General features: G+C 34.8%; 1 protein-coding gene across 4 annotated transcripts; it reads left to right on the top strand.

Annotated features, from left to right (window-relative positions):
* Positions 1-24,544: 24,544 nt before the first annotated feature.
* Positions 24,545-48,853, top strand: LOC143242542 (frequenin-1-like). 4 transcript variants are annotated; one of them, XM_076485965.1, is made up of 8 exons: positions 24,546-24,732; positions 40,472-40,496; positions 42,012-42,060; positions 44,544-44,633; positions 45,368-45,446; positions 46,236-46,324; positions 47,258-47,329; positions 47,780-48,853. In XM_076485965.1, the coding sequence occupies exons 1-8, from the start codon at positions 24,717-24,719 to the stop codon at positions 47,870-47,872; spliced, it is 513 nt and encodes a 170-aa protein (XP_076342080.1). In that variant the 5' UTR covers positions 24,546-24,716; the 3' UTR covers positions 47,873-48,853. The 4 variants fall into 4 exon arrangements, with proteins under 4 accessions (XP_076342097.1, XP_076342080.1, XP_076342087.1 ...); XM_076485962.1 differs by having other exon boundaries at positions 24,549-24,780; XM_076485982.1 differs by lacking the exon at positions 44,544-44,633 and having other exon boundaries at positions 24,545-24,732.
* The last annotated feature ends 4,366 nt before the right edge of the window (positions 48,854-53,219 follow it).

Below are 53,219 nucleotides of genomic sequence, written 5' to 3' on the forward strand. Positions count from 1 at the left end.
TCGACTGCTTTTGTTAAAACCTCTCCACACGATAACTTCGTTGGGTAAATTGTTAATAACAGTTTTGGTGATAAAACTACGCTTTAAGAGGCTCAGCGATAGTTACGACTGAGGATTTTTAAAGCGTTTTATATTACTACGTTATATCAAAAGTGGCGTTGAAACCGATCTCTAAAGCTTTGGTGAGCACTGAGTGTTGGTACTCGTCTTCTGCTAATGGTGTCCCAAACTTAAAAAAAAAATCTATCATTCTGTTGTATTTTAATTGCAGTAATACAGTGCCCAAGCTCGTTTGGAAATTTGTTTGAAAAACGTACCAGGAAAACGATTTCATATAGACGCACACGGTTTGTTGCATGTGCAAGATTAACGTATTATGTTTTAACAACGTAAAATTACTGCAGTTCAAGATATGTGCCACGAATTGTGACACACAAAATGTTTAGTTTGTACCCAACCTCCTGTCAAGTGTCTTACAACATTTTAGAATAACCTCTGTGAAGACTTCTTGGATACCCTGACACAATGTAATCTTACTAGTGAGGGAATAACTTTGTGAAGGTTTCTTTGATACTTTGACATAATTCATTTTTACTCATAACCTTACTAGCATCAATCACGTTTGTTATGAAGCCCCATTAAAAATAAATGCATAAGCTTAATGTTTGGAAAACACGAGGGCTAGTTGATCGGGCGGGTCACACTAACTGATTGAAGAATTTTTCATCAAGGGCGTTGCGGATGGTCAGGATCCAATCTGGAGTGGTACCGTCCTTATTGAAAAACACGTCAGTAACATCTATCATTGTTGTAAAAAGAATAAAGGTATTTAAACATTATTCTAGCACGTGCAACAAACAGCGTGTCTCTACGTCAAACGGTTTTTTTTTTGTAAGAGTTTTAAAAAGTGTTTCATAAATTCGTGGACGCCATTTCGGTTAGGATAATGAACATGTAGCGACATCTAGTGATGGTACGTGCCGTTATTATGATAAAAATTGTATTATCAGTGATGTCGAGAAAACCCACTTGTGGAGAAATATATTTGTAAAAACAGCTCGTTTGGATTGAGAAAATTTTTTACGCAGAGGAGTGAACAACGTTTCGACCTTCTTCGGTCATCGTCAGGTTCACAAAGAAAGAGAGAGGTAACTGACCGGAAGCTGACCACATGTTTTAAAGGGTTATGTAACGGAGTGTCGGAATGTAGAGGGCGGGCTTAGATGTTTGAATATATATTTTTATATCATTATTTTATTATTATTATTTATTAGATTATTTTTTTAAATATAGATATAAAGGTGTTCCTTTGTATTGGTTTATTTTGGGCTTAAGTTGTTGAAACCATATACTGCTGCATACCATATATTCCCGACATCAGCAGACAAATAACCAACATTTGGCAAAAACTAGTAACAAAATATGACATTACAGTTAATACCAAATTTATTCAAAAACCAGGCACAAAACTGGTTTTGTGCTGACAAACACCACACCAACATTATTTATAAAATACAATGTGATAACTGCCACGACTTCTATATTGGAGAAACAAGTAGAAAAATGGAAACCAGATTCATAGAACATAAAAAGTCACCTTCACACGTTTTCGAACACTGCAAGTCAAATAAACACAACAAAACCAGAGAAAACACTCAGATACTAAATAAAGAAAACAAACATAAACAAACGCAAAATTAAAAAAGCCTTACTTATACAACAACTTAAGCCCAAAATAAACCAATACAAAGGAACACCTTTATATCTATATTAAAAATAATATAATAAATTATAATAATAAAATAATGATATAAAATTATATATTCAAACATCTAAGTCCGCCCTCTACATTCCGACACTCAGTTACACAACCCACTTAAAACATGTGGTCAGCTTCCGGTCAGTTACCTCTCTCTTTCTTTTTGAATCTGACGATGACCGAAGAAGGTCGAAACGTTGTTCACTCCTCTGCGTAAAAAAAAAACGAGCCGTTTTTACATATAAAAATTGTATTATGTAATTTTCAATCTTCGTATTATCCGAATCGGATACGCGTATTTGAATGTAGAGTAATTCGCAGTCATTTCATAATAAAAAGAGATGTTTTTTTTTAAAAAAAGGTCATTCAGAGAGTCAGCGTTAAATTTTATAACTTGAAGCGCTAAAATTCAGGGTTTATTACAATTGTATACAGAGTGCATATAGCCTATTGTGTAGCTCTGCACTGAAACAAACACACGTGTAAAAATAACATTTCAGGCCTAACTTTTGTCTCTCACAAGTCAATGTCTAATATTTTTTCTTTCAGCACTAGAGTTCACCACTTGTGCTGAATGATGATTAAAAATTATTTTAATTCATTTTTTCCAGTCCCAGTAAGAAAAATGGCGCCTTCTTGTCGGCCAGGTGGATGTGCCTGGAGAAACAAATGGGAGACGTATAAATGGACAGTAATGATAACATCATAGATTAAATAAGTAAAAGTAATGAGTGTAGTGGCAGAAGAAGGTTTGAAAAAGTATCAGAATTTAGATTATCCACTGGAAGAGACATCTGATAGATGTTGAAGAGGTGTTCAGAAGATGGATTGACTTTCAGGAATGGACTTACTGACAATGCATGCTAGCAAGTACGAAAGAATAACATTACTGTTAATGAAACGTTGTTGTATGTATATTTATGAAGGTGTAAAACAATAGGAAAAATGGTATAAAAGTCATGTGGGTCTTTGGTGGAATTGGGAAGAGGAATCTGGAAAACTAATCTGAGAGGATTACGCTCCATAATATGTAGAGAAAGTTGACGCTCATGTAGTATGACCAAAGATATGACTTGGATGATCAAATTATTCATAAGTATAGTGTAAAAAGAGTGAAGTCAGTCCCCAGCAGGTCCCAATAAAACGTCACATGAAATGTATTCTCTTGACGATTTTGGAGTATGGTGGTGTAAGAAATAATAATCCGTGATGACGAGAAAACCCACTCGCAGAGAAAAACATATATATGTGAAAACGACTGGTATGGGTTGAGAAAAATTTTTATGTAAAGGAGCGAACAACGGTGATGACCGATGTAGATCGAAACGTTGTTCATTTCTCTGAATAAAACATTTTCTCAACTCATACCAGCCGTTTTTACATATATGGTGTTGTTAGGTTGACTTTCCATAATCCACGAGATGAATGGGAGAAATGACAAAATGTATGTTGAAGAGTCGAGTATCATGACAATGCTTGGATCAAAGAACAAAGTTTTTGGAGAAGACGATCTGCAGCGTATTGAAGAAATCTAAAGGCAAGTTGTAAATAGGACTTTATTATCGACATACTGAAAGAGATGGACAAGGCAGTTAGGTCGCAAAACATCTGCATACATACAGTAAAGGCGATGCAACAAGATCTTATGAAACACATGCACATGTTAGAGTGTTGAGACGACGTGTTCTTCAGCGATAACAAAGCCAAACAAAAAAGTTATAATCGGACGTAAGTAATAAGTACCTTATGGAGTGCGGTGGACTCAGCAGATATCTGTAAACACACATACACGCCTTATGGAGTGATGTTTATTGATTAATCCACGATGCCAAACAGCATCGAACATTTTCTCAAATTCAAAAAGCAGAAGAAAAAATAAACAAGTGGCATCAAAATGGTCGGTGGTGGCACAAAAAACTGATAAGTAGAGTAGGTCCAAGGTGTAATTTAGAGGCCAAAATATCTGTTTGAGAAATGGACAGGAAGTTGTTTTGTGAAATTAAACAGTGAAGCAGAGAGAATAACAGACGCTAATATGTGCTAAAACACTGGTAAAATGTCATGCTAAAAAACACTGGTAAAACTAGCAGAGAGCAATTCTGCATCCAAAATAAAAGAATTTTGGAGAATTTTCTTGAATGAAGGTAAAAACTGGAGCGTACAATGACTGTGATATGTGAGAAGTATTTCACAGAAAGTAATGTTAACCAGTCCAGGTGCTGCATTTCGTTGTTTCGATGAATATCAGACAAAGTAATAGATGCTGAGAAATGTCATCATTCATATCACGTAGAAAATGTGGAGTGAGGTGTAAAAGGTGGGTGTTGGCAAGAAGGAAAATATACAATGTAAGTAATAATTAACTCTTAACTCAAATTTGCAACGAAACACTCATGGGAGTATTTAAATATATATTTTTTAAAAAATCAAATGTATATGTATTTTTTCATCTTAAGTTTAGAAAATAATAATGCCACCCTTAGGCAATTTTTATTCGGAGTATGGAGATGTTTGTTTCAAAATATCTGTTGGGCCTTATGTCACGCTTTTACCTTGAACAACAATAAAACCAGAAAACAAGAAACCAGAAATGACGTCAAATTGCTAAAATTGCGTTTCACGCCAGTCTCTTGTCAATTCGCCCGCGTCGCGCTAAACATGCTCGCCCTCTCAGCCGTGGGGCGTTATAATGTTACGGTCAATCCCACTTTTCGTTGGTAAAAGAGTAGCCCAAGAGTTGGCGGTGGGTGGTGATGACTAGCTGCCTTCCCTCTAGTCTTACACTGCTAAATTAGGGACGGCTAGCACAGATAACCCTCGAGTAGCTTTGTGCGAAATTCCAAAACAAGCAAAAAAACTCTTGTCAATTACTTGATAAACGTTTTGTTTGTTTCTTTTGTTTGTATTTACGTAATGCTCAATTTGGTCTAATATTAAGGTGCTTCAACTAGCTAATGCTATAGATAAAAAGAAACAAAGATAATAGTATACATTTTAACGTGTTTCTTTTTCCTGTGAAATGTCACATATTCCTACAACATATTTGAATTTAGTCATGAAAGCTCTAATTACTACACACTAAAGTTATGCTATAATACCATAATTTAGTGTTACAAAGGAAAATTTGGAAATATTAAATGTGGTAATGGTTTTTATTGTCTTGAAATGTTTACATATTCTACATTTATTCCTGTGTAATATCACGTACACATTTTTCACAAAACGTCATATGTACTTTTACATAAGTGAATCATTTTTATTGAATTTTGGTCACGTTCTTTTAAGCTTAAAATGTTGATAACCACTGGCTATAGATTTCTCTAGATCAATCGCGACGTGAGAGTCTCAACAACAGTTCCAGAATCCACGGAAAACACTCAAAATAGTAAAAAATGTTAGTTATGGTAAAAGAAATAATAATTTAATCTAAGAAAGAGTAAAAAAAATCCTTACCTGATAGAAAATAATGAAAAATATTTTCGAAATATACGTACTTAATTATAGAAAATCGGTTGTTAAAATCAAAACATTTAATAAGTTTAAATTTGTAGGCCTGTGTTACCTAAGTGTAAAAATTATTCTACTTCGACTAAATTTAATAGTTATCAGTGGCATTAAAACAAGGGACTTACCTGTCTGTCAGTGGTACCAGAACAAGAGGTTTACGTGTCTAACAGTGGTACCAGAACAAGAGGCTTACCTGTCTAACAGTGGTACCAGAACAAGAGGCTTACTTGTCTAACAGTGGTACCAGAACAAGAGACTTACCTGTCTAACAGTGATACCAGAACAAGGGACTTACCTGTATAACAGTGGTACCAGAACAAGAGGCTTACCTGTTTAACAGTGGTACCAGAACAAGGAACTTACCTGTCTAACAGTGGTACCAGAACAAGAGGCTTACCTGTTTAACAGTGGTACCAGAACAAGAGGCTTACGTGTCTAACAGTGGTACCAGAACAAAACGCTTACCTGTCTAACAGTGGTACCAGAACAAGAGGCTTACCTTCTAACAGTGGTACCAGAACAAGAGGCTTACCTTCTAACAGTGGTACCAGAACAAAGGGCTTACTTGTCTAACAGTGGTACCAGAACAAGGGACTTACTTGTCTAACAGTGGTACCAGAACAAGAGGCTTACCTGTTTAACAGTGGTACCAGAATAAGAGACTTACGTGTCTAACAATGGTACCAGAACAAAAGGCTTACCTATCTAACAGTGGTATCAGAACAAGGAACTTACCTGTCTAACAGTGGTACCAGAACAAGAGGCTTACCTGTTTAACAGTGGTACCAGAACAAGAGGCTTACCTGTCTAACAGTGGTACCAGAACAAGGGACTTACCTATCTAAGAGTGGTACCAGAACAAGAGGCTTACCTTCTAACAGTGGTACCAGAACAAGAGGCTTACCTTCTAACAGTGGTACCAGAACAAGAGGCTTACCTTCTAACAGTGATACCAGAACAAGAGGCTTACCTGTCTAACAGTGGTACCAGAACAAGAGGCTTACCTGTTTAACAGTGGTACCAGAACAAGAGGTTTACGTGTCTAACAGTGGTACCAGAACAAAAGGCTTACTTGTCTAACAGTGGTACCAGAACAAGAGGCTTACTTGTCTAACAGTGGTACCAGAACAAGGGACTTACCTGTCTAACAGTGGTACCAGAACAAGGGACTTACCTGTCTAACAGTGGTACCAGAACAAGAGGCTTACCTGTTTAACAGTGGTACCAGAACAAGAGGCTTACGTGTCTAACAGTGGTACCAGAACAAGAGGCTTACGTGTCTAACAGTGGTACCAGAACAAGAGGCTTACCTGTTTAACAGTGGTACCAGAACAAGAGGTTTACGTGTCTAACAGTGGTACCAGAACAAAAGGCTTACTTGTCTAACAGTGGTACCAGAACAAGGGACTTACCTGTCTAACAGTGGTACCAGAACAAGGGACTTACCTGTCTAACAGTGGTACCAGAACAAGAGGCTTACCTGTTTAACAGTGGTACCAGAACAAGAGGCTTACGTGTCTAACAGTGGTACCAGAACAAGAGGCTTACCTGTTTAACAGTGGTACCAGAACAAGAGGTTTACGTGTCTAACAGTGGTACCAGAACAAAAGGCTTACTTGTCTAACAGTGGTACCAGAACAAGAGGCTTACTTGTCTAACAGTGGTACCAGAACAAGGGACTTACCTGTCTAACAGTGGTACCAGAACAAGGGACTTACCTGTCTAACAGTGGTACCAGAACAAGAGGCTTACCTGTTTAACAGTGGTACCAGAACAAGAGGCTTACGTGTCTAACAGTGGTACCAAAACAAAAGGCTTACCCTGTGGTACCAGAATAAGAACGTGTCTAACAGTGGTACCAGAATAAGAGGCTTACGTGTCTAACAGTGGTCTTACCTGTTTAACAGTGGTACCAGAACAAGAGGCTTACGTGTCTAACAGTGGTACCAGAACAAAAGGCTTACCTGTTTAACAGTGGTACCAGAACAAGAGGTTTACGTGTCTAACAGTGGTACCAGAACAAAAGGCTTACTTGTCTAACAGTGGTACCAGAACAAGAGGCTTACTTGTCTAACAGTGGTATCAGAACAAGAGGCTTACCTGTTTAACAGTGGTACCAGAACAAGGGACTTACCTATCTAACAGTGGTACCAGAACAAGAAGCTTACCTGTTTAACAGTGGTACCAGAATAAGAGACTTACGTGTCTAACAATGGTACCAGAACAAAAGGCTTACCTATTTAACAGTGGTACCAGAACAATAGGCTTACCTTCTAACAGTGGTACCAGGACAAGAGGCTTACCTGTCTAACAATGGTACCAGAACAAGTGACTTACCTGTCTAACAGTGGTACCAGAACAAGGGACTTACCTATCTAAGAGTGGTACCAGAACAAGGGTCTGACGTCTGTGAAACTTGATCAGATTCTGTCCTTAAAACGCAGTGAACTAAAATTTAAGTCATCAACTGTTGACCCAGTCAGTAGCTTAACTAATTATAATTTCTGTTTTTTAATAATCACTACCTTAAGTCTTATCAAATTTACGTGTGTTTTTTTACTCATTTTCGTATTTTTTACTGATACACTTCTAACTTTAACTTGATACTGTTGGACATTTTTTTTCCAAAAGTTAATGTGTCTGAAACAAACTGTTGACTACAACGATACGTGAAAAATGTAACCAAAGAATTTATTAAGTTACTGTATTGCGTTAACATGTTCAAACAGTCATGTAAAAACCTTCGTTTTTCTAAAGAGTGTCCAGAAAGTCCATAGTAATGAAGAAGAAAATGTGGAGGTTGTGTGTTAAGAATGTGGAAATACAGGAATATTTTGTTTTTAGTGAAGTCCAGGTCTATATTGTTTGTCACTCGTTTTATTTTGTATTTCGCGCAAAGCTACACGAGGGTTCTCTGTACTAACCGTCCTTAAATTATCAATGATAGACGAGGGTGAAGGAAGCTAGTCAAAACCACTAACCGCCAACTCTTGGGCTATTCTTTTATCAGTGAATAATGGAATTGATCTTCACATCATAATGCTCTCAAGGCTGACAGGCAAAAATGTTCGATGAAGGGGATTTGAACTGTAAGTCTAAGACTGTGAGTCGAGTCCACTAACTACCTGACCTTTAGTGGATACGAAAGTCAATGCATATATTTCTATCTTAACTTTTGAACTGGCAATAAACCATTTAAGATGTATCTTCCGTCTACCGCAAGTCTCCGCCCGATTCGCGTTTCGTTCGAGAACTCATCAGTTGGGATTCAAGGAAAAAATTAAGAGAAACGTAAGGAAAAGGATCCACAGTTACCAGGACCTATTGGTTTTCCAACATTTAGCCGGCTCTCAGTGTCCAAACCGTAATTTGAAATTGATCGATTCGAGCATTTCTTATAGTAATAAATTACCTGTTTTAAACAATATTAAAAGCTGAGGAGAAGAAAATTTTTAGGCACCTCTGAGTTTTCCGAAGAAACTGTTCACATGCAGAAAGACTATAAAGAGATAGAAGTATATAGAACAACTGTTCTATATAAAAGTGTTTTGTTTGCTTTATGAATCATCTTGTTTAAGATCTTTCACTATCTGAGACTCATCACGTGATTCTTCCTTTTAAAATCGTCACATATAACATAGAATACGGGGGTTTGAAAGCTTTCAATACGTTTCTTTCAATGTCACTTTGAACGATATGTTTGGCTGTTTATAAATGTTGAACGCCAGATAATATGTTTGCACGCACGATTAAACTCATAAAGGCTTCTATGTACTTAGGGTAACGTTACAACAAAATCATAAACAAACACTTCACTAAATTTATCTTGTTTGCACAAATTATCCTGTCTTAAATTACAAGTAGCAGGTGTTAAGAAACAGACAGAAAAGATAGTCACTCACTTAAGACAGTTCCGGCTTATTGCACGTTTACTGAAACGACGTAACACAGAAACGTTTTGTTATGTTTTCAATAACAATTTATACAATTATTTGCTTCGAATATTTCTAGTTGAAGTTACTTATTTTGAACATACAGACGAGAACTAGTCAAAAACACCCACCGCCAACTCTTGAACTACTTTTATTTAATAAATTAACGGGATTTGACAGTTACTCTCATTAGTCACCCACGCCCCATTCCGAAAGTACGGAGTGCGTTTCATTATCAATAGTTATTTTTATATTTTGCAGTGAGCCCGGCATGGCCAAGCGTGTTAAGGCGTGCGATTCATAATCTAAGAATCGCAGGTTCGCATCCCCGTCGCGCCAAACATGCTCGTCCTTTCAGCCGTGGGAGCGTTATTATGTGACGGTCAAGCCCACTATTCATTGTTAAAAGAGTAGTCCAAGAGTTGGCGGCGGGTGGTGATGATTAGCTGCCTTCCCTCTAGTCTTACACTACTAAATTAGGGACGGCTAGCGCAGATTCTCGAGTAGCTTTGTGCGAAATTCAAAAACAAACATATTTTGCAGTAGTGCTCACGAACATAACACTTTAACTTCAGTATCCACCCTTACTAACCTGTATACGTATGTTGCATGTTATATATTCAGTTCATTTATGAACTTAATCCCAAAATTAGAGATACTTATGGACAGGTATAGACATGCGGTATTGTATCCTTTACGATAAATAAAAACTTCATAAATACAGAAACAAGGGAAATTAAGTAATATTTAACTTTTTGAAGCTCGTGTGAAATACAAATATGAAGTATTTAAGTATACATAAAGATGATCGCCATTTTAGCCGTGGTGGCATTATAATGTTAGAGTTAATCTCACTATTCGTTAGTAAAAGAGTAGTCCAAGAGTTAGCGGTGGATGGTGATGACTAGCTGTCTTCCCTCTGGTCTTATACTAGTAAATTAGGAAAGGCTAGAGCAGATAACCCTCGTGCAGCTTTGCGAGGAATTGAAAAACAAACACTCAAACAAATTAATTATATAATCTTCTGTTAGTCAACCAAAATAAAAAGGTTTGACTTTACTGCTTTAGATTTTGTTATTCTGCTTTATCTAAACTATTACCGTGTTCTTAACTAATAGGTAAAAACATACTTCGTAGCAGTTTAACTGAATACTCTAGAAATACTTTTATTCCTTATGAACACAGTTTGAGGAGTATTTATACCAAATGGTATAAATAAGATATTTTAGGGTTGTGGCAGAAAAAGGAATCAATTTCCGTCGTTTTAACATATATAACCGAAATATAGCTGGTCATGCCAGACTGTGGGTCAATGGTTCTCGTTCCTTTGTTGTAAGAAGAATAACTCTCTGTTATTTGGGAACATGGATGCTGTACAAGAATAACGTCAGCTCCCAAAATTCGATTAACCTACGCTATCCTCTCAGTGGCTCAGCGATAAATACGAGGGCTGACACCATTACAAACTGGGTTTCGATACTCGCGGTGGGAACAGCATAGATAACCAACGTGTAGTGTAGCTTTATGATTGACAATAGAGAAATAGAAACACAAAATCAATCTACGGGTTGACGAGTATGCTGTTAACTCGATGTCTTCCAGTCTACAGGTTGACGGAGATTTTGTTAACTGGATGTCTTACAGTCTACGGGTTTTCTACTGTTTCCACCGCAGTAGATCGAACCTTGGATTTTAACGTCATACGTCTTACCACTGTTCCACTAGGGGACGAAAATAGTATGCTCTTCAATTTAATAGCTTTCACAACAAAAGCAAGATTATTATAAAATAGTTATCGACTGTCTTTCAGGGTTGTCGTTGTTCTCGGAAAAGAACGACCTGGTCTGCTACGCGTTTTTTTTCTCCTTTTTCATCAACCAATCAATTACTTGAAAGTACAGGTACGAACATTCAAAACAGGAGTTTTCAATATATTCAGGAGATTAGTGGAAGAGTTACATAATTGATGAAAGGAAGCTGCAACAATAATCCCATTATAAATTGGAAGATTTGGAAACTCGACTAAAGAAGCTGGTAGAAGACATGTAAAGTACAGTTGATGAATTTTCTGAGTAGAATATGTCTTATCTCTTCGTTATGTTACTGTTAATGGAAGTATTTAAAATGTAGTACCCTTTCCTCTCCCAGTTTAACCAGGTTAATGCTATCTCCAAGAACCCTGTGCTAAACAAAAAACAATTTTCCATAAAACTACACGTAGTAAGGAGGGAAGTGCCTTCTTAACCGAACATTATCTGCACATAGCAACTAATAAACGTGTTTTACGATATTAATTAGATACTCAAACATTGTATAATACATTAAACTCCCCGTCACACCAAACATGGTCGCCCTTTCAGCCGTGGGTGCATTATACTGTGACGGTCAATCCCACTATTCGTTGGCAAAAGAGTAGCACAAAAGTTGGCAGTGGGTGGTGGTGACTAGCTACCGTCCTTCTAGTCTTACACTGTTAAATTAAGGACGGCTAGCGCAGATAGTTCTCGTGTAGCTTTGCGCAAAATTCAAAAAACAAACAAACAAAGCTAAAATTAGGATTTCGATTTTTCTTGGTGGACATAGCAGATAGCCCGATGTGGCTTTGTTATAAGGAAGCACACATGCATAGCAAGATGCGGAATCTTTTAATATCTAAATAAAGATTACTAATTAAAACCCTACCACTGATCTCTTGTTCACTAGCCCGTTCGTCCTAATTCTCAGAAGCAAACTCTATATTATAGCCTAGTCTACTGTCATTATTCAATAACTGAGACAAAAAAAAAAAAGATTTTTAAAACTATTATTTAAATAGACTTTCAAAAAAGCAAATGTTGAAGGGACAAGACAAAAATTATCTGTTTTGAATTGTGCAGCTGAGTTATTTGGAGACACTGATCAGATGCGGAAATTTTTTAAAGATAGATTTTGAGATATTTAAGGAGAACATATTGCTTACAGGAAGAAATGGGTACCTACAAGTAAAAACAGACTGACTCAGAAATAGTTTAAGAGATAAAATTGAAAAAAAAACCAAGAAATTTAAATTAACTTCTATGACAAAAGACAAATAACAAAATATCAAAAACGTTGGTGAAACAGGAAATTAGGATATCAAAAAGTATATACGAAAAAGATTAGCTGAAAAATCTAAAGTAAGGATTTCTTTAAACACGGAAATGGTAAACAAAATTTTATAATAAGGAACGATGAAGGATGATCACGAGATGGTCGGGTTATTAAATTTTGCTTTTTAGTCGGTTTCTACTAACGAACATTTAAGCAGTGTTCCACATCTTTAACAGTTCATAAATGGAAGAAGAGATCAAATAGAACGACCGTATTAATTAATTTTTAGCTGGTTAAGAAAAAAAGAGAGCAATTTAAAAATCGATAAGACTTCATGGGTTTTAAAGATTAAAGACTAGATATGTGAACCACTTACTACTATATTTTGTCAGTCTTTGATTAATGGGCTGGTACCAGAGGATTGAATGTTAACTGATGTAACTTCTGAAGGGAGGTAATAAAAACTGGCCTATTAATTACATACCCATTAGTCTTACATTAGTTGTGGGAAACACTTTGGAAAGTCAGTTAATAGATGCTTTTTAAAGTAATTAATTATAATTTAGAATCTTACTGGATAATCAGCATGGTTTCACTAAAGGAAAATCTTGCCTTATAAATTTTTTGACATTTTTGAAAAGGTTACCACTTGTGTAGATAAAGGGTAAAAGTGTAAATTTGATGTATCTCGATTTTCAGGAAGCAACTGACAAGGTACTACATGAAAGGCCTTAATAAATTTATCTTTGTAAGTGTGGGGAATAAGTTAGCAAATTGGATAGAAGGGTGGTTGGATGGAGAAAAGCATAGGACTGGTACAAATGGAGTTTAGTCAAACTGAATTAACATGACAAGTGAAGTGACTCAGGGTTCACTATTAGGACCTTTGCTCTTTTTTATTTAAATGAATGGTATAGATGAAGGAAAAGTCAAAACATTATTTAAATTTTGCAGATGGTATTAAGGTCTCGGGTTTTGCTAGCTGTGAAGAGGATGCTGCTGATTTGCAAAAGGATTTATATAATTTTGTAAGTTGGGCAAATATGTGGCAGATGGGTTATAGTTATTACAAAGGTGAGATAATGCATGTGGGTTATCATAATGTAAAGTATAAGTATAATTAGGATAGGAATAACCTTAACAATGGTATGGAGGTGTAATGGTCTCTCGAGCCATCCAAGCAGTGCGCAGTTGCTAATGGTAGGGCATATAGGATTTTAGGTGGTATCTACAAAAAATATTGTCTAAAAACGTTACAATTTCATTGTATAGGTCACTGGTTAGGCTAAATGTGGAGTATTGTGTTCAGTCTTGACCTTCTTCTCTTAGGAAGGACATTGAATTTTCGGAAAGGGTTCAGTTTATTTTGTTTGTTTTTTGAATTTCGTGCAAAGCTACTCGAGGACTATCCGCGCTAGCCGTCCCTAATTTAGCGGTGTAAGACTAGAGGGAAGGCAGCTAGTCATCACCACCCACCGCCAACTCTTGGGCTACTCGTTTACCAACGAATAGTGGGATTAACCGTCACATTATAACGCTCCCACAGCTGGAAGGGTGAGCATGTTTGGTACGATCGGGATTCGGACCTGAGATCCTCAGATTATGAGTCGAACGCTTTAACCCACCTGGCTCGGAAATGGTGCAGAGAATGATTACTAGAAGGGGGTCTCGGATGGAGAGGCTGAAACTTCTCAAATTGTCTTATATTGAGAAAAGAAGAGTTACTGGGGATCCAGTTTAGGTTTTTAAAATTGTAAAAGGAATTAATAGTGTTGATACATCATCGTTTTTCATATTTTTTTTTCTAACAGGGTTGATTGTTGACCTTTGGAATGGGTTGTCTTAACATATTGTAGAAGCAGTAAATGTAAGTGAGTTTAAGAATGAACTTGATAAGTATATGAATGGTTGGAGTTAAGGTTTTCTAAAGTAATTTTGCTTTAATTTAGAGGATGGAGCAGCCGAGATGGACCAATATATCCTATGTTTGCCCTAAATATGTTATGTCATATGTTATGTTCTTCTCGATAATATAGCCAAGTTATATATCATATATATTTATATGAGTTCGGTTTCAAGAAACAACCCTTAAGCTCGTTTGTCCAATGTTATGCACAAAACTGCAAAATGGGCTATGTGTGCTCTGCACCACGGATAACGAAAATCGATTTTTAACTTTATTCGCCTTTAGGCTTATCCCTGAGCCAACTAACTACCTTTAGGGGATCAGCCTACAAGTTAATGAGAATCAATAAAGGTGTGATAAAAGAAATGATATAACTTTCTTTGGAGGATCCAAAGTGGCTGCTCCTCTGGCGACAATAAGAAAGATATTTACAAATATCTATTTTATGTATTTGCAGTCTTGTTATGTCCATCTTATGTTTACATTCATTGGTAATCCATTTCTTTCAGTCGTATGCAAACGTGTGCTGAACAGGAGAGGGATTTGTTTGTAGCATAAGCACATCGCGCTATCTGTTGTGTCCACTGAGGTGAACCGAACCCCTGATTTTAGCATTGTAAGTCCAAAACCTTACCGCTGTTTCATCGCCAGTGAAGCCAATATAACATCCAAACACTCCATAAATGCTCGCTCGCGTATCACTTCGCGCCCTCTTGTTGTTTCTCCCCATTTTTGATCAACTCTAGATTTGCCTCTTGTAGAAACACAAGTGTAGAAGACAACGTTTAAAAGTCTTTCACCTTTCGTCTTAAGGTCGACTTAGACCCATCAACAACTAGTGTTTGTTTGTTTTATTATTTTTGTGCAAAGATACCAAAGACTCTCTGCACACATTAGACCTTATTTTGTATCTAGAGACTAAAGAGAATGCATATAGTAAATAGCACTCACTACCAACTCTTAGGTTATTCTTGTCTGACCTGTTTCATCATGAATACTTTGTTTGAACAATATATCAAAGAATAGTAAAAGCTTCTTCATTAATACCCCAAAATAACCTCATTCATACCCTCAAACAACCTCATTCTCACTCTAAAACAACCTCACTCATACCCCCAAATAACCTCATTCATACTCTAAAACAACTTCACTCATACCCCCAAATAACCTCATTCATGCCCTCAAACATTCTCATTCATACCTCCAAACAACCTCATTAATACCTTAAAACAATCTCATTCATGGCCTAATATAACCTCATTCATGCCCTCAAACATTCTCAAACAACTTTATTAATACCCCAAAATAATTTCATTCATGGCCCAAAATAACCTCATTCATACCCTAAAACAACTTTATTAATACCCCAATATAATTTCATTCATACCCCCAAACAACCTCATTCACACTCTAAAACAACCTCATTTATACCCCAAAATAACCTCATTCACACTCTGAAACAACCTCATTTATACCCCAAAACGACTTTCTCTTGCACATTGATTCTAATGCTTCACCAGCTTTCAGCGTTTAAACAATAACATAAAAATTATTTCAGTGTACAAATTGACAAAAAATATCAGAAATACTTTGATCTCTCATCGTCCAATCTAGTTGATGAGACCTAGTATTGTGGAAAGGCCTCTTGGTCAGTAACTTGTGAGAGATTGATCTGGAATGCTATTTTGAAACAATTTGGATTTGAAACCTGAAACGGGCCAATGAATAAGAATGCAGTTTAAGTGACTGTTACTAATTTGTTTGTTTGAAACCCTATTTCTTGCGTTGTGAGTCCGCAGATATACTGCTCAGCCACTGGGGGGCGACTTTTATTATAAATTCGTACACATATTTTACAATATTTCAATCCAGCATTTCATATAACTTATATTATTAATAACTTTCAGCATTACAACGAAATACTTTTCTTTAAAAACTTGTGTTTTGTTTTAAATTTGGAAATAAAAAGATAATACCAGTAACTGCTGTCGAGTTCTCGTTTCTGAAATTAACAAGATGACAACTTGCTTAGTTGTCTTGGTGAAAAGATACCGGTCAAGAATATAGTGACGCACAATGAGAAATTTGCTCTGCCTGTCTAAAGTTAAAAAGCCCGCCATGGTCAGGTGGTTAAGGCACTCGACTCCTAACATGAGGATCGCGGGTTCAAATCCCAGTCACACCAAACATGCTCGCCCTTTCAGCCATGGGGGTGTTATAATATGACGGTCAATTCCATTATTCGTTGGTAGAAGAGTAGTTACCTTCCCTCTAGTCTTACATTACTAAATTACGGGCGGCTAGCACAAATAGCCCTCGTGTAGCTTTGCGCGAAATTTAAAACAAGAGTATAGTGGCGCATAATGAGAAATTTACTCTGCTTGTTTGTTTGTTTTGGAATTTCGCGCAAAGCTACACGAGGGTTATCTGCGATAGCCATCCCTAATTTAGCAGTGTAAGACTAGAGGAAAAGCAGCTAGTCATCACCACCCACCGCCAACTCTTGGACCACTCTTTTAACAATGAATAGCGGGATTAACAGTAACATTATAACGCTCCCTCAGCTGAAAGGGCGAAAATGTTTGGTGCAACCTGGATTCGAACCCGCGACCCTCAGATTACGAGTCAAACGCCTTAACCCACCTGGCCATGCCAGGTCGTTCTACTCTGTGTGTTTAAAATTAAAAATAAACCAAACTTCGGATAATTGCTGTACAACTATACGAAGGAGTGTTTGTATTTCTTTAAAGTTTTTTTTAGATATCCAGTTCTTTAATTATTTACTTTAAAAGAGAACAAAATTAGTAGTATAAGAATAATTCTCAAACATCATATTTATAAATCTTGTTTCGAAGGAACCAGAAATTTCTTTCAAAAAATAGTGTTTCGATTAGAACTGTTTTCAAACATACAGCTGTCCATTTTCAGGTTTTAACTTTCCTTTATATATGGTAGAGTCACTGTTTTCACGAGTAAATGTGCAAATATGAGAATTACTTTGTCTTACGTGATAAAAGAACCTGCCTTCTCCGTGATATCTTCCATCAAGGATTCTTAAGACGTTGGGGTGTTCTTCAAAAGAATTCGCGAAGGTGAACACACACACGGATATTTTATGGATTTTCTGCAAGTCCTTGAGTGCAAAAGTAGACTGAAATGTCACGTTCAGCCCTGGATCAATGATAGAGGGGAGGAAAGTGTGTCCCACGTTTCTAAAGAAGAACAAAATAGCTATATGTTTGATTACCTTTTAACTTTGTCTCAAATTAAAAATTTAAGCGTTGCAAACCAAGGTATAGAAAGATTCAGATGTATTAGGTATATTGTGATGTTCCTATTTTTCTATTGGTTTATCTATTAATGTAAATAAATAGGTACGTAGGTTATCCTTCTTCCTTTTTGTTTGTTTACCAGCTTTAATTATTTATTTCTTTGTTTGTCTTGTGTTATTGTATCAGTTAAACCCATACCGCTGCTTGTATAATCGTGAGCCAACATTCAGGGGCCTCATAAACGAGGGGAATTTATTTAAACAGTTTGTTGGTTCGTCTCTTTTAGAATTTTTGTGCAAGGATACCAAAGACTCTAAGTTTGTATCGATAAACAAGAAGGAATGCATATATAATAAATAGCGCCTACCGCCAACCTTTGGGTTATTCCTGTCTGACCGAATAGATCGATTTGATCATCGATCGTTTAACGCACCAGCAGTCCCAGAGACACGAACCACAAATCCTCGAATTCCTATTGTGGACACACTAACCGTTAGGGCTCTGGGTCATGATCGAGGTCAATATGTCTACAGTCCAACACACTACCTATTAGGTTATGATGGAGACAATTAGTTCACGTTCGGCCTGTAAGTTATAGGTGTATCATTTTACCATTAAATATACAACTAGAAAGTTTGTTTTATTGTTAGATTTCCGACACAGATATAGCTTTTAATATATTATCAGTAACTGTCCTCATTGTTACTCTTGTCGCACAAAAAAAAAACTGTTGAAACAAATTTTTAATTTTGTTACTAGTTTTTGCCAAATGTTGGTCAATTTTTCTGCTGATGTAAATATATCCCACGAATTAAATAATCACGAAACTTTTAACTTTGATTAGATTAATCAAATTTATATTTATTTCTTTTTTTTTTTATACTGTTACTAGTTTGAAAGAATATTTCGATAATTATATATTAATAGCCAGGGCTATCATGACCGATATCCATTCTTTAAATTATTTCTATAAAGGTACTGGATAGAAACGGTCTGTTTGTTTGTTTGTTTGTTTTTGAATTTCGCACAAAGCTACTCGAGGGCTCTCTGTGCTAGCCGTCCCTAATTTAGCAGTGTAAGACTAGAGGGAAGGTAGCTAGTCATCACCACCCACCGCCAACTCATGGGCTACTCTTTTACTAAAGAATAGTGGGATTGACTGTAACGTTATAATGCCCCCACGGCTGAAAGGGCGAGCATGTTTGGCGCGAAGGGGATGCGAACCCACGACCCTCAGATTACGAGTCGCACGCCTTAACACGCTTGGCCATGCTGGGCCCTGAAACGGTCTGAAATGGAGTTCAACATCTTGAGGGTTCAAGCCATTAACGATTCTGGTCAAAGTGGATCATAGGAAGACGTTTTCTTAATCTCTGTGTTTCAGTTATATTCAGATTTAATCGTTCACATTTACCTAGACATTAAAATATTTTGTTTGTTTGTTTGAAAGTTTAGCACAAAGCAAAGCAATGAGATATCTGTGACCTGTCGACCACGGGTACCGAAACTCGGTTTCTAGCGTTGTTAATCTGCAGACGTACCAGTGACCATTGGGGAGAGCTCAAATGTCTAATATCGGCTTTGTGGCTCATGAAATATCTAGCGAGAATACAGCGTTACGTGCATGTATTTATGTCCTTAAGGTTACCACGTAATGAGGTTTATCTGATGTTTTGATATCACAACCAAATCTCTAACGTAATCCCAGCATGGCCAGGTGGTTAAGGCACTCGACTCGTAATCCGAGGGTCGCGGGTTCAAATCCCCGTCACAACAAACATGCTCGCCTTTTCAACCGTGGGGGTGATATAATGTTACGGTTAATCCCACTATTCGTTGGATAGTAGCCCAAAAGTTGGCGGTCGGTGATGATGACTAGTTGGTTTCCCTCTAGTCTTACACTGCTATATTAGGGATAGGTCGCGCAGATAACCTTCTTGTATGTTTGCGTGAAAAGCAAAAAACAAACAAACTTAAAAATAAAATGTAATGAATTTTATCTGGTGTTTTTATATCATAACCAGTCATAAAGAACTATCGAAACCAGTTTGAATTATATTTAATAGTACAATTAAAGTGATCCCCTCCAAAATAAGACCAAATTTAAACAAACAGGTTATCGCAAATGAAGACTCAGCTGAGTTCAGAGATAGCAAAATATCCGTGAAGCCGACGTCACATGAAATAGACGCTTAGTTTGATTTTTCTCTTATAATCGCGCAGAGCTCTGCAAGGGCTGTCTCTGATAGCAGTTCTTAATTTTGAAAACTGATAGACTAGGAAAAAAGGCAGTTAGTGAACAGTACCAAGTAATATCAGTTTTTGGGATACTCTAATGGGATATTACTGTCTCTTCTATAATAAACCTATAGCTCAAAATTGCGGAATATGTTTTTCCATTTTTTTTATGCAATGTAACAGTGCACTCTCGGATCTACAGTCCAGCATTCAGACAACAAGGCCACGCCTAGCACAAGTGATATTTAATTGTGAGTTTGCTTTGGACGATTAGATAATATGCTAAATACAAAATACGTTCCTTTGCAACCGAGTTCACACGTGGCATTAAATGCACTGACGTTTAAATGGCTGCGAAACGCGAACCATTATTCGACTACTTCACATTTAGACTCTATACATGAGAGCCCCCACAAAAATTCTTTATCACATTTTTTCGAAACTTTTCAGTCAAACTCCTAACAACAACATGTGACAAAAGACACACAAACAACTCTGCTTTATATATATACATATATATATATATATACATTTTGTTATTATTTCTTGCTTAAAAACACTTTTCCCAAATAGCTTATTTGAAACATTTCAGTCGTGTGTGTGTATATATATATGGGGGTGATATAAAGTGACGGAGAATCCTACTATTCGATGGTAAAAGAATAGCCCAAGAGTTGACGGTGGGTGATGATAACTAGTTGCCTTCCCTTTAGTCTTACACTGCTAGATTAGGTATGGCTAGCGCAGATAGCCCTTGTTTGGCTTTTTCGAAATTCAAGCCAAACAAACCAAACATTTTTCTAATTAATGTACACAGTAGAATACACTTCGTGTTCTGAGTATTCGTGCTCAAGACTTCTTCTGTGTTCTCATGTTCTTCAGTGTACTCTAGATTTAACGGACCCTTATAAACGTCAACGCACGAGCCACTACAAATGTCAAAAGTTTACTTAGCATTTAAGCACTGTTCATACGAGGCCTAATAAACCAGCCACAAATTTTCTAACTTTTTAAATAAAATATTTTTTTTATATTTCAAGCATGACATTAGAAGCCGCTATTTTGTGTATTTCTTTCGTACTCGGGCATGCCGACGCTTAAAGCAAACATGAGGTACCGTTGTAATGATTTTATGTATCAAAAGGAGAAAAATACACAAAACTGGCCCATTTAACCATTCACTCATTAAACCAAAACTAGCTACAGTAAAACCTGTCTAAGACGGAATCGCATGGGATCGAGTAAAATTTCCGGCTTAGATATAGTGAACGTGCATTTCCTTAATTATAAATAATTTTTGAGCGGAACGTTATACTTGCTTCACTCAAGGGAAGTAAAACATTTGTGAATAAAGTTATTATACTGTTTATGCTATATTTACCAGAATAATAACAGAAATAGACATTCAAAATATACACAAACAAAATCTTAATCAAATTTATTTGAAGAAAGTGTTCAGTTTCAACTGTTTCATTTTTTTAATGGGCTTTCTCATGTGGTTAAACGAGAACGCCAATTCTACGACCTTTTCATGAAATTCATTTTCCCCCTTCATTTTTATATACAATTTAGTAGCGTTAATATAACTTAACACTTGCGATGAAATAGGAATTTCTATTTCTTCACTGTCTTTTATATTTTGTTCATCTTCTGAATCTTTCACACTGTTACCACCTTGAGATTCTAATATAGATTTTAAATCAGTTTCATCAGTTTCTGTTAAATCATCCTTGTCAACGTTCACAAAACTTTCCACGTTAACAGAATAATCTGCGTCAGTCTTCTCAATCAGAGTTTGGATTTCACAAGAATCGTCACAACAAACAACTTCTCCACAATATCTGCTATTATCAAGAATAAATCCACAGTTTCGAAAGCACTTTATCACGCATTCATGTTTAATGCATTTGACTGAATGATTTAAAAGTGCAATTGCATCTAACACGTCAATTTTAATGGTAATTTCAGATGCTCTCTTACAGTCGTCCATGTTTCCAATAATATGCTAAAGTATCAGTTTTCTAAATTTCAGTTTTATACACTGTATAATTCTACTATCTAGTGGCTGTAGAACTGATGTTGTACATGGAGGTAGAAAGACGAAACGGACATTTGAAAGTTGAACTTTTGGGTGAAAAGTTGCATTATCTAGGAAAAGTAGAATATTTCTATTTTCGTGTTCCATTCTTTTGTTTAATTTAACTGCAAAAATAATGACGGCAGAAAAAAAAACATAATATATTTAACCAATACTTACTGCAACAAAATCTCCAAGTATTTTTTTAATATTCAAAGAAATTATTAAGTAAATGAGAATTTATTAATATTTAAAGAAATTATTAATTAAATAAGAAATTAATATTAAAAAAAAACATTTTTTCCACCTTACTCAGGTTCTAATTCTACTGGTTGACAGATAAGATAGGTGAAAAATAGTTTTCCGTCCGCGATATAAGCGTTTGCAGAAGGCTGGCTGGAATGTTATTCCAAGTGGTGAAGATGGCTTCACGAAGATCATGTACTGTTTGGAATTGACGTCCACTTCTATAGACGTCCCTTACCATCCACCCCCAAACATTTTCAATGGGGTTCAGTTCGGACGAACATGCTGAATGGTCCAAAAGGATTACGTTATTCGCCATGAAAAAGTCCTTTGTCCTGCGGGCATTGTGGATTGCAGCGTTGTCCTGCTGAAAGATCCAGTCATTTTCACACAAGCGAGGGCTTCAGTCAATAAGGATGCTCTCTCCAACATGCCAATGCAGCTAGCTGCTGTTTAACTCCCCTGTATAACGTGAAGCTCCATTGTTCCATGGAAGGAGAAAGCACCCTAGATCACGATGGAACCTCCTCCATTGTGTCGTGTAGAAAATGTCTCCGGTTGGATATTCTTATCGTGCCAGTAACGTTGAAAGCCATCTGGACCATCCAGGTTAAATTTGTTCTCATCAGAGAACAAAACCTACTTCCACTTCTCTATGTCCCATGTTTGGTGCTTCTCAGCAAAGTTTAACCGAGCTGTTTTGTGGTGTGGAAGGAGGCGTGGCCTTTGAAGACGTTTACGGTTTTTACAGCCTTTCTCTCGTAGATGCCGTCTTATTGTTCTTGGGCTACATTCTGCGTCCGTAAGGGCCTTAATCTGATTCGACGATCGGCTGGTGTCTTGCCGGACAACCCGTCGAATCCTCCTGCTCAACGCCGGTGAAATTTTCTGGGGCCGACCACTTGAAATTCTCGTTCCGTATCCCTCAGGATATTTTAAGAAATTTGCAACAACAGTTTTCTACGCCCAATCTCACCAGCGATGGCATGTTGAGAGAGACCTTGTTTTTGCAGCTCGACAATTCTGCCACGTTCAAACTCTGTTAACTTTTTAGCCTTTGCCATGTTTTTACCAAATGTAGCACAGGAGATGTCAGTCGGAGATGTTGACAACGCTAATGCTTGAACACGAATGACTAAATTTCGTTTGGTGTTTACCGATTAACACTTCGTTTCAGTATGTTCTTAAACTTTTGACCAGCTAGTATTTAGACTAATTTCATAGACTTCACATTTTCCCAATTAAATGCTGAAAATGGTTTTCATTTTTATTTTCCCTTTTCTTATTTTCATCTTTCGAAGCTCTACTGAAATAAGTGGTTGAGTCTAACAACGCAAAATACATATTTTTTCTTTATGTTCTTTGGCCTTAAAATTTTGGCCAGCAGTGTAAATGAGAAGATAGCCCTGATGTAGCTTTGGTCACAGGCTCAGCCAAGCGTGTTAAGGTGTTCGACTCGTAATCCGAGGGTAGCGGGTTCGAATCCCGGTCGCACCAAACATGCTCACCCTTTCAACCGTGGGGGCGTTATAATTTACGGTCAATCCCACTATTCGTTGGTAAAAGAGTAGCCCAAGAGTTGGCGGTGGGTGGTGATAACTAGCTGCCTTTTCTCGAGTCTTACACTGCTAAATTAAAGACGGCTAGCGCAGATAGCCCTCAAGTAGCTTTGTGCCAAATTCAAAACAAACAAGCTTTGGTCACAAATTGTCAAAAACAAACTTTTTATTCTATTGTCATAACTATTCCGTCGTTGAGCGGATACTGTTGAGCTGTTTAGTAATTGTTGTTGTTGTTTTGAATTGAGCACAAAGCCACACAATGGGCTATCTGTGCTCTGCCCACCACGGATACGAAACCCGGATTTTAGCGTTGTGAGTCTACAGACATGCCGCTGAGCCAGTGGGGAGCGACCGTTTAGTAAAACATAATGCTGCAGTCCATTGAATGATAACGAATTAATTTCTTTCTTTTTCTAACGTATTCTAGAAGCTACGTTTACACAAGTTGTAGCTTCGGTCCACAAAAAACATTTCAACATAAGATCAAAAGATCTGGGGTTCGCGGTTCGAATCCACGTCACATCAAACACGCTTGACCTTTCAGCCCTGGGGGAGGTTAAAACGTGACGGTCAATCCCACTATTCGTTGGTAAGAGTAGCCCAATAGTTGGCGGGGAGTGGTGATGACTACTTTCCTTCTCTCTTGTCTTACACTGCAAAAGTAGGGACGGCTAGTGCAGACAGCCCTCGAGTCGCTTTACGCGAAATTCAAACCAAACAAACCAATCGGGAGATATTTTTCAATTATAATAACCTATGCGTGTATTTAAACATGCAAAAGATGTATCAATTCAATACCAGAACAAACTCTACGACATTGTATGACAATAACGATAAGTAAAGATTTCTGTTGCTGTATTGTGCCAGATTCATCATATCGATTTGTCGTCATAAATCACAACCAATGACACAAGCTAGATTTGTATTACTGAAGTTAACCTACAGGTAGCGTTCTTGATAACGCCCGTAGCTACAAATAAGTCTTACTAGGAAGTGAGTAGATTATAACGCAACAGAATAAAAGCGTGTGTTCGTTGAAACGTTTGTAGGGTAAATTTTAAAGATGTTTTAAGAGATGTGTTGTCGCCGCTAAAGGAAAACTTATAATCGCAGCAGAGTTTTTTGTATTTCATCTCTCACGTTATTCCATGGGGAAGAAACAAAGTAAGCTAGAGAGTGACGTAGTCTCGAGACTTGTTAAGGAGACTTATTGTGAGTAATAATTTGAGTGCAACTACCTCATGTAGTGTTAGTACATAACCTATATCTTAAGAGATCCTTGTAATAAAAATACACGGGTTTACGTGTTCTTAGTTTATCAGATTTAAAAAAAAAATCCCATTTAATAGTTTGTTTTGCTCATGTCAATGAACATTTGTTTTTATAAGAGATTTCTCTTCAAACGGTTATGGAGCCATTTTTTATTCGTAGGTGCTTAAGTGGTTATCCCCTGCCTGTCCGCTTCACTTTTGTTATAAACTGAACCGCATGGCGCTTTAAAATTGATATTGTAATATTCATTTTGTGTGAACTCCGCGAGATTCAAGTTTGATTTGTATTCCCCTTAACAGGAAATAAGACGCCACCCTTTCTCTCTCTTGAGGAGTGTTTTGAAAACTAATTTGTATTTGGAGGAACGAATCTCTTGTGGGGATGAGAATATATAGTGAATGGAAATGAAAATACGTTACCATATTTCCAACATAATGTAATACGTAGGTCTCACGTTAGCTTGTATTTATACGTTTTCAAAGCGATATTTTTCATTATTTTCATCCACAGACCTAAAAATAAGAAACAATTATTTAAAAAAAAGTTTTTTGTTCTTCATCTGTCTCTTGGGAATAACATTACTGTTAGAAAAACAAACTGGGGAAAATAAACGTTTTCGTTTACAAACATACGTAGTGATTGAATTTCTTTATTTTATAGTATTTAAAAGTCAGGATCCTGTTACATAAATAATCACGAAGTAATAATATGGCTATAAGGTGGGTGAGAAGCAAAGCATTTTTGTGCCTTTTAACCTTGTTATATTTCTATAATAATAATAATAATAATAAAGATTAACTTCTAATAAAACATTGCATAAAGATAGTTGTATTGTGAGACTTGAAAGAAATGTACGCACAAAGTTTCTCTACTATCTTTAACTTGAATAGAACTTAATAATTATTTTTTATAAATACAGCATTCCCTTCCTGTGTGTTTATACGGCCTTAAGTTAGCTGCACATATCCGCTTTTGAATGCCCTCAAACAATATTCCTTTTATGAATGTTTGTAATTCAGCTGTTTAAAAGGGTAATAAACAGTAAAGTGGTGATTGCTATGGGTCCCAATAGGTTTGTTTAAGTTTGGATGAATTGATCGACTCTACTATTTATTGTGTGTTTTATAGTTGCAACGTTGGCTAGAATGAAATTTAACAATTTTTATCCGCGTCATATGCATAGTAAATGAATGCCTTCGAATTCTAATGGGAATTAATCGAAACTGTTGAGTTAATCACGAGCCACCTCAAGGGTGTAATTTTCAAACTAATATTGAAATATCTCGCTTACCCATCATCATATTCTGTGTTCAAGCAGTAATATGCAAACACTTTTGTAGAGAATTAGATTTCTTCTTCTCCATAGTTTTAGACAAAAGGTAAAAAAATGAATAATAATCATACACATATTTGTACTTGAATGCCCTCGAGATATTGTTATTTGCTTTGAACTGAGTAGGTGTTCAGGTACAACAAAAGAACTTTGTGCTACTTTATTCGGTCGTCATATGGGATTACGGTATACAGTAATAGCTTAATTTAGGTTTTAGAGGAGAAACTAGGCGATCATTAACTTAGTTTTCACATAAGGTGTTATCTTTTCTGCCTTGGAAACAATATTGTTTTTCACTGTACTTTTGTGGAGAGAAAAAAGTGTATAATTAACTGACGCTTAGATTAATTAGCTCAAATTACATAGTTTCGAAAACGATAAAAATTTGAAAGTACTTCGATTAAATTTACTGGCTATGCTAATTTTGAACAACAGCTGTGTGTTTCAATAAATGTATGTGTAACAGCTATATAGTTCTGAAGTCATTTTCTGCATGGTATAGATTTGAGTAACCAGATAATACAATGAAATATTTGTAGCAATGGCAAAAAAAATCTAATTCAAGTATAATTTTATGAAAATTTTATAAAAGACACACGAATAGAGTAGGCGCTCCTTCTGAGAGTAAGACCGAGTCGGAGCCATATACCAGGCAGTATAACAGAAATATTGCATTTTATATGAAAACCCGTATTAGAGCTATCAAGAAGGTGTTTAACAATTACAAACAGTTTCACTCTGATGAATGATCATATGTTAACTAATCGTGATATAGAAGCTTGCTCGCGATAAACCACGAAATTTCACGACGCGCAGTTAAGAGGTGCCTTCATAGGAGGCGATCTGAACACCTAGTACAGTTGCTCTAGACCCGACCTCTAGAGGGAGGGGATATTCGACCCTGTCGTGAATATTCGTAAATTTCTTTACAAATCCTTGTCCTCATAAGTCCTATGAATGTTTTATTATTATATACGTAACCGACTCTAGCAGGCTAATTGTAGTGCAGGGATAACAATAGGTCTTAACTGGCGTGCCATGCTTGGCAAGTGTGTCGCCTTAATGGGTGACAAGTAAGACAAGGTTTGTTGAAATTGAGTTACAATAATACTCCTGTTAATGGCTTCTTTGGATTACCAGTTGTATTTTAAAGCGTTTTTTCCAGGGCCACAAAATTTCTGGCCGGAAACCCTGGGATTAGAATAAATAGTTAAAAATGTGACTCCGAGTATTATTTTTATAGTTATAAATAAATTGTTAGTTCATTTTAAACTCCTAATGGAAGATTAATTTGGTAAAACTGTTTTAAGTATTTGTCAACAGGGCGGGAGACAAACGAATAAAACAAATCAACGTAGGTTAACACTGATTCTAGCTAATCCTACCAAAACTGATTTTCTGTAAAAGTTACCACTTACGCTGGTAATATGTACACTACACTCGTTAATATACAAAATCTATCAATTTTTATGATTATAGTGAAAGTCGTATTTACTTTATCCAAAAATGTTTGTTTTATAAGACTTTCTTGGAACGAAAAATTAATTTTTTCATTATTAGAAGCAATTTTCGATTTGTAACTCAAATCCTTAACTGAACATAAATGTACGAGACCAGAGTCGTTATGAAAGAAAGCAATTATTTTATTAATTAGTCAATCGTATTAGTTCTAAATCATCTAATTAAGTTCTTGTATACATATTTACACAACTTCCATGTTTTGTTTCGTTATTTAATAATCATACAGTGTTTGTTTACTGTGTATATTTTGTTTTATTATACGTCCAGTCTACGAGAGTGGATAAAAAAAAAAAATGGAGAAAATAGGTATTGATTGAACATTTTGCCGCCAGGGGCTAAATGCATGTCGTTGAATATCGTTAGTACTTAAAACGTATTATTTTATTTCGCAAAGAGGAACCTAAAATATCAAGTTTTCGCCAATTATAAACTGCTCTTAAAATGATTTCATTGCTAGTTTATATCTCCCTTTGCCAAACTCATCATACTTCAAAGCTTCTAGCAAGGTCTTGACGCTGTTCTATTCCTCTTTTGAGGTGTATCGAATGAGCCAAGATTGATACTTATTCCCATTATGGAGCAGCACAGCTTTGAGGCAATTCCAATTACCTCCCACAGACCGAATACATTGTGGCAGAAGTGTAGCCCATCGTGACGAGTGAAGAAGTTTAAAATGTCTGTAACACTTCCTCTCACTTGCGACTTTTACACTTTCATCTAACAAATCCCACTCCTTGAGCCTAGATGTCAAATGCTCGGCATTCGATTTGACTGGACCAAGATCACTGATCAAGTCATTGAGGTCTCTTTGATTGGAGTAATATAGGTTTTCTCTCACCAGCTGCACCTCTGAAACTGTAATCTGGATCTTCAACGTCTACCTCCTCATCTGATTTGCTGCTTTCTCTCTGGTAGAGTGGGTACAGGGAGCTCAGGGCAGCGTGATACTTGGGCGATGGATGATGGAAGGTCCGTATACATGATAGCAGATGCATTCTAGCCAGCCAGACGTTTGGAAGAGTCCACCATGCAGAAATAGCAATTGCTTGAGTGGTCAGAAGGGTCACGCTAAATTCTTGGGAATAGCGAACTTCATGGCTCTCTTTTCCAATATCTACCATCCTGCAAAGGAGCAAAATAATTGTTATTATGAAGAATTAATTTATTTCATCCACAACTACTGTGTAATGGTTTGATGCAGAATATTTAATTTGTGATATTTTTATACTATTGGAAATTAAAAAATTTAAATTTTGAAAGGTTTAAAATTTGTATAATATAAAATCTTTCTATTCAAGCAAGCAAATATTGTCTGTCTTACCTTCTAGAGTTTTTTTTTTTTATTGCAGTGCTTGCAGGTTAAATGATATTCTTAGGGTTTGTCTTGAACCCTGACAGGCATGCTGCAATATGCCTTGTAGGCTTCACACATTTTAGCAGCTGCTGTCACAGGGTACTTTTTCACTCTTGTTTTAATACATTGGCCACGTACATAGCAGAATGCGTCTGGAGAATGCTTGCAGCTTCTTGATGCCCTCTCTGACAAAATCAGATAGGTCTATATGTTCACTTAGACAGTTAGAACTAAACTGAAGTGGTGAGTGGTGAGCCCTATGTATGTGCGTGTTTGTAGAAAATTCGAAAAGGTTCTTAAATTCTCGTAAGTTCTACAACATTCTAGAAAATTCTTGAAAGTTCTTGTTACTTCGAGAAAATCCTTTATCAGTTACTCAGTACTGAATCTACCTGAAATGTTCTGGAAAATGGGTAAATTTGAAAATTTCATTATTCAGGTCACAACAACAAAGTTTGAACAGAAAAAATGGGTATTTTCCATTTACTTTATATATAAGCAATTGGGAAATAACACTTCCGGCCCAGGAACAAGAAAAGGTAAAAATGTTGTTACATAGTGTAATTATTTCCCATATATCTTTTAGAACCTCATCTATGGGAACTATCTTCCTCGCACATTAGATGAGTATAGAAATCCTTCATGTAGAAGAGTGTGTTTTGGACATGACAGTTTTACGATGGAACCTTTTGCAACGGGCAACCATTCTGCAGATCTATTGTCAATATGCACAGTCGTCAGATAGAGTATCTCTGGACATAGCGCAATGAAGTATGATGACTTTTGCTCAGAAATCGTTTAAAGATAACGTACTATACTTTAAGTATGGCTTGTTTAAAATCATTTTATTCTGAGCTACGTTTTAACTTGGATAGCAGTAGAACTGGTGGTACATTTTAGGTGGGCTCAAGTGTTAGTGACGAACATTCTTCAGAATTTAAGGTACTCATGTGATTTTAACACTTTTTTAAAACTGAAATATCATATTTGATTTGAAACTGATACTCGACGTTACTTTGAATAATTTTATCAGTAAAATTCTGAGGGTAATTAGCTGGACTTGTGATAAGAAAGAATTTAATATGAAGGAACAGACAATTTATCGTTTAACGATTAAATGTAGTGCACGCACAGGAAAAATTAGCAGAACAAAAACACAATAATGAACATTTCCTTAAGTGTCGTGAAAGTTAAAGGGAGAAAACAATGTTGTTTAGTTGAGCATATCAAAACATCCAAAAAAAAAAGTAGAAATTAAAATTGAGCAGGATTCGAAACTTAGTCTTTCGTTAGCTGGACAGATACTACAGTATGTCAAATGTCACACCTTCAGTTTGTTACTTCATTACTTATTATTATGGACATAAGTGGAAAAATAATTGTTTTTAAAAATTGAAAGTGTAGAAATGGGTGCACCAAAAAGTGAGGAAACAAGGTAGGAATGGGCATGGTGTAAACAAACTTATTCTGTACAACCTCACAAGAGGACGTGTACAACATCTCGTCCACGCCAAGTTCGTTTAGCTCCATCTTGCATAAGTTAACAAGGTGGACTAAAGGTTATCAAATTATGCGTATCATACAATGATTAGAGGTTTCTGTGAATCGAATTATTGGAGGCGGTATGTCTACTGTAAAGTCTGTTTTGAACGACACCAGAAGAACCGGATATTCGTGTTCACCTTTAACTTGTATGTTGTTTTTTTCCATTTTATAATTTGTTTCTCCTTTCTCAATTGCATGAGAAGGCAAGATTTCACACATAGTTTATAGAGATGAATTAAAACACTAATAATAATAATAATAATAATAATACTTTTCTCGTATCGACATCATGGATTATATGCAAATATAAATTATACACACTTTTAAACGTACCGAAATGTTGTATAATATCAGAAAAACGAAGCAGGCATGAATCGGATGTAGGAACGCCCCCTTGTGAAGTTGAAGTTTTATTACACTAAGCTCATTCCTAACTTAATTCCTCACCTTCTAGTGTACCCATTTTTACACTTTCATTTTTCCCCCTTTGTTCATGCACTTTGTATTACAAGATGACATTATTCTATGTATCATTTGTATAGGTGTGCAAGATGATGTTGTGGTAGGTGCAAATAATGTGTGATGCACATTCTCCCCACTTAAGGTGTGAACATTTTGTGAGAGTACTTGCGCACTGCAAGTGTGATAACATGTATTGTGTAGTGCCCAGTGTCAACTGGTTGATATAGGGTGTTGTGGTTTTACGCATATACGGAGGATTGAGAGTACTTAATAAACTTCACACTAGCACATGATTTCTGTGCTATTGTTCTTATTGGTGTACTTGCAACTATATAATCATTCAACAATCTCAGTCAGCAGATTGAGAATTTTGTAGTTTTGTGTATCTAGTGTACTGAAATACTCGAGTAGTTTCGTAACGTGTAATTTTGTGGTTTATTTATTACTTTAAAGGTGTCTCAAATACTTCTGAAGATTTACTCTTTGGTTGTTGGAAGTGCGTGTGAGTAATGTTTGAATTACGTGTATTCATCCCATTTTCACTGTAAGTACTATCGTACTTATGGTAATTTATTAGGTCTTTTAATGACCACTCGTAAGCGAATCTGTCTATTAGTTGGTCTTTCAGTGGCTCAGCGGTAAGTCTGAAGGCTTATAACGTTAAAAACCGAGCATCAATTCCTGTAGTGAGCACAGCTCATATAGTCCATTTTGTTGCTTTCTGCTTAATAATAAACAGTCAAGCTCTAACGCTTGACTCAAAGTAGTAGTTGTCTTCCGAAAGAAATGAAAGACCTTTTGTAACTCGACAATCATTAGTAAAACTCTGTCGTCTTACAAAGAGAAAACAAAAACAATCCTCTTACCCCCCCCGTCAAAATATTGTGAAATAGTTTTACCTGGATTTAATGTATCATTTCCTCTCTGCAAGTGTCGTCCTCTTATCCAAGGAAGGAGTAAAACCAACGAAATGATACCTTTACTTCAACTTTGTCACATTCAATATGGACGTATCTGATCAGTGTAGGACAGATCAGGACTGCTGTCGAAAAGAATGTATTGTAATTGCCAATAAAAACTAATTTAATTTACTATGGACGTTAACATCAAGCTATTGTAAATAGTGTAAACATTTTTCTTTCTTATTTTGGTGATTTTTTTATTTAGTTTGAAAACTTGTACTGGTATATAAACACTCCCGATAACACCCCCTTCCTGGCTTTCACCCAGGACGGACCTCTAAAAATGTTAGTACGTCACTCGTATCGTTTCCAGTTCACGTATTGAAGAATTGCTTTTCTAATCGCAAAGTTTACAAACTATCGGTTAAATTGGACGACAAACTCTTGCGCCACCTATGTATTATTCTTCAAACGCATGAAGAACGGAGTATCGCTACATTCGTATTGGTGCTTGCTTTGAAAATATCTACCATACGTACATGTTTCGTTGACACCCTTATAATACGCATTAACCAAACGTTGTTTAAACATTTACAAATATATATTAGTGTTCAGAAGTAATATTTATTTCAACATCTCGTCTACCTCTACATCGGTACCTCAATGTTGTTTATGGATACAAGTGCAACTTGAACTGTGAAGAAGAATGAAACACAGAATCTGTAATTCGTGTTTTATGGTAAAGCTGCTGTTGTATGTATTTTTTTAAACTACTGACCAAACAGAAGGCAGTCGGTCAGAATCAACATCTTTATAGGAGTATCTTACCTTGTCACTCTTTTAACGTACAGCATGGATTGTCAGCTACGAAATCCAGAGCTCAATCGCGAAGCCAACCAGCTCTAATAAAGTAAAGAAATACCTTAAGGACAGTAATGACTATACAATGTAAATGAAATGAGTGCAAAGTATGAAGTCATACAATTTACAGAACGACACATTCTGACCAGTATAATGAAACAAAGCAGTTGAAAACATCAATTATTTGTTAAGACTGCAGTCAGTGTGTATCTCATTAGCAAAGTAGCCTTCCAGACTTAAGCCCCATAATTATTCAGCTAAAAGCCAGTCCTCGGGTAGTATAAATCATTTTGCTATGTACAACAGTAAAATTTGGGAAAACGGGTGTCTGTCCGTCTGTGTTGTATTTAGCTAAGCCTACTTTTATTTTTTCTTCTCATGAACAATTTACACATAGCGATATCGAATTTAGGGTCATTCGATCGGTTAATATTCAAGGTGCACATAACAAAAAAAAAAACAAACGTTGTTTACAAGAACATTTTATAAGTAATATTTTCATTACGAATTCACTAATCCTTAGTTTAAGACAAAAACGTCATACACTTCAACTTTACATACGTCGTCGAATAGTGACACATTTTACTAGCAGAATGTTATCTGGGAAGAGGGACGTCTGTCCGCCCATCGCGTGTGAATACGAAAAAGAAAAAGATGCATACCGAAATAATGCATAGATGTAAAGCCTAAAGACACTCTTCTAGATGTAAATTAATTTGTCAAAAACTTCTGCAAAATCTTTTATGGTGTTCCCATAGTAGTATATCATCAAATCAATTTTTTGAAGTAATATTTGTCGTTTTATGCTAATAAAAAGTCGCATTTTTGTACTTTGAATAAAATGCATACGTAACAAACATCCCTGAACTTGTTTCATTTTTGAGTTTTATATATGTTTACTTGTAATGTTTCTAAAATTTAGTTCACAAATTCATTGTTTCTGCCGAGTTCTCTTAACGAGTACAGAAAGGATATGGACGAATAGTTCATAGTTTAGCAGGTGGAGTGATATAAATTTGTTCTGCTACTAACAAGTACTTTAACAAAGAGAGTTAATTAGAACATCCGAGGGGGCGCTGAATACTCGCACTACCAACATTGCCCGAGATGGTTTCTAATATTAAAATATTTTTTTATAAAGACAATATATTTTCTGTAGTTAAATACGAATGGAAATTCAGTGAAATGTTACAACTATATATTTTGTTAGAATTTCGACATGTTCTACTAGTAATATATAAAATGTTTAGGTACAACCGTTTGCTCTGTACAATTTTTGTTATGAATAGTAATGGGTGAGCTTTTCTTGTAAGGAAAGTTTTCACATATATTAAGGATCTAAAGATCATCGTACATACCTATATGAGCGTGTATGTATTATAGACATTGAAAATCAACTCGAATATTTTCTCTCCACCATTTTTACTCACTTGTGCGCGTGCGCTGCAGGTTAGCATTCTCGGCATAAGCCAATTTTCCACGAACCAAGACGATTAAATTACTCATTACTTGGATATTTCGCGAGGGTATCTTACAGGTGTTTCGTTCAATACAAATGTCTTATTTATAGTAATAATAAACACGCGTGTGAGACGTGTAATCTTAATAACTGAAACAAATGTTTGACTTCCGAATCTTGGGTTCAACCCGCACATTCTGAAACTACATTTTACTCTGAATTGTAATTACGTCGTAACGCTGAAAGTGGACCTCTCGTTTTTTTTCATTTTTCATTCGATTCTTCGAGTATTCAAACTTGATTGACATAACGAAATTCAACAAATAGGCCAGACTAATCATTCCTCAAATCCATAATGATGGCTACAGACATCGTAATAATTGGTAAACCTAGAAGATAGAAAACGTATGTGTACAAAAGGGACCATTGCTTCATGTCTTTAACTAATAGCGTTACCACAAAATAGCACATAATCTATTGCAGTTTGGACACCGATTACTTCCAAAACCAGACGTAAGTCTCTAATACTTATTCAGCATATATACAGTATTGTGGTGTGTGAAACTTCAGAGTAAATACATATATTGTTTACAGATTGACCCATAAACGTTTTCTCGCAATTAAAAAATCTTTTCATACTGTTAAACACTGAAAGGGCTTTATAATGTCACTGTCAATCCTACTATTCGTTGGTAAAAGAGCAGCCTAAGAATTGACGGTGGATGATGATGACTGGCTGCCTTCCCTCTAGTCTCATACTGCTAAATTTGGTACAGCTAGCGTAGATAGCCCTCATGTAGGTTGGCGCGAAATTCAAAACATCAAAGATTTTATCTACAATTCTGTGTAAAAGGTTCAAAATCATAACTGTAAAATATTTCCATCAAATTATATGTAAAAATTCTTCCAATATACCTGTGTAAACTTAAAATAATCTGTTTTGGTTTGTTTTTTTTTAATTTCGCACAAAACTACTCGAGGGCTATCTGTGCTAGCCGTCCCTATTTTAGCAGTGTAAGACTAGAGGGAAGGCAGCTAGTCATCACCACCCACCGCCAACTCTTGAGCTACTCTTCTACCAACGAATAGTGGGATTTACCGTTACATTATAACGCCCCCACGGCTGAAAGGGCGAGCATGTTTAGCGCGACGGGGATGCGAACCCGCGACCCTCAGATTACGAGTCGCTCGCCTTAACACGCTTGGCCATGCTGGGCCAAAATCATCTGTACAAGGATTTTCATCTACGGAGTTGATAAATCTCTGGAAAGAAAATTTCTCAACTGTCACAAAATGTTTAGGAAAGAGTCAATATGTATAAATTTCATTCCAAGAACACATTTAACAAATGAGGAACCGGTTAAAATAAATCAATATAATCAATAGCTTTCTGTAAAAGTAGGGATAAATCTGTTTTAAACGTTGACACTTTAAACGGGTGTTGTTGTTTTTTTAAAGGAATGTTTCTTTGTTTGTTTGTTTGTTTAGAATTAAGCACAAAGTTACAAAATGGACTATCTTTGCTCTGCCCACCACGGGTATCGAAACCAGGTTTTTAGTATGCAATTTCGCAGACATATTACTGTGTCATTGGGAGGCTTAAAGGAATGTATTTACTATTTCTAAAATATTTAGTGGTTTATATTTAAATTGTATCAATGTGTGTATGTATGTATATATGAGTGTATATATATATATATATATATATATATATATATATACACACACGTACACAATGTGTTTGTGTGGAATTATTGATTGTAAGTTTAACATGTCTCCAGTGAATGATACCTGAAATAGTCAGGTAGCAGAAATAAATTAGTTTCTCAGCACACCACAAAAAATTCTGCAGAAACTCAAGGTACACGCATACACACATGGCTAGGAAAACCTATTGCTGTTATATATACCTTCTTTGTACAAAAGCCTGTTATCTCTCCAGTGAATACGTCTCTGTGAACAACTCTGCAGACCCTGGGGCTTGGTTTCAATGAAGAATATTCAGTCTGTTGTCAGAGATGGTTCATGAAAATGTCACTTGTCATAAGAACGGACTGAGCTCGATTGATTAATCAATACAGCAGATGCTGACGTCATATAGGAGAATATTCATTAGGTGTTTATATAGCGTGCTCCACCTGTATTCTTTTGTTTATGTGAAACATTTTTTATACACGTGCTTGAATGCGTGTGTTTGTCTGCTTTAAAACTCGAAACTCTAAGCTCTTATTTGTTAAGTATTATAAAGTGTTCTCCGTAACTGTTATATCTTTATTATTACGTGTTTTAATTACTTGTGTAGTTTGACACAGATAAAGACGCAGGCTCGGTTACAACGTTAAAGGACAGCAGAAGAAAGCAAAACATGTTCAATATAGTTGTGGTAAAATAACACATGAAATAATCCAATATATCCACGAATCATCACGAGACAAAACTAAGTAAGGGACTGTCTTCGCATTACAACATTGGCGGATCGACCGATCGTGCAAGATCAACAAGGGGACAGACCTAAATGCATACAGTTTACCTGTTTCTGTTGTCAATATTTCTACCAATAGGAGCTTCCAACCATATACGCTGTGAAATTTTCTACTGTTTGTTCCTTCTTCAAAGCGAAGGGTTTGAACCGAGTCCTTACAAGAGTACGTGAAGTAACACTTGTTCCAAGAAAAGGAAATACAACTGAGTTGCTAAAACCTTCTGATACAAAACTGTTATTCAACTGCACACTCTGGAATGCCTGCAGAAATAGGTTAATGCGCAAACAGCTTAACATTTTAAAAATGATTTCATTTCATTGGCAATGAAATGAATGAATAAATGAAATGGCAATTTCATTTAAATACAAATTTATTAGCCTAATATTAATAACCTTTCAAGTTGCTCTGGGGCCTATTAGGCCCCACTTTTCGTAGGAGTGTTAACCGAAACAAACGGGTAAAATACTGCAAAAGCTGCTCTGTATTCATGACGTAAGAGAGGGTAACGTAACTCAATTGACACAAGAGCGAGTAATTTAATGCGACGTTACGATGTACATTTTTGGCGTAAGAAGGGCGTCTCCATTTGACAATCGGGTTGTGCGTGGCCCAACTCTTAGCGTGTCGAACTATGGAGCTGAAGCTATAATACTAACCGCAAAATACTAATATATTTTTCATTAGTAGTGTGAATAATATAAGCAAAATTAAATTACTGTTATTGTTTTGATGCAAGAACAAGTATTTTAACTTAACACTTATTACACCTCCAATGATTCAAAGTAAGTCGATTAACGTTATAACCGTTAGCTATCATGTTTTGATAGAGTAGATAAATTAAAGCAAAGGTTAATAGAAATGTACAGATCGGTAGTTCGTGTGATCTCACTGTAAGACTGATTTATATTTATTTACCATCTATATACGGCTTCCCAGTTGGAAAAATAACATGTTAATCACATTCCTTGTGTTCCACGCTGACGAGACCTTTCGCACGCTGCCAGATCTTCTCAGAGCTTCGCACACGACACGCAATGCCTCGGATGAAATGCTGTTTATGACAGGCATTGCTAAAAGCTCAGTTCGTGTTAGTACTGAAAAACTAACTACGAAACTTAGTTTATTAGATTGGCCACTTGTCACTGAGTTGTACCGGTTTCAAGAAATTCCACCCCTTCTCGGTAACCGTGAATAAGGGAAAATCGAAATAAGAATACAGGCTTTGACTGGGCTTTACATATTTTTAGTATTTAAAACAACTTGCCTGCTGAATATATAATAATAATACAATTTTATTATTGGTTCTTACGTATTCTTTTGTCTTAACTAAAAATTCTGTGCATATAAATTTATCATTCCTTTTGTATGAATATTGCATCAGAATGAGACTGATTTTTTTTTTTAACAGATATCGTCGCGTGCTGTTGAAACGCCGATAAATTCTTAACAGTAAAGAAATTTTTAATATTTCTGTCTTGTTCTGATGTAACACAACACAAACTACCTGTCTATAGAATCGCGCCTCGCCAGCACAGGACAGGCGTTGTATAACCATATGAATTAATTACTATACACTACGTGTAAATTACATAGTTTGCATCCACTCAGTGGTAAGGAAACATTGACTATTAAATGTAACCTTTTATATAGTAATACATGTACGTATTCGGTAGACTGCTGATAAAGCTAATTAAATTAATGAATCTTGCTATGAAAGGTTTAGAGAGAAAACTATTATATCAATACTCAAACGTTTTGTAGTTTAATAACCTAAGTATTGCGGAATTGCTAAACTTTATCGTAAAAAACAAACAAGCTACAAATAGTAGTAAATAAATAGATTAACGATTATTTATATCATGAAGCCATGAAAATTGTTCCATCAAATTCATTGAATACTAAGTACATAAATATTAAACTATGTCACTAGTTGAATGATAATGTTGATTCGAAGTAGAAAAAAAACACTTCAATCAACCAATCACGGGACATTTTGGATACTAGAAATTCTGGTAAACTGATGAAACAAACACTGAAAGGTTTTGTTGAAGGTAAGCCCAGATGTGATGACGTATCGGTTGCAATATAGCTTAAAATCAATACCTGCTTGGTACCTGGTTTAATACATTCCAGTCGGAGATTTAAAAGAAATCAATGAAATTACACGTTTTGGCCGGTATCCCGTTGGTACAGCGGTAAGTCTACGGATTTACAACTCTAAAATCAGAGGTTCGATTCCCTTCGTAGGATTCAGCAGATAATCCAATATAGCTTTGCTTTACACACACACACACACACACACACACACACACACACACACACACACACACACACACCTACCTACCTACCTGTAGGTTGTTTTGTAATATAAACGCAAATGATTCAAATCATCGTGCAACATGATATTTGAGGGCGATCATTAGTTCATGGCCGAATGAATCACTATTAGGCACAATTCTAAAACAGTCATATTTCGTGATAGGTAGATCATTAGCTTTTTTCTTTTAAACTTTAAATTCTGCTGATTTGCCTTATTATAATAGTATAAGTAAAATTTACTTCTACTTTATGACCATAAAAATTACAACAATAACAAAAAAAGAAAAATGCGTAGATCCAAGTATTTTGTTTACTCGGGTAACATCAAATCTTGGGTCGCTTTTACGTATAAAGAGAGGAGTTTGTTTTTGAATTTCGCGCAAAGAAACACGAGGGAAGTCTGCTCTAGTCGTTCTTAATTTAGTAGCTTAAGACTAGAAGGAACACAGCTAACCATCACCCCTCACCGCCACCTCTTAGACTATTCACAATGTGTGGATGTGAAATGTTTGTTACGGCAACGTGGACCCGAAACCCTCGAATTTCGAATCGAGTGTCCAAATCACCTGGACATGCGGGGCCAGAGAGGAATTAATTATAATACATTATGTACTGATTATTAGACAAGTATTTATGAATCATATACAACTTTGTTTTAATTTCACGCAAAACTATTCGAAAGCTATCTACACTGAATATTCCACTTCTAAAGCGAAAGAAGGAAGGCAGCCAGTCATCAGCACCTTCCGCCAACTTTTGAACTACTATTATGAGAAACAGTATTGGGATTTGACCGTTACTCTTTTACTGCACCCACGTGAAGCTCCAAAGTGCAGTGTGTATACACACATGGTGATAATGAAGCGCAAACTTGTCATATAATCTATACCTAGGACTATAAAAGGTATCTTTTGGTAAAGGAAGTTTGTGTAGGAAGGTAGGGAACCATTTTGATTAACGTTTTTTTTGTGTAAAATGAGCAAAAACATAGAATATCGAAATATTTAGTTAAATATTTTTATTTTTATATCAATTAAAGCACGTGACGCATGACACTTGGAAGTTGAGCTGAAGTACAAAATAAAACTTAATTAATTGTTCTAAAACACGAAACGTTAAAGAGCTGTCAAAATAACATTCGTGTTTTGGGTAATAAATATTTAGATTTGCTGTCGCTTTTTCTGCTAAAAGCACTTTTTTTCAGTAGACTTGACAACAATACTTGCTAGTTAAAATAATTGTTTTTTTTTTTAAATTCTGAATCTCTCTTGTTTTATGAATAGTTATTCAATATATCTATTGAAAACCTTCACATCGTTAAATAAGCACTTCAGTAATTTTCAGATATATTTACCTTTTATAAAAAGTGTAACTTTCAATATTCTTTTCTAGTTTCTGAAAAGGAGATAAAACAATGGTAAGTTGTATTGTTCTTTTCCGATTTAGATTTTGTTCAGTGACCAACCCTCACGCACATTGAAAAGTAGATGCTAAAAAATGCACATTTCTAAAGTACGAAATATTGTTAATTTGGTTTGTTTTATAAAACGTTCTGTTAACTTAAGAAATACTGATGCACTAAATTTTACAGGATGCAGCAATTCATTGTATCTTAAATCATGTTGAGTCTTATTATAAACGTTCACTTATTTCTGAATTATATTTTCTATGCCATTAGTTTAGATTCACCATGTTTAAGTAGATTTTTTAGATTGTTTTTTTCATAATCTTATGAATATAAATAAATGTCGCATTCATATGGAGTGTTTTTGTTTTTTACAATAAGCAAAGTAAACACTGAACATAAGGAGAATCAGTATACCATGTTAATTTTTTGAGTAATATGTATATAGTTTAAAACAGTTTACTGTTTAACTTGTTTACTAAGCTTAACGTTCAAAACGGCGTAAGAAATGCTGATTTAAAACTTAAATGTTTCTAAGTATTATGAATATACTGTTCTTGTATCTTTTAACTTTTCATTAATTTCTCATAGTAATTTTAAGAAAACTAATTTTTTATATTCATGTAATCTAGTATTTTTTACTTGAAATATTAATTTTTTAATAATTAATTACTTTTTAAAACTAGTTCTAGAGAACAAAGTGTTAATAGTCACTTTAATCACAAGAGTGGAAAGTCTGGATATTGTATAAAATATTTCCAAAATATATTATTACACCATCTTCAAAGTTTCTTGTCATGGTTTCTTGTTATCATTTTTGTAAACGTGTTGCGTTTAAAAGTACCACAAACGTTAGTATCGACTTAATTTTTCAAGTGTGACCAAACCTTTCAAAAATCTAATTATCTTATTTCGTTATTATGTTTCATTCACCACTTAACTTTTTATCTAGATTTGATAAGTTACTTTAATCATTTTATTAATTATTTTTAACATTTCTCACGTGATTGCTATTATAAAAAAAAAAAACACGTTCATTCGTTTCGTAGTTTTTGTAAGTTCTTTCTTTCACTATTTTTCAAAAGTAATAATAACGTTGCTTACCTTTAATTCCTGTTAATATTTTAATATTTTGCATCTACTTTACATTTAAATCATCTTATAATATTAAATAAAACTTCTTTCTTCTACAAAAGACAACATGGAATGATTGAAAAATTGACGCTTTTTAGTTAAATTTTAACCTCATAAAAGAATTCAAAAAGCAACACATTTGAAAAAAAATGAAGATTGTATGAAGATAACAAAATGTCATATGAAAAACATTAGAATGTTAACTGTATTCTCTGCTAATTAACTTTCATTTAGAACTTGTGATCTTTAAATTTTAAATGCATTAATAAAATGTTTTACTTTATTAATTGTGTTTCAAAGTATTTTCTACTTTTGCTAGTATAATAATTTTGTTTCTTGTGTATTTTACTTCGACTTTATATATCGAGTATACTTTCTTCTCTCCTCCTCCAGGTACAAAGGATTTCTAAAAGATTGTCCTAATGGACAACTTACAGAAGAGGTAAGACAACAAACACGTGACGTTTGACTAATATGAATGCCTTAGAATATTTACTTCGCATTGATAGACGAATTTTATTAATCCAATAAATAATATTTTCAATAGATTCAAACCATTACAGGAAAGTTTTTGTACATAGTCACTTCACTAATAACATGTTTGTACTGACGATACATTTCATTGTAGAATTGCAGCAAAAAAAAATAATTTTTGCTTCTTTAGAATTTGAGTATTTGTGCAACAAAGATTTTTTAAAAAGCGCCAGTAAAGCCTAATAAAAATAATTATTTACGCTGTGAACATTTCCAAACTTAATTTCTATTCCACTTGAGTCTGTTACTAAGTTTGATCAGTGTTACACTTGATTTTGAAACTCGTAATAGGATGGGGTTTGAAAACTACAACTGAGTATCGAATAAAGAAGTGTTTTTAGCATGTGTGAAATGACATTGTCGCATGCAGTATTGTACTTGTGAATGTGAAATGTATCAACGTGTCGGTAAAAGTCGTTAAATGCAAATTAATCGTGTGATCAAAGAATAATTCGAAAATCAGATAATTATCATTCATGTGTTTTATTTAATTTAAAAAGTTTTAAAAATAATGTTACTTTGTATCTAAGGAAGGACGGGCGAGATTAATGATCAAAAGTTACATATTAATGTTGGTATTCACACATTATCTTATTTACATGCATAGAAAAAGGTTTTTTTCACACCAAGTTGTTCAGATCAATGAGGTCAACAGAAACAAATTGACAACATTTAATTTTTCTCCAGAGAAGATACTGTGGTGTACAAATGTTTTGTGATATGCAAATAAGTTCATAATAAAAATTCGTTCAATTAGAAAGACTATACATTATAAAGCTTATACACACTACAAGTGTGCTTAAATACTTTGAGTTTTTACAGTATTTTCTATAAAATGGAACTTGCTACAAAAACGTAAAAAAAAACAACTCAGATTTTCTCATTATCTACCATGAATCCTAAATCTGCATTTCTAATGTTCGAACTTTTTTTTAGCAGAAGGGTGGTTAAAATTTATAATTCCTACATTAGATAGGTAAACTAACTGTCAAAGTTTAAAGAAATACAACCTTACAGTTTTCAACATTTTGTAGCCCAACTCGAACAGTATTTATTGAAGTATGAATAGACTTCTACGTGTGCACCACTGGTGGCTCTCATCACGTCTGAATTTCGATTTTTGTTCACGTTCGCAGCAACATGCATAGGTACAGTTTCAATGGCTTCCTTTATCCTGGCCTTTAGCTCCATAAAATTTGCTGTTAGCCCGGTAAAAGTACTCGACACGGATTCCGAGAGCCGCGGGTTCGAATTCCCGTAACAACAAACATGCTCGCCCTTTCAGTGGTGTGTGCGTTATACTGTGACGGTCAATCCAACTATTCGTTGGTAAGAGTAGCCGAAGAGTTTGCGGTGGGTGGTGATGACTAGTTGCCTTTTCTCTCGTTTTACACTAAAAAATTAGGGACGGCTAGCTCAGATAGCCTTCGTGTAGCTTTGCGCGAAGTTCAAAACAAACCAAACCAAACCAAACCAAAATCTTTGCTGCAGGTGTACGATATCCTTAACATAACCCCGTACTCCTTTCCAATAGTGGTATCCGTAATTATGCTGCAGCACAGTCATTCACTTTGTCACTTGTGGACAAAAGACTCATTTATCCTTTTCTTACACAGTTGGTATATTACAAGACTACACTACATGGTACAATGAAAAAAGAAGAATAGAAAAAAAAATACCCATGACAATATAAACCGTTTGAGTGTGGTTACAAGATATTGAAGGCAGCATAGTTGTTGTATTTCCTTGGTTATTTAATTATCAAATTTTAACATAGGAAAGATAATTTTGAACCACTCTGAAAAGAAATGTACGAGTGTAATAAGTAAAAATAATAATATGAATATTAAACGAGTTGAAATGGACTATTCTAGATGTTTTCAAACAGGTGCCATGTGTTATTTTTGTTAGTGTTTTATAATATATGAAATTAATTTCATTTTAGTATCTTTTGTACAGTAAATGTTTATTGACTTTACCAGTTATTGATGACGAGAAACCCACAAGAAATAAAAAAAATGTATCGCAGAACGGCTGGTATGGGTTATTAACACTTTTTTTTTTTTTTATTGATAAGCAGAGAACAACGTTTTGACCTTCTATGTCATCTTCAGGAAAGTCGAAACGTTCTTCTCTCCTTATTAATAAAAGTGTTAAAACCAGCCGTTCTGAAATACACAGATTTTACCAATTACTTTGTTTTGAAAGCTCTTTCTAGTATTTAATTTTTTTTTCTTTTAGCTTCGATCGTTCTGCGCGCTTGTGTATTATCAGTCACACAGGTGCGACATTTATAGAAATTTGCAGTATAGTTTTACTATTAATATTTTTATTTCTGGAATTTGACTACATTTGTCTTCATGTCTCAAACCTACATATCATTCACAACAGGGTTTTCAGCGGGTCTACAAACAATTTTTTCCACAGGGCGACCCTGCTAAATTTGCTTCTCTAGTGTTTGGAGTATTCGATGAAAACAAGGTAAGAAGTTGGTGACGTAAGTGTTCCATACAATTTGTGTCTGAGGTGTTAAAACCTCAAATTTCTGGATGTTACTAATAACGAAAAGTACAATTGTACTAATGTGTGCGCGCAAGACCGAAAACTTCATTTTTAACCTTATTTATAAACACCCCCACACACACACATAAATACAATTCAATTGTTTAAATATTCTCGATCCATTTAACTAGTTTCTTGCTCTATTTCACTTACACATTTTGACGTAACATTAAATATTATCCTAATATATATTTTGTTGCGTTAGTTCAACTTGCTTTCTTGAATCTCGAACAAAATTTGATTGTAGAATATAAGGTTTATTATTTGAAATCAACTTGGTAGGCTGCATTAGTTAATATTCGAACACTATCCTAGTTTATTACGTCAGCTAACTTTTCCGTACTATTCCTATTTAATCTAATAACTTCTTGCTAAAAATTCATTTTACATTTCTTTTAAAAGGTTATCATTATTTACTGATACACATTTGTTCATCTACATACTTTTGTGTCCTTCATCTGTTGACCATGGTCTTATGAAGTTTTACTCTAACACAATTTAGAAGAGTGCTGGGTGATAAACTGGCATTAGTTTTATACAAGTGTTGTGGGATTAGCCTGCATAAAAACAAGCGCAAATAATATTCCATTATCTCTCTACTATTATCAAAAATTAAACTTGTATTAAAAATGCCTGATGCTTGTAAATCCTAGGACGGGACCATTGAGTTCGAAGAATTCATCCGGGCCTTGTCTGTTACGTCACGCGGGAATATGGACGAAAAGCTCGTTTGTGAGTAGATATATTTAATTTAAATATATTTTTGTTACCATAAATGAAAAGAAAACTAATCAAGGTATAATATAAAATACGGTTATTTTGTGATTATATAAAGGATAAATAGCGTGATTAACGTTCTGTTAAAGTGAAAACCTTGTGTATATTTCTGTGGAGTTGAGTCGCTAATTTTACTTTTTGTTTGTGCGAATTTGGAAAATGGCGTGGGTTTGTGCTTAGTATTAGTGTGCTAGACTGCAAATCTATGGATCCAGAGCTCGCGTTTCGTTATGAAAGATCGTAAACCACCTTTTAGGACGCTGTGGAGGGGTGGGTTGTAAAACTGTCATATTTCAATATTCGATTAGAGTAGATCAAGAATTGGCGGTGGGTGTTGTTCACGAGTTTTTCCACTATCATTTTAATAGTTTAAATAGTTATGCTCGATATCATACAGAATCGTTAAATTATCATAGTTATTGTATCCACCCCTGAATCTTTTAAGCACTTAGCAAAACGTCTATTGGAATGTATATCATTTTGTTTTTAAACGGAATCTCTTTTATTTGCTGTCAAACACATATGTTTACAGGTATTTGAATAAGTTGAATTTTCGATAAAGAATGAAACTTCGTTAGGGTTAGTTCTTGTCATAGGAATTTGCATTTGAGGATGCTCATATTTAATGTTTTTTTCTTAACCCTAATACATATAAAATATCTCCTATTTATTTTACAAACACGTCTTAATATTTTTATTTTAGATATTTAAAAAAAATGTACTTATCAGGATTTTTATACTCAGGGGCGTTCAAGCTTTACGACGTGGATAATGATGGTTCTATAACTAGAGAAGAAATGTATAATATTGTTGATGCGATCTATCGGATGTTGGTAAGAAACTTGCTTTCTAAATACTAAATCCAGTATTCATATGTTTTTAAAGTCTATTAGTTACAAAGTTCAGGTTAACGACAATATTTAGATTAAATTATAAATGTGGTAAACTAAAGTCCCAAGCACTAGCGAATGTTTGGAATAAAACTAAAGAGTTACTAACTAACAACAGAAACCAAAATTCATATGTTAGAGTAGATGAAAACTGTCATGATGACAGAATCGCAAAATGGTTATATTAACTGAAAATCAGTTGTTAAACAAAGTCGCTTTATGTGTATTATACAGTCAGAGATGAAATTGTTTTAAAGTGGAGACAAGTAGCTTAACCACAGACATAATTAGTTGAAGTTTTATTACAATAGTAACAAAGTAAAGTGAGTTCCGTTTTATCAGTCTTGGTCTACAACCATATATGCCATATAAAGTAAACATGTTGATACTTCACCTTTTATGAGCATTACGCAACAGTTATAGCTACCTATAATTGTCACTTCATCTTTAATGAAGTAAACAGAACAGGTGACTTAATTTATCAAAATTACACAACTACGGGTGTTGCATGAAGAATTGTTACTAGAGTAACAATAATAAAACGCAGCTATAAAGTTTCACTGCCTTAAAGTTAATTCTCTACTTCTGTAAACATTTTATTTTATCAATTATGCCAAATTTACGTCCTCTTTAGGGGCTCAGAGGTAACTCTTTTGACTTGTAACGCTAAAAATAGTTTCGATACAGTGTTGGGACAGTACAGATAGCCTGTTGTGTAGCTTCATGTTTAGTTTTAAAACAAATGTATTTACCCTTGTTATTTATTTTATAAAAGAGTATAGTTCAAATACCATTACAGTATTATTGAAGTGCAAAGCTGAAATTTGTGTTTCAGAGTTAATGTCCAATTTAATAAAATCTCAACTCTTTCTGTAGGGAAACAAGGATAAAGATGATGAAGAAACTCCAAAGGAAAGAGTAGATAAAATATTTGAACAACTGGACAAGGTTGGGAAATAGTGTAACATATATCTACGAAATAGTTCTATGTTTTTGTTTAACTGATCTGTAATCAAACACACGTGTATGTTTTAATTAGAATGTGTTAAAAACACGAGTTTGAAGAAAATGATAGTTCAGTGTAACGCTAAACAAGGCCAGTAATAAAAGCTTGATAAATTAGTAAATATTCTTTGGTAAAATATTGGAAACCTATTTTATCCTAACAATACAGTGACTTCGAGCAGCTCAAGTGAGAATATCGGTTTTCCCAAAAAAAATTAGTCGGAAAAACCTATATGTTATTGTTACAGATATTTTTTATTGTTGTTAATTACGAACTGAGGAGCCAAGAAAGAAAGTATTTATTCTATTAGGATAACTTATTTTATGTTGCTTTATTAATAATATAAACGTTTTTAACACATTTTTAATCATTTCTCCTATTATTATTTGCAGAACAATGACAACCAACTGACTATTGACGAATTCAGGGAAGGATCGAAGAGGGACCCAAAAATTGTTCAAGCTCTTTCACTTTATGCACCTTAACGTCATCTGGTGAAAATGTTATGAAATCGCGAACAAATAATAATTTTTATTAGGTACCATCTGCCTGAAACAAAAATTATAAAGTCCTAAAATACATATGGTTGATTCAGATAATTGTATAACCTAGTAATAAAAAATATTTGTAGTTTTTTTGTAACTTTAATAATCCAATATTTAAAATAATGTTGTAAACCTACAAAATTATTGAAAAAATTCATGGTAATTGTGATAAGATGGTTAATCTGTTATTTGAATTTGTTAATTAATAAGCTACTTTTCTATCTGTAAATACTTATCCTACATTAATCACTCTGAAACGTCAAAAAATGTTACAATACATTTTCCAAGTTGAGAACGTGAAATGTAGTATAAAGTTTTCTTTAGCAACGGATAGGAATCGATATTTTCAAATATTCCTATACTTTTTTTTCACAGATCTTTGTATTTCATTTATTCCTTTCGTTTTGAAGTACTAAGCTGTAGTCTAGTCAGATTTAGTGGAGGTTAATTGTACATCATGCAGAAGAACTAACACAAACGTTCGATGTGTTTAAACAATTTAGAATACTTTAAACTATTGTACCATTAGTAATTAGCTACAAATAAATTTCAATTAGTTTTAATAGACTCGCACCAGAATTCGCTTATAATTGAGCTCACTAATATATTTTTTACATTGCTTTATTCGTTTAATGTTTTTGTAACGTGAATATTGTTGAAAAAAATTCTTGGAGTTAAAACTTGTGTTCGCATTTAACAGTTACGTACTTCCATATTCGTATATATTTTACAGTGAAAAAACTTAGCGATTTAAACATTTGATAATATTGTTGTTGTTTTTGTGTTTACGTGTACTTTCACTTTGTTATTCGATTTACACATCATTAGGTTCAAGAAATGGAGATTGATTAAAAGATGTTGCCAAGAAAACTGTGTGATACTAGATTAAAATTATGGAAATAAATCGTTAAATACAAAGTACCTATGATTACCTTTTTTATCATTCCATGTTTCATACATTGCATTTGTAATAATAATATTAATAGTAAAGACCGCCATCAGGGAAGGAGATGAGAATTATTATATGATAAAAAAGTACTTTGTTTTTAAATATCTTACTATCCATACAAAATTATTTCCTATTAATTGCAACAAGTTAATGAAATAAAATTATTAGCTTGTTTTTGCTAGAAACATATTATTGAGTATCGGATAAGACGCCTGAAAATCCATTCTATAATTACTTTATATTATTTTTGAAGAACTCTCTCAAAATTTAGATACAAAGTGATAGTGTTTATTCATTTAAAAAGCAGATTTAACAAACAGTTTAATAGAAAGATAAAAAGATAAGTAACAAAAACTATTTCAAAAACAGTTTCTACTATTTTATAACGATTGGTAATTTCAAAAGAAAACTATCGATGTAAAATCGTAACTGAGCTCGTTATATTTATTTGTAGAGTTGGTGTATTAACTAAATCCACGATGAACATTCATCTAATATTTGTTGTAGTTTATTTTAAAATAAAAATAATTTTGCACCAGAAAAACTTAATGTATATTTTGATTTTGTGCATTACAGTTTTGTTTTATAAATATTTCATCTAGAAAATACAAGTAAATTCACCGAAATTATTAAACTGAAACTCTGAGATATTTTAGGCTCTAAAATGAAAACAGTTGTTTTACATGTGTTTTTATGAATGTCGTACATTTTGTGAATGAACAAATTGGATAAACAATATCTCGTTTAATATACAAAGCTCTTTATTACTTGTTATTTCATTACAGGGTTGAGTACAAAACAAACAGTGATTACAAGTTATGAGAAAGAAGTAAATGGGTTGCTTTACCAACACGTGTTATACTTAAAATATGTAGGCCAATAAAGCGCTTGATATATAAATAGCTCTAATATTTAAATTTTAAGAATAAGATGTTTAAGTTTTTTCAATTAAGATGTTGTATATCACAAAACCATTGAAGATGAGATGAAAGTTAGTATTTCGTAGTAAATAGAAATGGATAGAGACAAAACAAAATGGCCGCCGTAATTAACCTGCTCAGTGCCGAAGACAAGATAACTCGTCCAAGCCGATCGGGAACATAGTGCCACGGACGAGTTAATTCGTTATCAATAGTACTTAACTTCAACGCTAGATGTCAGCACCATATATGCATTTGACAAATTGTTTCACTTTCGATCCAAAATGGCATCACAAATAAAGTTACAAAATGATGATGCATTAGAGATGTATTTTGAACTTGGTTCGGTGTTTGAAGATAGCAGAGGCGATTCAAAAGATTTTGATTTTGAAGATTTTTTGAAAAATACGGAAATACAAGGCTCCGATATTAATGAAGATGATCATAACCGACCATCAACCAGCACTGGTAAACGGGCAATAAAACCAGGGAGTAAACGTAAAATTACAAATCGTGGTAAGAACAGTTCCGAGAAAAAGTGCCCTAATAACAATTGTTGGAATACTTAACTGCTCCAGTTATAAACCCCTTCTCAGGAAATCATGGTGTCCAGTACGACGATTTAAGCCAAGACTCAAAGCCCTTTTATTGTTTTCAAAAGTTCTTCCCTCCCACAATTGACAACCATATTGTAACAGAGACCAATAAAGATGCAGAAACTACGATGGGCCGCACTAATTTGAAAAAATATTCTAGAGTAAAATCATGGAAGCCAAATAATGAGAAGGAAATTTATGGGTCTGATAATGCTAATGGGCATAGAAAGAAAACCAACTATTTCCATGTATTTCAGCAGTACTGACCCTTTGCTTGTCGCACACATTTTTGGTCAGTGCATGTCAAAAAACCGCCTTCTTTCGCTTCTATCAATGCTACAATTTGCTGACAATACCCAGGAAAATATTGTTGACCAACAACAGCACAAGATACAGCCCATTATTGACCATTTACGGGAAAAATTTAGAATCTCATGTGTACCTAAACGAACATGTTTGCATTGACGAATCTTTGATACTATGGAAGGATAAGAGGGACATTTTCTTGTTGAGTACAATATATGACAGTACCTGCAAAACACTGAAAAGATCATCCGTGCTACTGGTGCAGCTATTGTAAAACCAAAATGTGTCATTGATTACAATTGTTATATGGGAAAGGTTGACTTATGTGACAGTGTGTTGCATACTTATCCGAGTATGCGCAAGACTGTCAAGTGGTACAAAAAAGTATTTTTTCACATGATGGATATAGCAGTGTACAATGCTTTGGTAGTTTACAAATCGCTGGGAAACAATTTGTCTCTCCTGGAGTTTAAACTCAGTGTCATCCGTACCCTGATTGAAGATTACCACACTCAGCGCCCGAAATCCACCGGAGAACGACCTTCCTTGGAGAAAACCCCCTTCAGAAACGTCACTTCCCAATACTTATTCTCCAAACAGAAAAGAAAAATTATCCCGCTAGAAAGTGTAAAGTGTGCTCTGACAAATCCACGAGGAGGGAAAGCAGATATGAATGTACTGATTGCAAAGTAGCTCTTTGTGTTGACCCTTGCTTCGAAACATTTCACACGAAAGTGAATTATTAAACGTGTCATGTATTTCAATACCCAAAAATGACATTTTGTGCATTATTGTTTCATGTTTTGTACATATTTCTTCATTTTGTGTACTACTATAAGTTTAGCTCAGAGAAAAAATAGTATTTGTTGCTTATTTCTTTTGTTTTAAAAATTACTTAATTTTGCTGAAAAAAACCATCATAGGAGCTGCCGTAGCATCTGAAATATTTGGTAGTCAACAGGTCAATCTACTATTTACAAGTAACTGATAAAGTTCAGTTATAGACTTATTTGAGCACCTAATTGTCATTCGTAGTTTGTGAGACTTAAGGTATATCTGAAAGACTACCTGAAAACCCAAAACAGTAGGGAACAGGTTATCTCTAGGTAAGGTAATGCTTACTATAGGCTGAAAAAAACAACTACTGTAAATGATGTTGTTATACCTTGACGTTAGCTTTCCTACAGAATATGGTAGAACAGGAATTATCAACCAATAGATGATCAAAAAATTAGGTGACTGTAACGTATAATAAACGACGCATTATACACTGTACAATTGGTGTGTGTTTGCTTATAGCAAAATCGAATCGGGCTATCTGCTGAATTACCGCTGTACCAGCGCGGGACTTTTAAGCAACAAACGTCAAAGTTATGTACGAAGGGAAGGCGTGGGTAAAAGTTAATACACACAGTATTACATTTTATTATATACATTCATATGGTATACTGACTTTTAGTCGACGAAAGAAACGTAAAACAAGTAATAAACACCATTTTGTAAATGTGAAATGATACAGGTGTGTCAGCGCAAAATAGAATGGAAACATGACTGCAGGGATGATACAGCTATACATGTTCATGTTTTTACCTTATTCTTGATTCCTCAACGTTTCCTCTCAAGAAATGAAGATCATACTCATTTACGATTAATAATTATTGTAGCCAGTTGTATGGTGTATTAACAATGTGCGAGGTCATTCCAGAAGTACACTGAAGAAACTGGCAAACAATTAACAATATATACACGTATTACCATTAAATTAAAAAATAACACAAATGCTCGCTTATCATGACCAGGTGATTAAGGCGCTCTATTCATAATCTGAGAGTTGTGAGTTCGAATCCCCGTCACACCAAACATACTTGCCATTTTAGCCGTGTCAGTCAATACCACTATACGTCGATAAAAGAGTAGCCCAAGAGTTGGTGGTGGTTGGTGATGACTAGCTGTCTTCCCTCTAGTCTTATAATGCTAAATTAGGGACGGCTAGCGCAGATAGCCCTCGAGTAGTTTTGCGCAAAATTCAAAACAAACCAAACCACGTCTAGGGATTTTTGTATTGTTTTATGTATTTATCCTTACTTTGTTTCTATACGTTTTGACACTGCTACTTATACATCACATTTCATTTTTGAAAAAATAGAAAAGAAAAAGGTTATTTTATTACTTTTTTAATATTGAATCAGAAACTTGTATTATTGAGTGTTTGATTTAACTTTATAACTTTGTATCATTAAAATACGCTTGCATACATATATATATATATAAAACAATTTATCAATTATGGTGACTATTAAGTTGTTCAGAAATAAATGGTGGAAATCTCATGGTGACTATTAAGTTGTCCAGAAATAAATGGTAGAAATCTCATGGTGACTATTAAGTTGTCCAGAAATAAATGGTAGAAATCTCACGATGACATTTTGAAGCTGAACATTGAGTTCGTTATCATTGATCGGTTGATTTAATTCAACGTTTGTCGCTTACAGGGTGTCTTAAGTGTTTGCTGTTTC

Source organism: Tachypleus tridentatus, chromosome 2 (genome assembly GCF_004210375.1).
Source record: "Tachypleus tridentatus isolate NWPU-2018 chromosome 2, ASM421037v1, whole genome shotgun sequence".
Taxonomy (NCBI): domain Eukaryota; kingdom Metazoa; phylum Arthropoda; class Merostomata; order Xiphosura; family Limulidae; genus Tachypleus; species Tachypleus tridentatus.

What these genes read in the sequence shown, in the direction of transcription:
- LOC143242542 (XM_076485962.1), top strand. Translation starts at nt 24,717, where the DNA reads ATGGGGAAGAAACAAAGTAAGCTAGAGAGTGACGTAGTCTCGAGACTT. An exon ending in ACTTGTTAAGGAGACTTATT is followed by an intron (nt 24,781 to 40,471) that starts GTGAGTAATAAT and finishes ATTCTTTTCTAG; the next exon opens with TTTCTGAAAAGGAGATAAAA. An exon ending in TATTTGAACAACTGGACAAG is followed by an intron (nt 47,330 to 47,779) that starts GTTGGGAAATAG and finishes TATTATTTGCAG; the next exon opens with AACAATGACAACCAACTGAC.